Source organism: Aulostomus chinensis, chromosome 4 (genome assembly GCF_037954235.1).
Source record: "Aulostomus chinensis isolate RoL2024-O1b breed Wild chromosome 4, RoL_Achi_v1.0, whole genome shotgun sequence".
Lineage (NCBI taxonomy): Eukaryota > Metazoa > Chordata > Actinopteri > Syngnathiformes > Aulostomidae > Aulostomus > Aulostomus chinensis.
This window is the reverse complement of record NC_141323.1, coordinates 21155173-21226010: the sequence shown is the minus strand read 5'-3', so window position 1 is coordinate 21226010 and position 70838 is coordinate 21155173. Positions and strand designations below refer to the sequence as shown.

General features: G+C 42.6%; 18 non-coding genes and 4 pseudogenes across 18 annotated transcripts; 2 read left to right on the top strand and 20 right to left on the bottom strand.

Moving 5' to 3' along the window:
• Nucleotides 1-11947: 11947 nt before the first annotated feature.
• On the top strand, nt 11948-12019 carry trnah-gug (transfer RNA histidin (anticodon GUG)). The gene has a single exon. It is a non-coding gene; the product is annotated as a tRNA-His (tRNA).
• A 2346-nt stretch (nt 12020-14365) lies between these two features.
• trnaf-gaa (transfer RNA phenylalanine (anticodon GAA)) lies at nt 14366-14438 on the bottom strand. Its single transcript has one exon. It is a non-coding gene; the product is annotated as a tRNA-Phe (tRNA).
• Nucleotides 14439-37204: 22766 nt separating this feature from the next.
• trnaf-gaa (transfer RNA phenylalanine (anticodon GAA)) lies at nt 37205-37277 on the top strand. The gene has a single exon. It is a non-coding gene; the product is annotated as a tRNA-Phe (tRNA).
• A 1247-nt stretch (nt 37278-38524) lies between these two features.
• On the bottom strand, nt 38525-38633 carry LOC147263217 (5S ribosomal RNA; annotated as a pseudogene).
• Nucleotides 38634-39361: 728 nt separating this feature from the next.
• On the bottom strand, nt 39362-39480 carry LOC147263216 (5S ribosomal RNA). Its single transcript, XR_015114746.1, has one exon. It is a non-coding gene; the product is annotated as a 5S ribosomal RNA (ribosomal RNA).
• A 310-nt stretch (nt 39481-39790) lies between these two features.
• LOC147263215 (5S ribosomal RNA) lies at nt 39791-39909 on the bottom strand (annotated as a pseudogene).
• A 309-nt stretch (nt 39910-40218) lies between these two features.
• Nucleotides 40219-40337, bottom strand: LOC147263214 (5S ribosomal RNA). The gene has a single exon (XR_015115162.1). It is a non-coding gene; the product is annotated as a 5S ribosomal RNA (ribosomal RNA).
• A 309-nt stretch (nt 40338-40646) lies between these two features.
• Nucleotides 40647-40765, bottom strand: LOC147263213 (5S ribosomal RNA). Its single transcript, XR_015113671.1, has one exon. It is a non-coding gene; the product is annotated as a 5S ribosomal RNA (ribosomal RNA).
• Nucleotides 40766-41075: 310 nt separating this feature from the next.
• LOC147263212 (5S ribosomal RNA) lies at nt 41076-41194 on the bottom strand. The gene has a single exon (XR_015115507.1). It is a non-coding gene; the product is annotated as a 5S ribosomal RNA (ribosomal RNA).
• A 309-nt stretch (nt 41195-41503) lies between these two features.
• LOC147263211 (5S ribosomal RNA) lies at nt 41504-41622 on the bottom strand. Its single transcript, XR_015113283.1, has one exon. It is a non-coding gene; the product is annotated as a 5S ribosomal RNA (ribosomal RNA).
• Nucleotides 41623-41931: 309 nt separating this feature from the next.
• On the bottom strand, nt 41932-42050 carry LOC147263210 (5S ribosomal RNA). The gene has a single exon (XR_015113670.1). It is a non-coding gene; the product is annotated as a 5S ribosomal RNA (ribosomal RNA).
• A 310-nt stretch (nt 42051-42360) lies between these two features.
• LOC147263209 (5S ribosomal RNA) lies at nt 42361-42479 on the bottom strand. Its single transcript, XR_015114206.1, has one exon. It is a non-coding gene; the product is annotated as a 5S ribosomal RNA (ribosomal RNA).
• Nucleotides 42480-42788: 309 nt separating this feature from the next.
• On the bottom strand, nt 42789-42907 carry LOC147263208 (5S ribosomal RNA). The gene has a single exon (XR_015113139.1). It is a non-coding gene; the product is annotated as a 5S ribosomal RNA (ribosomal RNA).
• Nucleotides 42908-43216: 309 nt separating this feature from the next.
• Nucleotides 43217-43335, bottom strand: LOC147263207 (5S ribosomal RNA; annotated as a pseudogene).
• Nucleotides 43336-43644: 309 nt separating this feature from the next.
• Nucleotides 43645-43763, bottom strand: LOC147263206 (5S ribosomal RNA). The gene has a single exon (XR_015114747.1). It is a non-coding gene; the product is annotated as a 5S ribosomal RNA (ribosomal RNA).
• A 310-nt stretch (nt 43764-44073) lies between these two features.
• LOC147263205 (5S ribosomal RNA) lies at nt 44074-44192 on the bottom strand (annotated as a pseudogene).
• Nucleotides 44193-44501: 309 nt separating this feature from the next.
• On the bottom strand, nt 44502-44620 carry LOC147263204 (5S ribosomal RNA). Its single transcript, XR_015114278.1, has one exon. It is a non-coding gene; the product is annotated as a 5S ribosomal RNA (ribosomal RNA).
• Nucleotides 44621-44929: 309 nt separating this feature from the next.
• LOC147263203 (5S ribosomal RNA) lies at nt 44930-45048 on the bottom strand. The gene has a single exon (XR_015114990.1). It is a non-coding gene; the product is annotated as a 5S ribosomal RNA (ribosomal RNA).
• A 309-nt stretch (nt 45049-45357) lies between these two features.
• Nucleotides 45358-45476, bottom strand: LOC147263202 (5S ribosomal RNA). Its single transcript, XR_015115424.1, has one exon. It is a non-coding gene; the product is annotated as a 5S ribosomal RNA (ribosomal RNA).
• Nucleotides 45477-52308: 6832 nt separating this feature from the next.
• On the bottom strand, nt 52309-52427 carry LOC147263201 (5S ribosomal RNA). The gene has a single exon (XR_015115388.1). It is a non-coding gene; the product is annotated as a 5S ribosomal RNA (ribosomal RNA).
• A 728-nt stretch (nt 52428-53155) lies between these two features.
• On the bottom strand, nt 53156-53274 carry LOC147263200 (5S ribosomal RNA). Its single transcript, XR_015113669.1, has one exon. It is a non-coding gene; the product is annotated as a 5S ribosomal RNA (ribosomal RNA).
• A 309-nt stretch (nt 53275-53583) lies between these two features.
• LOC147263199 (5S ribosomal RNA) lies at nt 53584-53702 on the bottom strand. The gene has a single exon (XR_015114509.1). It is a non-coding gene; the product is annotated as a 5S ribosomal RNA (ribosomal RNA).
• Nucleotides 53703-70838: the final 17136 nt, after the last annotated feature.

Sequence of the window (70838 nt, the reverse complement as noted above, 5' to 3'; positions counted from 1 at the left end):
GTCTTTGGGAAGCTGAGGTGTCTGGTGGTCTTGGTGGACCCTCTGTAGCTCAACTGAGACCACCAGAGTCAGTGTGACTGTAAGCCTTCAAAGCCAGCATGAAGGAGCTGGTTTTATCTTTGAAGGGGAAATCACACACACAGCTACTCTCAGTTCCCAAATGTGTGTGTCCTCACTCCTCTGTCCTCCTGCTGCCCTCAGAATACAGACACAATTCAACCTGGTAGGTCTGGTGCATAGAAGTGCTCCTGAAAAGATTTGTGTCAGCCCACAGCTGGCTGTTCTTACCTGGAACCTCAAGATGAAACTGCTTCCACAGATTGGAAATGAATCTGATGTTGACTTTTGGACAAATCACCTGTTCATCAGTTCAACCATCACTTCCATCCATTTTCTACTTCTTATCTTATGATAGAAAGGAGTCTATCTGCTGTGTGACGGAGGCAGTTACTGTGAGCTGCTGCATGTCTCAGCTGTGTGTGTGTGTGTGTGTGTGTGTGTGTGTGTGTGTGTGTGTGTGTGTGTGTGTGTGTGTGTGTGTGTGTGTGTGTGTGTGTCAGTGACGTGCGGTCAGGGGAGGCAAGTGAGGCTTTGGAAAGATACTACAAAATTTTATATACATGATTATATACACTACTTTTTCAATTAGAATGTGGATCAGATCAGCTGATTTCAGTGTGAAGTCCATCCCTCCATCCACTTTCTATTCTTATCCTTTAAGGGTCACGGGGGGGGGGGGGGGGGCGATCCCAGGTGACATTGGACAAGAGGCAGGGTTCACCCTGGACAGGTCACCAGTCCATCAGGAGAAATGAGGTGGTCGGTATCATGCAACCTAAACTAAAAGATTAGTCAGATCAAATTCAGGTTAAAGCAAGAGTCTCCAGATCAAAGTCAGAATTCCTGATGATGTCATCAGGACTTTGACAGTACCTAGAATTCTGTCTTTGATCTCAGGAGGACATGAAAGAAACACAATTGAGGAAAGTAGAAGAGAGCACATTCAGCTTCATTAGAAACACTTGAACTGTTGAACAGTAGAATTTGTTTGAAACAGTTTACAACACTTAGTGACAGGATTGAAGAGGGAAGATTTTTCTACTTTAAATTTAATTCTAACTTCAAAGTCAAGTCAAGTCAAGTCAATTTTATTTATAAATGCCAAATCACAACAGAAGTTATCACATGACACTTTACAAGTTTATCTACTGAGATCGGTACCCTGGAAGGTATCACCTTGGCCCCCAGCACGACCCTAAGGAACCTTGGAGTTCTCTTTGATGAGGATCTGTCCTTTAATGCCCACATTAAGCAAATTTCTAGGACTGCTTTCTTTCATTTGTGAAACATTGCTGAGATCAGACACATCCTGTCTCAAAAAGATGCAGAAAAACTAGTCCATGCCTTTGTCTGCCTTTTGCCTTGCCTTTGAGAATTCAAAATTCTCCTTCTAACATACAAAGTCCTCAACAGTCAGGCTCCTTCATACCTGACAGAGCTCCTAGTCTCCTATTATTCAGCTAGAACCCTTCGCTCCCAGGATGCAGGATTACTGGTGGTTCCTAGAGTTCTAAAAGTACACTGGGAGCCAGAGCCTTCAGCTATCAGGCTCCCCTCCTGTGGAACCGTCTCCCAGTTTCGGTCCAGGATGCAGACACCCTCTCGACCTATAAGAACAGACTAAAGACCTTCCTTTTTGATCAGGCTTATAGTTAGGCTGCTTAGGCTGGCCCTTAGATATGCTGCTATAGGCTTAGGCTGCTGGGGGATCTCCCATGGTGCACTGGGCTTCTCTCTCCTCCTCTCTGTCCTCCTGTATGTGTCATACATAAATCATACTCATACGTATTACGAACTCGTCTCCTTTTCCGGAGCCTGAGTTTATTGACTGATTGACTGAAAACGAGCAAACATAATAGGGTCTTCGCCTGAAGTACCTTCAGGCTCAGGCCCTAACAAATCATGTCAGAGATGTGTTCTAACACCCCTCAGTAATGGTCAGGAGATAACAACAACCTTTTGTTTATTTCCATGATTTTCTTGAGGTTCATTTTACCATTTTTTTAAACTGAAATCGAGGGTTTACTGACTAAAAAAAGGTCCAGAGGCCCACAACAAAATATTCAAATCAATATTTCCATGGATAAGGAAGCCTAACAAGGAAACCAAGAGATGGGAAACAACTTGGATGATAGAAAATTGTTTTTAGTTTATTTGACAGCTGATTGAAGACGTGGGTCAAAACTGACCTGTTCACATAAGAGATGGGAACAGAAAGCTAACACAAGAGGAAGGTTGAAGCTATGAAAAAGGAGTTTGATAAAAATCTTGAACTGACAGTAGAAATATCCTTTTGTATGTTTACCTTTGTTGACAGAAGTCACTTTAGCTTGGCAGTGAAAAGAATCTCTGCTAGCTTGACAAATAAGTGGCACAAACTGGGTTCAAGCTGGACTTTGGACACTGGTATCTGCAACAACTCCCATCAACTCCTAATCTAGCATCTCTGCTGTGCTCAAACTATTTTACAGAACATTTGACAGACCTGTGGAGCAGTGAGGACAGACATGAGTTGATCCACATGATCCACTGAAGCGCCATTTTACCCTGCCACTGAGGTCACCAACATGAGCTGGAGTTGGGACTCTTGAACTGAACCTGGTATCACAGCGACACCTACTGCTGCTAAATGGAACAGCGACATTGAACCCAAGTACAGGATTGAAGGGAGACTGATGGTCGCTGTTTGGGTTTTTGAAGAACAAGGAGGGCGTTGGTTCAAGCTGGATTCTCAGAGACTATTTCCCCAACCTCTACATTGGCATCTACACTGTCATCCAGTCAGGTGACTGAAGTCATCCAGTCATGTGACTGAAGTCATCCAGTCATGTGACTGAAGTCATCCATTCATGTCAGTGATGTCACTTGGCAGGACTGTCATTGCCATCACATTCTAGAAAAGAACCCAGACTCCACATTTACTCCTGTCTATTATTGTGTCCCACCCTCCTGGTCCTTACTCTGAATTCTCAGAGTTTATATCCAGTTCAGTTCTCAAAACAGATGAAGTCATGAGTGTAGATTAATTTCCTTTTCTCCACTGATTATATGTCAAGGTTTGTGTGTGGGGGTGGAGCCTATCCAAGCAGCCTTCGGACAAGAGGCGGGGTTCATCCTGGATGTGTCACCAGTCCATCACAGGGCCAACACATAGAGACAGACAACCATTCACACTCACAGCCACACCTACAGTCAATTTAGAGTATCAATCAGCCTCGTCCCCTCTTGATGTCTTTGGACTGTGGGAGGAAGCTGGAGTACCAGAGAGAACCCACACAGACACAGGGAGAACATGCAGACTCCACACAGAAAGATCCTGTGCTCAAGTTTGGGCTCAAACCTGGAACCTTTTCGCTGTGAGGCAACAGTGCTGACCACTGCACAACCATGTCTCCCAGGATATATTATCCAAGAATTATTTTGATTTATGATATGATTATTGACATTTTAACAATTTTACCACTTCAATAATAATGTACCACCTAATAAATCAAGTGCACACTTTATCTCTGTTCCTGTCATGACTTGAGCTTGGATGAGAACCCAAAGCCACGACTCCCAGGCAAGGTGCCAGATGAAGAAAGTTTATTACTAAAGTACAAATCAAAACCACTCTTATGAGGAAAAAAGCCTAAACTACAAAAACTCAAACTCACTCGACTGAGGAGAACCTGACTCGACAAAGTGACAAAGAAACTCAAAGTTAGATCAGGTAAGGAGCATGGCATGGAAAACAAAACCTGACTAGACAAAGATTCAACAAAAACACAAACTTGATGAGGCATTAAATGACGTAGCACATTTGGAACTGACGGAAAAGACAAACTCCAGAAGAAAGAAACTCCAAAAAGAAACTGAAATTCCAGACTGGAGTACCAAGACTCTGAGAGGGTCATGTTCACTCAGACCTGGATTAACAACTGTGTCATGATGAGTTTCCAGGACCTTTTCAATTATGGTGCTATGAGCCAACTTAAAGGAAATAGAAGGGAGCTGTGCCCCCCCTCCCCCCTCCCTCAGTGGAGGAGGAGAGGAGCAGGAGACCTGTCACAGGAGAGGAGAGGTGCTGGTGACCAGTAAACCTGCCTCAGTGGTCTTTTCTGGTGTCAAATGCTCACACGTACACACAATTATCACAGTTACTGAGGACAGAAAAATGATGGAGGTCGTACTGGAGAAGAGTTCAAACTGGAGCCAGGAGGCAACGACCATTCCATCATCCATCTTCCAGCATTCCCCTCCAGCACTCACTATCACCCAGAAGTCCATCCTGTTAGACTGGAAACCTCCAAACAACCTCAACATCCTACAGTGGAAGAAGCTGCTGATGAGCAGAAATCCCTGGAAAAATGTCTGCATCCATCAACCATGAAACCACCAACTTCAGTAAAAGCTGGTCCACTACCATCAATAAATGAACCTCTGAGATGCCTGACCTCCAACCCTCAAAGTGACATTGAACACACAAACACCCAACACATTCAACACACACACACACACACACACACACACACACACACACACACACACACACACACACACACACACACACACACCAGCTCCATTCACCCTTTATTCTTTTTAAAATGTCTTTATTTGTTCATACATTTATTGTTTTCATTACAATATCATAATTATATTATATTTAATATTATTGTTGCTGTATTAGAAACATTTCTACTGATCGTGGTGATAACAACAAAAGCATTGAAAAGGATACCATTGATTCTGAATAATACAGAATTACTGCATGATGAAATTATTATTATTGTTATTATTATTAATACTCTCACTCAATCAATATTTTGTTCTATTTTATTATTAATAATGTATCATTTCAGACATTATAACTATGTTCTGGTCTCTTTCTCCTCGTCCACTTGCTTGTTTATATATTTTTTGACAGTAGAAATGCTACAAATCCTGTATGATGAATCACTGCAAGTGGAGGAGGAAAAAATATGAACAGCAAACCAGAGATGAACAATTTATCCTCATTCACCATTATTATTACCAAACACAAGTTATTAATGAAATGTGACACTTCTCTCTCATTATTATAATTATTATTATTATCATTATTATTATTATCACTGTTTTTGTGGCATCACTGTTTTCTGGTTCTCATCACTACTCTTGCTATTATTGTTCTGGCATTAACAACGTTGTTAATGATGACATCACCTTTATATTAATATCACAACTATGGTTATTGTTTTTCTTATTATGGTGATAGTCATTAATTACATATTTCTACTCTTTGTCTCCTTTGTGTTTGTTTATTCTTTGCTGAACAAAATTATTGTGGAATTATATTTTATTGATATTTCTGTATGATAGAAACCAGAGGTTCTCAATTACAAATGTTAAAAGGCCTTAAAGTAGGATTTATTTCTCCACCCATTCATTTATTCTATTTCTTTTTTCAATGATCTTCTTCAGATGTCATTCATCAGCCTACCATGATAGATATTCATCATTCATTATTAATATGATTGAGATACAAAGATAATGAACACAACACACACACCATCAATTTACACACAACACTGACACAATATCATTCTCTCATTATTAATGAATTATTGATTTGTTGAAATTATTTTTAGTTTATTTCTTTTTTATTCATTTTATTTTATTTAATATTCAATATTAATTTGTATTTCATTCAATAATCAAAAATTATATTCATTATTATTGATTATTATAATTTTGACCAAATCGCTCCTCAATGCACAACATTGGCAAAAAAGTCTTTTCTGGTTCTGACCCCCCCTCCCCACACACACACGCACACACACACACACACACACACACACACACACACACACACACACACACACACACACACACACACACACACACACACACAATTTCTGCAAATGTGGCTTCAGTGTCTTTGATTCTTGTCTCTTATTTCATGGTTCAGTTGTTGACACTCAGTCTTTTCTCAGCGTTCCTGTTATCTTGTCTCTCCTGCTTCATGTAAATTAAAAGAATATTTTTCAAGTTGATCTGAAACTAAGCTGAGACTAGTTAGACTGTGGATGACCGACACTCTCTGGGTTTAGCAGCAGCTCAGCCACCTCATGTGATTGAACTACTGTGTTTGTACCAGCACACTACAACTGGAGAACAGTCCATTTATTTGACTTCTTGACATACGGAACACAGAACATCAGAGCAGTTGAGGGCCGACTGGAGCAAACAGTGAGGGAGTCAATCCAGAAATGCAGCTGCTGCCTCCAGGACATGAGCCAGCTGATTTGAGCCGTTTCAAACACACGTCTATCTGAACCATGCAGATCAACAACACCTCCAACAGGAAGCCTACCTGAGCTCCACAGCACCAGCAGCACCAGCAGCACCAGCAGCACCCTGCCATCCATGTCCAGTGTCAAGCTCCTCCGATCGTCTGCTACTAGTTTCTTCACTCTTATTTCCTCATCAGGACTCTTAAGTGCAGCTTTTCATGTCCGTGTCAACAGCTCCTGATGTGCTGAAGTGATACAAAGATAAAGCTGAGGGTCGGACACGTCATCCACATCAGAGTTGCGACACTCATGATCTTCTGATCAGATGAGCAGTTTCCTCTCCTTCACTGCTGCAGACGCATCAGATTGTCAGCACCACATCTCCTGTTTCCTGATGTAAAACGACACCTACTTCATAAAACAAGCCTGACCAACTTAACACATTTCATGTCAACTGCATTTAACAACACAGAGATGTTTTGTTGAATCCTACTAGAGGTGAATCTCATCCATGATTCTCCAGACATTTTTTAAATCAAGATCCTGGGGGTGGACTGTCTTTGGGAAGCTGAGGTGTCTGGTGGTCTTGGTGGACCCTCTGTAGCTCAACTGAGACCACCAGAGTCAGTGTGACTGTAAGCCTTCAAAGCCAGCATGAAGGAGCTGGTTTTATCTTTGAAGGGGAAATCACACACACAGCTACTCTCAGTTCCCAAATGTGTGTGTCCTCACTCCTCTGTCCTCCTGCTGCCCTCAGAATACAGACACAATTCAACCTGGTAGGTCTGGTGCATAGAAGTGCTCCTGAAAAGATTTGTGTCAGCCCACAGCTGGCTGTTCTTACCTGGAACCTCAAGATGAAACTGCTTCCACAGATTGGAAATGAATCTGATGTTGACTTTTGGACAAATCACCCGTTCATCAGTTCAACCATCACTTCCATCCATTTTCTACTTCTTATCTTATGATAGAAAGGAGTCTATCTGCTGTGTGACGGAGGCAGTTACTGTGAGCTGCTGCATGTCTCAGCTGTGTGTGTGTGTGTGTGTGTGTGTGTGTGTGTGTGTGTGTGTGTGTGTGTGTGTGTGTGTGTGTGTGTGTCAGTGACGTGCGGTCAGGGGAGGCAAGTGAGGCTTTGGAAAGATACTACAAAATTTTATATACATGATTATATACACTACTTTTTCAATTAGAATGTGGATCAGATCAGCTGATTTCAGTGTGAAGTCCATCCCTCCATCCACTTTCTATTCTTATCCTTTAAGGGTCAGGGGGGGGGGGGGGCGATCCCAGGTGACATTGGACAAGAGGCAGGGTTCACCCTGGACAGGTCACCAGTCCATCAGGAGAAATGAGGTGGTCGGTATCATGCAACCTAAACTAAAACATCAGTCAGATCAAATTCAGGTTAAAGCAAGAGTCTCCAGATCAAAGTCAGAATTCCTGATGATGTCATCAGGACTTTGACAGTACCTAGAATTCTGTCTTTGATCTCAGGAGGACATGAAAGAAACACAATTGAGGAAAGTAGAAGAGAGCACATTCAGCTTCATTAGAAACACTTGAACTGTTGAACAGTAGAATTTGTTTGAAACAGTTTACAACACTTAGTGACAGGATTGAAGAGGGAAGATTTTTCTACTTTAAATTTAATTCTAACTTCAAAGTCAAGTCAAGTCAAGTCAATTTTATTTATAAATGCCAAATCACAACAGAAGTTATCACATGACACTTTACAAGTTTATCTACTGAGATCGGTACCCTGGAAGGTATCACCTTGGCCCCCAGCACGACCCTAAGGAACCTTGGAGTTCTCTTTGATGAGGATCTGTCCTTTAATGCCCACATTAAGCAAATTTCTAGGACTGCTTTCTTTCATTTGTGAAACATTGCTGAGATCAGACACATCCTGTCTCAAAAAGATGCAGAAAAACTAGTCCATGCCTTTGTCTGCCTTTTGCCTTGCCTTTGAGAATTCAAAATTCTCCTTCTAACATACAAAGTCCTCAACAGTCAGGCTCCTTCATACCTGACAGAGCTCCTAGTCTCCTATTATTCAGCTAGAACCCTTCGCTCCCAGGATGCAGGATTACTGGTGGTTCCTAGAGTTCTAAAAGTACACTGGGAGCCAGAGCCTTCAGCTATCAGGCTCCCCTCCTGTGGAACCGTCTCCCAGTTTCGGTCCAGGATGCAGACACCCTCTCGACCTATAAGAACAGACTAAAGACCTTCCTTTTTGATCAGGCTTATAGTTAGGCTGCTTAGGCTGGCCCTTAGATATGCTGCTATAGGCTTAGGCTGCTGGGGGATCTCCCATGGTGCACTGGGCTTCTCTCTCCTCCTCTCTGTCCTCCTGTATGTGTCATACATAAATCATACTCATACGTATTACGAACTCGTCTCCTTTTCCGGAGCCTGAGTTTATTGACTGATTGACTGAAAACGAGCAAACATAATAGGGTCTTCGCCTGAAGTACCTTCAGGCTCAGGCCCTAACAAATCATGTCAGAGATGTGTTCTAACACCCCTCAGTAATGGTCAGGAAACACAACAACCTTTTGTTTATTTCCATGATTTTCTTGAGGTTCATTTTACCATTTTTTTAAACTGAAATCGAGGGTTTACTGACTAAAAAAAGGTCCAGAGGCCCACAACAAAATATTCAAATCAATATTTCCGTGGATAAGGAAGCCTAACAAGGAAACCAAGAGATGGGAAACAACTTGGATGATAGAAAATTGTTTTTAGTTTATTTGACAGCTGATTGAAGACGTGGGTCAAAACTGACCTGTTCACATAAGAGATGGGAACAGAAAGCTAACACAAGAGGAAGGTTGAAGCTATGAAAAAGGAGTTTGATAAAAATCTTGAACTGACAGTAGAAATATCCTTTTGTATGTTTACCTTTGTTGACAGAAGTCACTTTAGCTTGGCAGTGAAAAGAATCTCTGCTAGCTTGACAAATAAGTGGCACAAACTGGGTTCAAGCTGGACTTTGGACACTGGTATCTGCAACAACTCCCATCAACTCCTAATCTAGCATCTCTGCTGGCTCAAACTATTTTACAGAACATTTGACAGACCTGTGGAGCAGTGAGGACAGACATGAGTTGATCCACATGATCCACTGAAGCGCCATTTTACCCTGCCACTGAGGTCACCAACATGAGCTGGAGTTGGGACTCTTGAACTGAACCTGGTATCACAGCGACACCTACTGCTGCTAAATGGAACAGCAACATTGAACCCAAGTACAGGATTGAAGGGAGACTGATGGTCGCTGTTTGGGTTTTTGAAGAACAAGGAGGGCGTTGGTTCAAGCTGGATTCTCAGAGACTATTTCCCCAACCTCTACATTGGCATCTACACTGTCATCCAGTCAGGTGACTGAAGTCATCCAGTCATGTGACTGAAGTCATCCAGTCATGTGACTGAAGTCATCCATTCATGTCAGTGATGTCACTTGGCAGGACTGTCATTGCCATCACATTCTAGAAAAGAACCCAGACTCCACATTTACTCCTGTCTATTATTGTGTCCCATCCTCCTGGTCCTTACTCTGAATTCTCAGAGTTTATATCCAGTTCAGTTCTCAAAACAGATGAAGTCATGAGTGTAGATTAATTTCCTTTTCTCCACTGATTATATGTCAAGGTTTGTGTGTGGGGGTGGAGCCTATCCAAGCAGCCTTTGGACAAGAGGCGGGGTTCATCCTGGATGTGTCACCAGTCCGTCACAGGGCCAACACATAGAGACAGACAACCATTCACACTCACAGCCACACCTACAGTCAATTTAGAGTATCAATCAGCCTCGTCCCCTCTTGATGTCTTTGGACTGTGGGAGGAAGCTGGAGTACCAGAGAGAACCCACACAGACACAGGGAGAACATGCAGACTCCACACAGCTGGGGCTCGAATCTGGAACCTTCTTGCTGTGAGGCCACAGTGCTGACCACTGCACCATTGTGTCCCCTGAAAATGCCACCAGATCGTTTGGATTTCCTTTAAAATCAAGTACACATGAACATGAAGAGGTTTTCACAGGGCTGGTGGTGCAATGGATAGCATGACTGACTACTGTCAGAAGATTCTAGGTTCAACTCCTGGCTTGCGCACTTAAAACTTTATACTGAGAAGCTTTCACACCTGAAGTGTGAACCACTGCTAAAAGTCACTGAAATCCTCCAAGGTTTCCTCCTTGTCTGCTGTAAACATGAACACATGCATGGATCCTGCTACCTCTCACATGTTAAGCTGGCACTTGACAGTGACAGCAGGAGAACAAAAGAGCTTGTTTCTAACAGCACTTTTTAGGGCCTGAGCCAGAAGGAACTTCTGGCAAAGACTCCATTATTTTTTCCACTTTTTTTTCTTCTTGCAATCAACACTGCCCAGAGTTGATCTGCAGGAAATAAGACTCATACAATTGATGCAGTTTGGTCAGACGGTGCAGACACACTTGACACCCAGAGAGGTGAGCAGGTTTTGGACCAAGTTGAAACTTGTGAAGTATTTGAGACAGAAAATGACAGAAAGCTGTGGCTGTGTTCTGGTTCTGCATGTTTCAGATTTATTCCCCTCCCAGTAATGTCTTATTTCCAGCTCTGCTCTCCCTCAACTACTGTTTAGTGTCATATTTATTTTGCTGACTACTTCATTGACATGTGGTCAAAATGTCTTGTGTTTCCTGAAATTAACTGAGTGCTGCTCAGTAAAGTAGACATGACTTGAGATTCTATTCCTGCTTGGTCCATTTCAACATTCTTATCCTTCCTAGCATTGGAGATAAAGTATCAGTCAGGGCTGTACTTGATTAGTACTGCATATAGTACACATCAGTCACTGCCATTACACAGTGGAATGGAAGTTGAAATACTGTTGACCAGCAAGCTGAAAACTGTTGTGATATTTGACAATTCTATTGTTTCTGAATGAAAATCATGTGAAGGAGAATCATTGAGACATCCTAAAAATGGCTGAGGTCTGCTGAGCTGCAGCAGGTCTGAGCTGCTTTTGATGCCCAGATGATGAGGAGGCAGTGAATGTTGGGTTTGGTGGAGCTGAAAAAATGCTGCAGGTGTTGAGAGGTCTGCTGGTGTCCAGGACTTCCTCTCCAGTTCTCAGCTTCTCCCTGCAGTTCCCACAAACACCACAACAGTCCTGGAACCCCTGCAGATGGTGGAGGACCATGATGACCCCGATGCACCATCAGGCCATCAAAAACCAGTCCTGATGATCAAAAAGGTCCCTCCACTCATCCAGCGTCAACTCTAGAAGAAGCTTCTGGAACAGATGAGCAAACGCACTCAACTAGAAATCATGATTTAAACACAATGTTGATTTTTACAATTTCCTTCAATGTTTTAAAAACCATCAAAGTGGACAGAAGCCCAGATGGTCCAAACCTGTTTCCTGTCTCCTGCCATTGTGGAGAGCCTTTGTTCTGTCCTGCTGCTGTCCAGTTGTCTCTACTGAGCTCCTCTGCTGGTTCCACCTTGAAGAGGGTCTGAGCTAAAATTGAACCTTGGGGAACTTCAACCTTTGATCTCAGAGTTTTGTGTTTGATTTTAGAATTCTTTCTTTGATCTCATCTGAGACAAAGACATGGAAGCTCAATCTGATGTTGAGGAGGCCGTGATCGTATAGTGGTTAGTACTCTGTGTTGTGGCCGCAGCAACCCCGGTTCGACTCCGGGTCACGGCAGCATGAGACAAATTTCTTGTGTGTATTGATGGACACAAACCAAGCAGAATTTTCCCACAATGCAATAGGGCGGTGTTTGGTCAGTGTTGAGCAGGCGTCAGTCTGACAATGATGTCATATTATTTTGTTATCACTTGACCAGACCCAAAAGTAGGCTCCAGGTATCAGTTTCTTCTCAATGCTAATATCTGCTAGCTTAGTCTGCTACTTTGATGGCTCTGACTACAAAAAGGTCCAGACCCCTGGATATGGTGGTTCCTTCCTAAACGTAGATTCTGTCAGCTCATGTTTTGAAATCAACTCACCATGAACACAAGTAGATTTCAATGGACTGCAAATGTGTCTCATTTAATGGTAAACATGTCAAATATAAATTCCATCACCTGAGGAGGTCTGCTGCTGGAATTAAGCTCCAGATATTCACAAGATATTTTATATCTTAAAATAAAGCATTTTTATATTTGATTTATTATTCATTAGCCTGCTTCATGTGGTGTGATTTTATGTGTCCTATATTGAATCGAACTTTGTAAACGATCGTCCCTGAGGATGTTGAATGATGTCAAAAAAGTGTTCTCTCAGCTCTCCTTTCCTCTAAATAGAGGAGTCTCTGCTGAGGTCGTTCCCTCTCAGAGTCCTGACGTCTATTCGGATGCACCGAGAGACTCAGGCAAACAGAAGACAAGGGCAAGTGAAGTAACCTGAAAATGAGAGGGAAGGTTCGACATCAAACTAAAACAGGAAGAACAGGACACAAATGGGATATCAAAATAAGAGAGACAGAAGATGGAACTCCATTTCCTTTCTGAGTCTGAGTCACAGGATTGATAGAGTAAAAATAAATGTCCTACCACAAAATCTCTTTCTAGTTCCAGGACCAACTGAAGAAATTGCCTTCAAAACCGTTTCTGAATTGAACAAAATGCTTTCCAGATTTATCTTGCAGGGGAAGAAACCCAGGCTCAAATTTAAACCACGACATGAATGAGCCCCAGTTCCTGCTGTACTGGCCCATCAAAATCTGGAAAAACGTTTCCGTAAAGTCCAAATCTCAATGAATAATCTGGAATGTTAACAGGAGAATATCACTACAAGTCATTTAATGATGTGCTTTTAATCCTGGGTTCAAGCCTCATGAAATGAACCCTAGATTTAAATCCTGGATTCAAAGAGAGTAACAACTTTCTACTCACTTGTGGAAAATGGAAATTTAAAAGATTTGAAAGCCTGAGAAGAGAATATCACTGAGAAAGTCTGACTTTTTAGAATCCTCTTAGGTGAGCAATTATTTTAGAACACGACATCAGAAATGAAACAGACTTTAATGATCCAATGCTGAAAATATTCTTGGCTGCCCATCAAGAAACAAGAAAAACCTCATATCGTATGTTGTTTTCCGTTTGACCTGATTCTTGGTTGTCAACTAACTGGCTCATTGGCTTTCTTGATGGAACAACAAAAGCAAAAGTTGAAGACTTTGAATATCCAGGCCTCTGGCGTGATTCTCAGCTGTCATTTAAATTTCACATGAACTCAGTGTCCAAGCAAATATCTGGTGGGCTAAAATTACTTTTGTCGTTCTGTTGACTTTTTCCATAAGACGTCTGGAAAAGTATTATAACACAGTTCATGTTCCCAATGTTGGACTACGCTGGTGGTTTCTATGGGAACACTGGTGACGGCCCCAGGCCTGGGTCCTATGCAGCGTTGTGTGTGCAGGGTCCTGTTGGTGGGTGTGTTTGTGTCTTTGCAGGTTTGACGTCCTCAACAGTCAGGTTCCTTCATACCTGACAGAGCTCACAGGTGAACCCTGCCTCTCGCCCATAAATGCTGGGATAGGCTCCAGCCCCCCTGCAACCATTAATGTGGGTGTTTTGTTAATTGCATGCCACATGAAATTATTATTGGTCACTTTTCTAGCAACAGTCTCACAGTGGCAAGACAAGAACACTTCTGCTTTTGATGATGACAGTTTGTTCAACACTAAACTTCATCCAGTACCATGTTGTCAAACACTGGAACATCCACAGCACCTGAACAGGGACTTGAACCCTGGACCCTCTGATTAAAAGTCTGATGCTCTACCGTCTGAGCTACTCAGGCTCTTTCTACAGAATTTAGACAGGAAAAGAAACACCTGTGAAGGTCAAACTGCTGCTTTCTTGACTTGTTCAATACTCCATGTTAAAGTCCACCATGCTTTTGATTGGCACTGATTCTCTGTGGCAAAATCCAACAAGAGGCTCCAAAAATGTCTTGAATGTCATAAGAATGCACAGGACAAGATGTTAGTTTCCTTCATGTCTGCAGTTCCTCCACTGGAAAGTAAAGTCAATGCTGTTCCTCTGCTGAAACCTGGGATCGGACCAGGGACCTTTAGATCTTCGGTCTAACGCTCTCCCAACTGAGCTATTTCAGCTCTGAGTGAGGGCCCTGCTTCTCTCATTTTATAATCTCTTCCACTCTCACTAGACCTGAGAGAGGATTTGAGCTTCTGAAGTCATGACACATTGAACAGTTCTACAGGACCATTTTTGATGAATGTCTGAATCACACAAGCCTTTTTTGTTTGTCTTCTTCCCAGTTGCCTCAACATTGTGAGAGCCAATAATTCCACATCTGTACCAGACAAACCTCTGGTTGGTGGGTTTTCTGGATCTTTCTGTTCTAACAGTGTCTTTTGTCTTAATTATGCCACTTTCACATGATACAAACACAAAATGAAAAGCAGAACAAGCCAGAACCCAAAATATGGATTTGCAAGGTCAAACAAACAACAACCAGTCAAGCAAATGAAACCAACAGAAAACAACTACTGGTTCAAAACCAGTAAAAAACAAAAACAGAGGAAAAGTCTCTGTGTGCAAGAACATGCATGTGTGTGTGTGTGTGTGTGTGTGTTTAGATGCGTGTGTGTGTGTGTGTGTTTAGATGCGTGTGTGTCAAAAACTGACAACATGAGCCAACAGTGGTGGTGTCTGTCAAAGAGGTGGAGCTCTGTCCTTCACCTGCAAGATTTCAGCAGGCAGCTCAGGTCTAGTTTTCTTCACTGTGCCACCATGATAAGTTTCCTCCTGAGAAGTTCTTGTCCAAGGTCATAGCTGGTAAAAGAATTGTCACAGTGATACTGGGACCCTGCAGTCCAGTCGTCATATCCAGGACCACACTGGACATGGCCGTCTTTGTTTGTTTTGTTGTTGTGCAACGTGAGAGAACGTGACAGACCATTTTATACCAAAGAGAGGCTCTGTGTGTGTGTGTGTGTGTGTGTGTGTGTGTGTGTGTGTGTGTGTGTGTGTGTGACTATGTTAAATTCTTTTAAATAAATGTGTTTCAACCTGCTATTATTTGTATGCTGTATGATTTCTGAAAACCAAGACTAACTAAGCGCGCTGACCGATTGAGCCACAGAGACTCTGAGTCTCCTGCTTTTCATGAAGAGTTTTCAGGCTAATTTCAGAGTGTGAGGTCCACACGGCACATTTGAGGGAACATGAGGGACAGCTGAGAGTCTGACTGTCATGGCGAAAGCCTTCAGCACTAGAACTGAAACAGCCCCCACCATCTTAACCCCCCCAGACCAAACATCATCGTCCAGCCTCCAACCAGAGGTCCATCAGTTATCATGGGAGCCACGTGTGGAGTCTGGATTCTTTTCTAGAAAGTGACGGCAATGACAGTCCTGCCAAGTGACATCACTGACATGAATGGATGACTTCAGTGCATCCAATTACCAAGTGCACTGCAGCAGTCCTTGTTGCTGTCTGCTGTTGTGTCACAGCAAAGTCTTTGGTGCTGGGATGAGGTCATGGAGACGATCTGGGAGCAGTCCTGATGTTAAATGGACAAAATGTGTCAACATGAAATAAAATTGGAAACCTATTTGAAGCCTTATTTTGTGTTTGATGGACATTTTTTTAAATCTCTAATGACTTGTTTTAACTGAACCTACTGGATCCTGTGGTGCCTGATGAGGAGACAACTTGCAACTCTCTTCTGGCAGGCCTCCCTGCATGCTCATTCAAGCCTCTGCAGATGATCCAGAATGCAGCAGCACGCCTGGTGCTTCCAGCCCAGCGCTGCTCCAAATCTCTAGCCAGACTCTTCTCTTCTGTTGTTCCCAAATGGTGGAACAAACTACCCAACTCTGTGCGTTCTGCTGAGTCCCTTTCTACTTTTAAGAGACAATTGAAGACTCAATTGTTCAGAGAGCACCGAGGCACTTGACCTGACTCTTCTCCTCTTTGTGCTGTGGGGTAGAATAAGTCAGAGGGTCCAAGACCCAGCACTTAGTGATTATGTAGCACTAACTGTGTTGTGTGATGTTGTATGTCTGTCAAAAAAAAAGAAAAAAAAAAAGGGAGGGGGGGGCGACACTTCTTCTGCCACTAGATGGCGGTAGCTGTGACCAAATCACAACTGAAGCACGTTTGCGCTTCCTATGGACTTTTCCTTAATTAAGTCTAAATTCTTGCTTGTGTTGTACGTCGCTTTGGACAAAAGCGTCTGCTAAATGAAATTGTAGAATTGTAGAATTGTAGAACTTGGGTACAAAGTTGAAGAGGAGGGTTTTTGGAGGGGAGGGGATTTTTTTTCCAGTGTTGTAAATCAAAATAACTACAACGACATGATAGAATTTCTCAAAATGTCCTGACTAAGATGGATTCCAAACCAAATCAGCTGTCACAAGGGAAAGTCTGCATGTAAACACACACACACACACACACACACACACACACACACACACACACACACCAACTGACATTCCCAGGGACTAAACCAAACCAATTCCTACGTAACCCTAAGCTCCACCTCAGTTCCAGATGAAACTGGTTGAACATGGAACCGTCCCACTTGGAACATTTCCTTCACCTTCACCACCACTGGAGTATCAGCAAAGATTTTGGTCAACACCAGAATGGTTGAGACAAGACAACATGCTACCAATCCTCTCTCTCTCCCTCATCATCAGCTGCTACAGCCCTTGAAAGAAAACCTTTGACACATGGACCTACAGGAGGAGCAGATGTTGTCTCCTCTGGAACAGCAGTTTAACGTTGTTGGCAGGACTCGAACCTGCGCGGGGAGACCCCAATGGATTTCTAGTCCATCGCCTTAACCAGTCCGCCACAACAACTACACTCCCACACACATGAGTAGAGGACTGATATTCAACAATTTCTCTTCATCAAAGCACAGTAGATTTTTTTTTATCTTCTCACAAACACAAACTATTTGTGTGTGTGTGTGTGTGTGTGTGTGTGTGTGTGTGTGTGTGTGTTGTTTACCAGCAAGCTGAAAACTGTTGTGGTTTTTGACAATTCTATTGTTTCTGAATGAAAATCATGTGAAGGGACTTCCGGTGACGCCATGATGTAGAAGACACGAGGGAGAATTGCTCCGAGAGAAAACGAATGTAAAAATAGCTCTTTAACGTGATATTAGCAGCAGAAAGGGGTCGAGGACGCGGATAATCAGAGACTAAAGATAAGAGAAATAAAATGGACAAAAAAGGGAAGTCAGCTAAGAAAGAAAATGCGAATGATACAGGCGCCGGCAGAGCGCGGAGCGCCGCACCGGGGATGGCGATGTCCGGAGACGAGGTATCGATGATATTAGCGGAGCTCCGTAAACTACGCCAAGAACATGCAGACGCGGTGACGGAAAACAAAGGAGCCTTAGCAAGACTAGAAGCTAAAATAGCTGAAATGGGGGAGAAAATGGCTCAGTTGGAGCAGCGGTCAGATGAGATGGAAGAGAGGATTAACGACACGGAAGGCCGGACGGCGAGGCTGGAAAGAATGGTCACTTTTCTACTTCAACACGAGGCAAGGCTGTCCGCGAAATGCGAGGACTTGGAATCAAGATCAAGAAGAAACAACATAAGAATACACGGAATCCCAGAGGGCGCTGAGAAAAACGACACCATAGGATTTGTGACTCATTTTATTCAGTCCTCAATGAACTTCCCTGATAAAATGGCGGTTCATTTCAAGAGAGCGCACCGATCACTGACTACGAAGCCGAGAGAAAACACGGCCCCCCCGCGAGCAATAATTGTTCGCTTCCTCAACTACAGGGTGAAAGAACGGGTGATTCAAGAAGCATGGAAGAAAAAGCTCACGTATGAGGGTCTACTTTAACCAGGATTACACAAATGAAGTACAAAAAAAGAGGAAACAAGTAAGGGAAGTTATAAAGAAACTGAAGGAGAAGAACGTGAAGGCACAATCTCCATATCCTGCACAGCTGAAAGTCTTTCTGGAAGACGGGACAAAGACGTTTGCCACATTAATGGATGCTGCACCCATGCTGAGGAATATGGGGATTCAGGTGGAGGAGGAGGACGAGACCGAGAGACTACAGAGAGTGATGGCGCAAGGCAGCTGGACCATAATGACGGGACAGAGGGGGAGAAGACAGCAGCCAAACATCACAGAGACGGATCTACGGGCCCTTATCAAGTGAAGTATTTCATACGAAGAGGATGCCCTGAAATATACATGATCAATAAAAGTGTCTGTTAAAAAGGACATACACGAAGACAAATGGAGCTGGTTAAGAGGTAATTTACTACTTATAAAAAAAAAAAAAAAAAAAACAGACAAAATATTGTTTTGGTTCTATTTTGGAGCAAAATCACTGCTTTTGTGGAGCAAATGGCAACTTTACACAACATCCGAGAAGTTGCAAGTGCACATAGTGCGAACCACCAGAGGGCCTTCGTCACAACTCTCTGGTCAGGGGACAGTTGGGAGTCTTGTTTTTCTTGTTTTTCTTGTTATTGTGTATTCGTTCTTGAGGAGATGCAGACTTGTCTTTTTCGCTGTGCTACTTTTTGCACAGTTATATTAGTTAATAAGAGATGTAAAGTTACTGGGTTTCCACTTAAACAAATATGAGTAGGCTAAACCTTGTGTCATATAATGTCCATGGGTTGAATCACCCCATAAAGAGAAAGAAAATACTGAGTCAATTGAAAAAAATGCAATGTTCAATAGCTTTGATACAAGAAACACATCTGGATGACAACGAATGTAACAAACTGAAAAGGGAATGGGTAAACCAAGTATTTCATGCTTCTTTTGGAAAAAGAAGGGGAGTAGCCATATTAATAAATAAATCCCTGCAATTTCATACAGAGAAAGTGATAAAAGATCATCTGGGAAGATATATAATGATGGTTGGTTCCATAAGCGATATGACAATATCCATACTAAATGTTTATGCCCCAAATGAGGAAAATGCGGCATTCTTTAAAAATATAGCCAACGTAATTGCCAACAATGGGAAAGGGATGATAGTGATTGGGGGTGATTTTAACACAGTGCAGAATGGTAAGCTGGATAGATTGCCTCCAGAACAGGGACCAAGAGTAAAAAAAAATCTAAGGTACTAAATAATATCATAAGAGAGCGAGGTCTTACTGATCCATGGAGAAGAAATAACCCTAGAGGGAAGGATTTGACTTTTTACTCAAACCCACACGGGAGTTATTCAAGGATAGATTTTTTCTGCGTTTCACAACAACATATGCATAAAGTTCTGGACTGTGGCAGAGACACCATAACTATAAGTGATCATGCTCCTATTACGCTAACGGTAGATATGGGTAATGAATCTTTTTTCAAATACTGGAGTCTTAATGTATCTCTGTTATCAGATGAGAGTGTGGTAAAGGAACTAAAACAAAATTTTAAGGAATACTTTCAAACTAATGACAATGGGGAAGTTTCACCTTCAATTTTATGGGACGGGGGGAAGGCAGTTATTAGAGGGAAAATAATAGAGATATCTTCCAGAATGAGAAAGGCCCGATTAAAGCAACAAAATATGTTAGAGAATAAAATCAGAGAGTTGGAATTGGAACACAAAAGAACATCAAGTAACTCAACACTTATCGAACTGAAAAAAATCAAACAACGGCTCGATGAACTATTAACTTACAAAGCAGAGGGGGCTTTAAGGTTTACGAATCAGAGATATTATGAGATGGGGAATAGAGCCAGCAGATTATTAGCATTTCAACTTAGAAAAGCCCAGGCAAATAGGACGATAAATAAAATAAGACATCCTAACTCTAAAAAATATATGATAAAGCCAACGGAGATAGCAGCAGCGTTTGCAGAATATTATAAAAATCTATATGATGACCCTGACTCGCAATCACTAGAAAATAAAACACTGGCATTCCTCAAAAGATTGCACTTACCGTCATTATTAACAGAGGAGGCATCTGAAATGGTTAGGCCAATCTCAGTACAGGAAATAGCTAATACAATTAAGGTACTTAAAAATAATAAATCCCCTGGCACGGATGGGCTCTCGGGAGAATTTGATAAGTGTTTTGCGAAGGAGATTACACCAGCCCTTTTCAAAGGATTTAATTATGCCCTGACATCAGGTGACCCAGCAACATCTTGGTCAGAAGCCATTATCTCAGTCATACATAAAGAAGGAAAGGACCCAACCACATGTGAAGGATACAGGCCTGTCAGCTTGTTATGTAGTGATCTGAAGATATTGACTCATATTTTAGCACATAGGATACAGATATATATAACAAAATTAATCAAACCAGATCAGACAGGGTTCATCCCTGGTAGACAAGGAGCTAACAATATTAGGAGAACATTAAATCTTATATGATGTACTAAAAACAAAAGACAGCCCGCTTTGATGCTCAGTTTAGATGCACAAAAGGCATTTGACCGGGTAAAATGGAGCTTCCTATATCGGACATTAGAAGTTTTTGGGTTTCATTCAACATTTATAGATTGGGTAAAATTGGTTTATAAAAACCCAAAATCACAGATTAGAGTTAACGGATGCTGTTCAGATTTCTTTCCCCTCAAAAGAGGGGTCAGACAAGGGGATTGTCTGAGTCCATTGCTGTTGGCATTAAGTACTGAACCATTAGCCGAATCAATAAGACAAAATAAGGATATTAAGGGAATAAGAGATGAAGGGGGAGTGGAGCATAAAATATCTTTATTTGCTGACGATATATGAACATATCTAAGTGAACCCTCCTTAACTATACCAGCTTTATTGAACAATCTGAATGAATATGGAGAATTATCAGGTTATTTAACTAATGAATCTAAGTCAGTAGCAATGATGCTTTCAGGCAAATATCCAACTGAATTAGAGGGAAAGTTCAATTTCAAATGGACCACCACAGGGTTTAGATATCTTGGCATCATTATTACTCCCATTATATCACAGCTATTAAAAGAAAATTATGGAAAACTGATTACAGAAATAAAGACGGATTTGGCCAGATGGGAGATATTGCCCCTGTCGATGGTGGGAAGAATCGAAACAGTGAGAATGAACATTGTACCCAGATTGTTGTTTCTGTTCGAGTCACTGCCAATTATGGTCTCTAGTTCAACTTTTAAGATGTTAGACAAAATCATATCTAAATTTGTTTGGCAAAATAAAAAAGCTAGAATCAAATACAAAATCCTTCTTTGCCCAAAAGAGAAGGGAGGGTTCAATTTACCTGGTCTCAAAAATTATTATTGGGCAGCACAACTTAGAGCGATTATTACGTGGATCACGAAGGAGACAGACACAATGTGGGTGGGAATGGAACAAAATTCCTGTCAGAAAACACCTTTGGAGGTACTCCCGTTTTTGAAAGAGAAGATGCAGAAAAAAGAGGGGCTGCGTAATGACTGGATTAGGGTAACAATAAAAGTATGGTCAATAGTGCGAAAAAAACTGAAAATATCGAACTCAATAAGTAGAATCACCAAAAAAGCAGGAAATCCAGACTTTTTACCATCTGTTATGGATGCAGGGTACAACAAATGGAGAAGTAAGGGGTTAATTTATATTGCACAAGTTTTCAATGGACAGTATATGAAGTCGTTTGAGCAACTTAAAAAAGAGTTTAACTTACCGAACCATGACTTCTACAAATTTCTACAATGAAGACACTACCTTCAGAAGCACAGAGAGTGGGAAAATATTTGTAGAACACCAGCTAAGCTGGAGGAATTGCTGTTGTCGTATTTGGAGGGGGAGACTAAAAAGGGGTTAATATCAAAAATCTATAGAGTACTACAACATGAATGTAAGGACAACAATTTGGATGTTAAGGAAAAATGGGAATTAGAAACAAATACGATTATACCAGATGAAAATTGGGAGGAAACATTCAGAGCAGGACACAAATTAACAAGCAGCCCAATGTGGAGGGAGTTTGACTGGAAGGTGAAGATGAGATATTTCAACACTCCATCTAAGACTTCAAAATATAGCAACACATCTGAACTGTGTTGGAGAGGATGTCAGTTAATAGGAGATTTTACGCACATATTCTGGGATTGCCCACAGCTGTTGAACTTCTGGGAGAATGGTCGGAAGGAGATTGGGCAAATTTTGGACATTAATTTTGCTTTGGACGCAGCAATGTTTATCCTCGGCATCCCACCTGAGAATCTGACAGACAGAAACCTGATTGCTTTGTGGAGGATTTTGATTCTGATCGCTAAAAAGACAATAACAGCCTGCTTGCTAAAGCCAGAACCTCCAAACATATCACAATGGAGGAATAGAGTAAAAAATGTATACATCATGGAAAAAATCACAGCAAGGTTACAGCTGAAAACAGGACAGTTTGCTGAAAGATGGGCACCAGTGAAAAGAGTATTGGAATTATAAACATCAACATTTTTAAAAAATTTTTTATTTTTTATTTTTTTTCATGTGTATCTTGGAATAAGTATCTGAACACTTGTCTGGAATATTTGTCTGCGCATCTCTGTCATGTTCTATCTGTGCTGTATGTATGTTAAATAAAAAATAAGTTCCAAAAAAAAAAAAAGCCTCACAGTAATTCAATAATCTAGGAGTAGAAACCAGAGTCACTTGGGACAAGGATGGGATTCAAACCCATGCGTGCACAGCACAATGGATTAGCAGTCCATTGCCTTAACCACTCGGCCACCTCGTCTGCTGATGGCAACCCTCACCTTTTAAACAGCTGAACTCTTTGGAGCCTATTTGTCAGAAATGGACCCAGCAGGAGCCACTGAACACAACTCTGACATAATCAGGCTTCTTCCCAGCAGCATCGTGCTACAGAAGGCAGAATACAGACCATCGATACATCATCAGAGTGAACACCAGCTGATGTTTACAAGTTTAATTCACCTCTTACTACAAAATGACATCCAAGCTCAGATTCTCTTGTCCTGATTGAACAAGTAAATGTTTAAGAAGATGAGAGTACCAGACTTTTTCATCCAAGGAAACAAGCATCCTATCACTGTCCTATGCAGAGTTTCTATGAAAAAAAGTGAGACAACCCCAAGATTTTCTTTTTCCTCTTGTTGGATTTTGCCACAGAGAATCAGAGCCAATCAAAAGCTTGTTGGACTTTAACGTTGGAGGACTGAACAAGTCATGACATCATCAGTTTTACCTTCACAGGTGCTTCATTTACTTTACTTTCAATTTTACAGAGGTAGAACCTGAAATCAAAGCTGTCTGTCAAAAGAAGTGAAAGCTTCCCAGGCTGTGATGTTCTTGTCTACAAACTGTCTTGTATGGAGCTTCAATCTTTAATAAAAAGAATAAAAAGAGGATAACATTTGTTGTGATTTGGCGCTTTAAAAATAAAACTTACGACTTACATGGAAACTGTGGGGGGGGGGGTGGAGCCTCCATCAGGTATGTGTTTGATGTCTGAATTCTGTCTCTGATGTCTGAATTCTGTCTTTGATCTCTGGGTTCTGAGCATTGGTCTCCTGCTTCAGTCTTTGATCTCTGACTGATCCTAAACTAATCAAAGGATCACATCAGCATATTGGTCCAGTCTACAGATGGTGATTTTACCTATTTGAAGCCTTATTTTGTGTTTGATGGACATTTTTAAAATCACTAATGATTTTTTGACTGAACATCCTGGACACTGTGGTGCCTGATGAGGAGACAACTTGGGTACAAAGTAGAAGAGGAGGGTTTTTGGAGAAGGGATATTTTTGCAGTGTTCCAAGTCAATAATAACTGTGGCAAAATGTCATCATTTTTCAAAATGTCCTCAGGAAGATGGTTTGTAATTCTGTCTCTCCCTCATCCTCAGCTTCTACAGCCCTTTAAAGAAAACCTTTGACTCGTGGATCTAAAAAGATCAGATGTTGTCTCCCCCAGAACATCAACACTTTAACGTTGTTGGCAGGACTCCAACCTGAGCAGGGAGACCCCAATGGATTTCTAGTCCATCACCTTCACCACTCGGCCACAACAACCACATTCACACACAAATTTGTAAAAGATTCACATTGACACAATTCTTTAAAATTGTGTCACAAGCCCATTTGTGTGAGGTCCTATTTTCTCTTTTTCAGCATTCCTTTGTTTCCAGGTCTCTAATAAGTGCAGAATTACAAAGACAAGCAAGCTTGATCCATCCTGGGCAGGTGATAGGAGCCCATTGACCACTGGCCAGAGACCCTGGCACAGACGTTGGGGGTGGTGATAGAGAGCATTTCTACAATTATATTATACATTTATAGAAGTCTACAATCCTACAATTTCATTGAGCAGACGCTTTTGTCCAAAGCCACTTGCATATGTTTTTGGTGAGTTTGGCTCCTGAGCTCAAGACAGTTGTGACTAATAAAGGACAGCTTCAAACGCAGCTGTGAAGCCTCATTGTCAGCTGGGAGGAACGACAGGTGTCTCCCTCTAGTGGCTCCTCACAGCAACACAAGCCTCATTTCATTCACATGCATCCACCACCTCACTACCAAAGGCCAGTTGGGCCTCCACAGACAGGTGAGTTTCAAGTGTTGGACAAAGGTCTTTAAGATGTTCTTATTAATTCTATAACATCTGAGACTAAAATCTATGGAATTACAACTAACAAGCAGTCAAACACCTGATCAGATGCTCCTTAATTAGGCTGAGAAGAATCAATCTAAACTGGGATGAAGAAAATTAATTGAGAAGAGAAACCTACTGATTGGATGACATGGACCCACCTGATCCATGTCAGCCTTGTTGGAGCAGAAAGAGGTGGATCAGAGGAATCAGTGGATCAAGACTCAGGTGTCAGATGCAGAATGTCTTCATTGACAATGGAGTCAGAGAAATCTTCCAATGTGAGAGAACGTGACAGACCATTTTATACCACAGACAGGCTGTGTGTGTGTGTGTGTGTGTGTGTGTGTGTGTGTGTGTGTGTGTGTGTGTGTGTGTGTGTGTGTGTGTGTGTCCTAACTGACTGGAAACTGGATAATAACCAGACTAACTTTTATTATTGACCAAGTCTGGGTGACTCACTAAATTCATAACTGAAGTGATTATTTAATTAATAAACAAGACATTTGTCCAAAAGTCATGATCAAATTCATGTAAAATCTGAGCAACGAGGGTTTGAAAATGTTCAAATGAGCCAAAACAATGTCCTGGGATCCAACCAGGGACCTTTAGATCCACACAAATCTTCCCTGACCTCATAGAAACTGGAACATTTCAACAAATAAATTCAAATTCAACTAAGCAGCAACTCTAGAACAGTCAGAGCACTTGCTAATTCCCCTGTTAGCTCCAGATCAGACAATGCAGGCTCACCTTCACACTTGGTTGTACGACCGTCACCAGTTGAATCTTCTCTGGTTCAACAAACTCTGGGGACTCAAGACACAAGTCAGCACCGGTGCAGGTCCAGATCCAGATGTTAGCTGATGGGGACAATGGCTTAAGGGAGCTCCAGGTAGCTGGTTTGAACTGGTCCCTCATCTCTGTGAGGAGAAACCATCTGAGGTGGAGGGTGAAGATCTGCTTTGTCCTCCTGATCTCCCAGTAAAGCCAGTATCAGTAGCGGCTGGCTCATAGGGGGCGCTGGGGCGCCGCCCCACCAGCTGTGGAGAGGAAAATCTCTACATGTATTGATACATATATATGTGCATATGTTTACAATTTGTATCGTCAGTGTCAGCCTTACTTAATTGTGTGTGTCTACATGCAATATGGGTCATTTAAACAACATTTACGCCAACTGACTCATTCAATTAATAGTGAATTTACTCTGATAGACTGTATAATTTGTCTTTAGGGGCGCTCGTCAAAGCGCCCCAGACCTGCAATTAATTAGCCAATCCTGTATGGTTGCTAGGGAAAAATAATGAATAATTGGCCAATCAACATCGCCAAATTTAACGGCGTAGGGGCGCTGGAAAAGTCGCCCCTACGCCAACGTAAAATGCATGAAGGTTTGGATTGCTAAAGCTAGCTGAGGAGCCCGCGATATTCTTTTTGCGTAGTGAGATTCCCAGATTTCCGATGCCCTACGAAAAAAATACCGCGAGAAGTGAGTGAGAGAGAAAATGGCGACAACAACGATCGAAGTTCAAGAGCAGCAGTTTCCACCAAATTCGGTGAGATCCCTTTTAAATGTCCCTTTTGCGAGGAGGACCATGGCGGAAAAAATCCGCGTTAAGGAGCTGGGACCGGACAAGCCTGAAATCAACATCCAGCAGTCCTACAACAGGACTTTTTGCCGGAGCTGGTTTCAGCGCAAGCCGTGGCTGACGGGTTGTGGAGCAGCCAACGCACTTTTTTGCTTTCCCTGCATCCCTTTCAGGAGTGACCGGTGTGATTCAGCATGGACACAGACAGGAATCACTGACCTAAAGCACCTCTCCGAGCGGATTAAGAAACACGAAAGAGCGAAAATTCACATGGAAAACTGCGTGAAGCTAGCGGTTCTTGGGAAGATTAGCATAGCAACGCAGCTCGATGACAGTCACCGCATCGCTGTAAGGAAGCACAATGATGACGTAGATAAGAACCGTAACATCTTATCTAAGATAATTAACTGTTAAATTCTGTGGTGCTTTTGAACTGGCTCTGCGGGGACATGACGAAAGTGATACCTCTGACAACGCTGGAATATTCAGAGGTCCAGTTGACTTGATGGCATCCATTGATCGGTACTTGAGGGAGCACCTTGAAAATGCAACCGTTTTTAAAGGCACCTCGAAGACAGTACAGAACGAGCTCCTGGACTGTATGCTGGCAGTTTTGAGAGAACAGATCCTGGATGAAGTTAAATCGGCAGACTTTTTAGCGATCCAGGCTGATGAAACTACTGACGTTTCAACACAGTGTCAGTTAGTCTTAGTTCTGAGATACATTGACGACCGCCACAATATTCAAGAGCGGTTCTTTGAATTTCTGAAACTGCCCAACACCTGTGCGGATGCAATAGCCAGTGCCTTATTGGAGAGGCTGCACAGCATCCTTTCTGAGGGACAAGAAAAGAAGCTGATTGCCCAGGCCTGTGATGGGGCAGCTGTGATGAGGGGTGCCAAAGGAGGAGTGCAGCGAAAGGTACAAGACATCTATCCAAACGCTCACTATGTTCACTGCTATGCCCATCAGTTAAACCTGATACTGCAGCAAGCAACCTCCCACATCCCTCAGATCAGTCACTTTTTTTCTGACATGGGGGGATTTGCTTCTTTTTTCTCTAAGTCAAGCAAGAGAACTGCAGTGCTTGATGAGAAGTTTGCGCACCGACTTCCAAGTGCATCATCAACACGTTGGAACTTCAACAGTGGTGTTAACACAGTTTATGAGCACAAGAAGGATCTGGTGAATTGCTTTCAGGCTATCCGGAACAGTGAAGGGTTTGATAGCCAGACAAAGAGAGAAGCTGGTGGCTATGTGAGAATGCTGGAAGATGAAACTTTTTGTTTTTTACTGGCCCTGTTCCACAAAATCATGCCACATGTGGACATCCTTTACAACCAGCTGCAGAAGAGAAACATTGATGCTGTCTACATGGCAGGAGTCACCCAGACATTCATTGACCACATGCAGGCTATCAGGTATGCTAAATTAATTAATTTGTAGCCTAACCTAAATTTCTCTGTATATGTAGACTTAAATGCTTATATATCATCTTATTTAAAGAATTGATTTATCTGTATAATATAACTGACAGTAATGACATCCACCTTTGGTTTTGTTAATGTATCCCTAACCAGTTTTTAGAACTTACTCATGAAACTTATGTGTTGGGTCAGGGAGGATGTGCCTACTCTGGCTGAGGATGAGGAGTTCAGGGGACCTGCTCAGGAGCCACCCGCAAAGAGACGCAGAACCTTGGGAGAAGACACACTGCACCATTTGGCACTGGAGGTAAGAACTTGCTTCTTAGTGTGATTTGAATCACATTATTAAATAAAATCAAAATAAGATGTTGGCCAAATGATACAGTGGTCCAGACTTAAATGTATATTGTTTTATGATGATGTGAATCATTACAGTATGTTTATTACATAATGTAGGCTAGCTCATCAGGTCAATGTATTAAGACAAGTGAAGATGCAATAATTCCTATTTTGTACAATTATATCATTGCATAGGTATGTGACACCATTGTGAGCCATGCCAAGGAGAGATTTAGTTTCACCAAGCATCTTGTCAGCGCCACACTCCTGCAAGGAGACCTGTTCCCACAGCACAGCCGAAAGTTCCCAGATTCAGCACTGAAAACCACAGTGGAAGCCTATCCCTCATTGGACAAGGCCAGACTTCAAACAGAGCTGTCTCTGATCTACGGGAACGAAGAGTTTCAGAGTTGCAGTGGTGCACTGGCTCTCTATCAGGTTTTGATGGAAAATAACCTTCAAGACACGTTCACTGAAACTGTAAGTCTGCTCAACATCCTCATCACCACACCAATGACAACGTCAGAATCTGAGAGGTGCTTCTCCACTTTGAAGAGGATAAAAACTTTTCTTACAAATACCATGGCACAAGATCGGCTCAACGCTCTGGCTATGCTCTCCACTGAGAAAAAACTGACACGAAACATTCCTGGTTTCAACACCAGGGTCATTGAGAAATTTGCCTCCCAGAAAGAGAGACGAGCAAAGTTCCTGTACAAATGACTGCTGAATTCGAACACACACCCAGAAAGACTGAAACAAATAGACAGAGAGACAGAGGGAGAGAGACAGGTAGACGAAGAGAGAAAGAGAGACGGACACAAAGAGAGAGAGACAGAGAGAGACAGACACACTAAGAGACAAACAAACAGAGATAGAGACACAGAGAAAAGGACACAAAGACGGAGACACAGAGAAGGAGACAGAGACAGACACAGATGAACAAAGAGAGAGACAGAGAGAGAGACACACACATTGTTGATTTGTATCGTATAGATTAAGCTCAAATCACCTTCTGTAAAGTTAACATCATTGTATAATATTTGATCTCATAAAATTGACTGTAGTTGTAAATTGTTGTTGTTTTTTTTGTCTTTGAAACTGTCGATTTTAAGAAGGAAAGTAAATACTATTTTAAAACATTTAATAATTGTCCGGCTGCTCTTTTTGAATGATTATACTAGACTAGGCACGGAAATGTTTTTGGCACACCAGCCCCACCAAGAATTTTTTTCACCAGCCGCCACTGGCTTCTGTCATTTAGTTTCCAGGAAATGTTGATGACACACTGGGATTTCTTGTTCTCCTGCTGTCACTGTCAAGTGCCAGCTTAACATGTGAGAGGTAGCAGGATCCATGCATGTGTTCATGTTTACAGCAGACAAGGAGGAAACCTTGGAGGATTTCAGGGACTTTTAGCAGTGGTTCACACTTCAGGTGTGAAAGCTTCTCAGTATAAAATTTTAAGTGAGCGAGCCAGGAGTTGAACCTAGAATCTTCTGACAGTAGTCAGTCATGCTATCCATTGCACCACCAGCCCTGTGAAAACCGCTTCATGTTCATGTGTACTTGATTTTAGAGACAATCCAAACGATCTGGTGGCATTTTCAGGGGACACAATGGTGCAGTGGTCAGCACTGTAGCCTCACAGCAAGAAGGTTCCAGATTCGAGCCCCAGCTGTGTGGAGTCTGCATGTTCTCCCTGTGTCTGTGTGGGTTCTCTCTGGTACTCCAGCTTCCTCCCACAGTCCAAAGACATCAAGAGGGGACGAGGCTGATTGATACTCTAAATTGACCGTAGGTGTGGCTGTGAGTGTGAATGGTTGCCTGCCTGTATGTGTTGGCCCTGTGATGGACTGGTGACATGTCCAGGATGAACCCCGCCTCTTGTCCGAAGGCTGCTTGGATAGGCTCCACCCCCACACACAAACCTTGACATATAATCAGTGGAGAAAAGGAAATTTATCAACACTCATGACTGAGTCTCTTTTGAGAACTGAACTGGATATAAACTCTGAGAATTCAGAGGAAGGACCAGGAGGGTGGGACACAATAATAGATAGGAGGAAATGTGGAGTCTGGGTTCTTTTCTAGAATGTGAAGGCAATGACAGTCCTGCCAAGTGACATCACTGACATGAATGGATGACTTCAGTCACATGACTGGATGACTTCAGTCACATGACTGGATGACAGTGTAGATTCCAATGTAGAGGTTGGGGAAATAGTCTCTGAGAATCCAGCTTGAACCAACGCCCTCCTTGTTCTTCAAAAACCCAAACAGCGACCATCAGTCTCCCTCCAATCCTGTACTTGGGTTCAATGTTGCTGTTCCATTTTGCAGCAGTAGGTGTCGCTGTGATCCCAGGTTCAGTTCAAGAGTCCCAACTCCAGCTCATGTTGGTGACCTCAGTGGCAGGGTAAAATGGCGCTTCAGTGGATCATGTGGATCAACTCATGTCTATCCTCACTGCTCCACAGGTCTGTCAAATGTTCTGTAAAATAGTTTGACCCAGCAGAGATGCTAGATTAGGAGTTGATGGGAGTTGTTGCAGATACCAGTGTCCAAAGTCCAGCTTGAACCTAGTTTGTGCACTTATTTGTCAAGCTAGCAGTGATTCTTTTCACTGCCAAGCTAAAGTGACTTCTGTCAACAAAGGTAAACACACAAAAGGATATTTCTACTGTCAGTTCAAGATTTTTATCAAACTCCTTTTTCATAGCTTCAACCTTCCTCTTGTGTTAGCTTTCTGTTCCCATCTCTGATGTTAACAGGTCAGTTTTGACCCTCGTCTTCAATCAGCTGTAAAATAAACTAAAAACAATTTTCTATCATCCAAGTTGTTTCCCATCTCCCGGTTACCTTGTTAGGCTTCCTTATCCATGGAAATATTGATTGGAATATTTTGTTGTGGGCCTCTGGACCTTTTTTTAGTCAGTAAACCCTCGATTTCAGTTAAAAAAATGATCAAATGAACCTCCAGAAAATCATAGAAATAAACAAAATGTTGTTGTGTTTCCTGACCATTACTGAGGGGTGTTAGAACACATCTCTGACATGGATTGGTTTGATTTATTATTCATTTTAATATTATTAACTATTGTAACATCCATGGTGTTATGGGTCAGTTTCGACCCTCATATATTTACTTCAACAAAAAGGCAAAAAATTCTCTTTTTTTTCAGCAATAGAACTTTAATACAAACACAAAATGAAAAGCAGAAATGGAGTGACTGCAGGAACAGGAGCTCCATGGAGCTCAAAGGAGTGATCACTCTCAACTTTGAGCAGTCCTGTTCAGAGTTTTCCAACAGGGCTTTGAGAGACCAAGAGTTCCCCAGAGCTGCAAGGAGGAACAAGAAGGAGACTTGGAAAAAGAAGGGAGGGAAACCTGCTGATGTGTTATGAACTTAAGTCACATAAAGTTCTCCATTTATTGAGTTTGTATTTTAAAACTTAAATGTGCAGTTCAGTGTTGAACAATAAAGAATGTGTTTATTGGTGATAAAGCATTTCAAGCTTTAAGTAGGAGGAATTGCTTTCTTGATCACCCCTTGACTAAAAACACCTACAAAATAAAACACACCACTGCTGTGGGTACCCACCTCATGGGAGTCAGGCCCCTGGTGGTCATGGCCCCCAGGAGCCGTGGTGGGCGTCCCTGATTTTCATTTCTGAAAGGTGGCAACCTGACAGCAAACAAACCCATCCTCTGAACCAGGAGTCTCAGTTGAGGCTGCATCTGAAACCAAAGACTTTGTATGAATAACTGTCAACCCACATTCTTTGTCTGGACTAAAAGTTAATTAGTTAACAGTTGGCTAAGCTACCTGTGGTCAACAACTGATTTAAAAAAGGTCCAGAGGCCAACAACAAAATATTCAAATCATCCAGTCACGTGACTGAAGTCATCCATTCATGTGACTGAAGTCATCCATTCATGTGACTGAAGTCATCCATTCATGTGACTGAAGTCATCCATTCATGTCAGTGATGTCACTTGGCAGGACTGTCATTGCTGTCACATTCTAGAAAAGAATCCAGACTCCACATGTGGCTCCCATGATAACTGATGGACCTCTGGTTGGAGGCTGGACGATGATGTTCTGACTTGAAGGAAAACTCCTTGTCCAAATTCCATTGTGTTCAAATTTAAAGTCCCACAATAAGAAGTAGCTGAATCTGACAGGTGAAGGTTTGGAACTACAAGATGGTTGATGTTTTCTTGACTTGATGCTCTGACTGTCAGGGTAGATGACAGCTTCTTTCTGCTGCTGCATCTGAGTGGCTATGATTGGAGGTTTTACCTCCCAAGTTTGTCTGGTTCCAGGGGAAATTTGAAAATTCCAGTCCCCAACCTTGGCTGTTCTGAAACTCTTCTCCTGAATCACTCCTGAGCTGCAGCAAGAAAAAATACCAGTGCCCAACCAGATCAACTTCATGGCTGCTAACAGCCTCAGACACTTGATTTCCATCAATCTGGAGCCAAGAAGGCCCTCACCTGTGGTTCTCCTCCAGGAGGGTCCAGGTTCTGCCATTGTGGCTCCTTGTGCCACTGCCAGAGAGTCTCAGCTGCACACTGCAACATTTCAAGAGGAGATTTACATTCCTTCAAATGTCCTGACATCTTCTTCCAATGGTTCTGTTCCATATTTATATTTTAAAATCAATCACACAATGAAAGCTGCCACAGCTGGTTTAACAGAGAGAACACACTAAGAGATTTGAAACCAGTAAAATATGCTTTTCTGTGTGCAAACTAGTGAGGGGCATGCAAGGATATTTTACCACCAATACAGAACCCAAACTTTAGTCATGTGATGAGATGGCGACTGAGAAGAGTGATTATGAAGTTAATGGACAAAATGTGAATTGAAAGAAAATACATTAAAAAATACAAAATAAACAAATAAATAAAAGAAGGAGCACAAATGACATTTTTCTGCACAAATTTACTGGTATTAGACTGCATTTTTGGTTCATGAGTAGATGAAAGAGTATCACATATATATTATATACATGTGATACATGCACGTGGCTTTGGACGAAAGCTGAAAAAAATTGTAGAATTATTTAAATGTACCAAGTGGACTATTTCAGGTTTCTTGAAGATGCTTCAGCTCTCATCCAAGAGGCGTCTTCAGTTTTCTTCACTGATGGGAGGATTTATAGCTCTGTGGGGGCGGGACCTTCTACAGAGGTGATTGACACATGTGAGCTCTGGGTGTCTGAGTTGTTTTGGTCAGGTTGAGAAAGGGAAGTTGACTCAACTGGTATCTGTGTCAGTTAAAAGCCTCACAGTAATTCCATAATGTTGGAGTAGAAACCAGAGTCGCTCACGACGAGGATGGGATTCAAACCCACGCGTGCAGAGCACAATGGATTAGCAGTCCATCGCCTTAACCACTCGGCCACCTTGTCTGCTGACAGCAACCCTGAGCTTTTAAACAGCTGAACTCTTTGGAGCCTATTTGTCAGAAATGGACCCAGCAGGAGCCACTGAACACAACTCTGACATAATCAGGCTTCTTCCCAGCAGCATTGTGCTACAGAAGGCAGAATACAGACCATCGATACATCATCAGAGTGAACACCAGCTGATGTTTACAAGTTTAATTCACCTTTTACTACAAAATGACATCCAAGCTCAGATTCTCTTGTCCTGATTGAACAAGTAAATGTTTAAGAAGATGAGAGTACCAGACTTTTTCATCCAAGGAAACAAGCATCCTATCACTGTCCTATGCAGAGTTTCTTTAAAAAAAAAAAGTGAGACAACCTCAAGATTTTCTGTTTCCTCTTGTTGGATTTTGCCACAGAGAATCAGAGACAATCAAAAGCTTGTTGGACTTTAACGTTGGAGGACTGAACAAGTCATGACATCATCAGTTTTACCTTCACAGGTGCTTCATTTACTTTACTTTCAATTTTACAGAGGTAGAACCTGAAATCAAAGCTGTCCATCAAAAGAAGTGAAAGCTTCCCAGGCTGTGATGTTCTTGTCTACAAACTGTCTTGTATGGAGCTTCAATCTTTAATAAAAAGAATAAAAAGAAGATAACACTTGTTGTGATTTGGCGCTTTAAAAATAAAACTTACGACTTACATGGAAACTGTCTGGGGGGGGGGGTGGAGCCTCCATCAGGTATGTGTTTGATGTCTGAATTCTTTCTCTGATGTCTGAATTCTGTCTTTGATCTCTGGGTTCTGAGCATTGATCTCCTGCTTCAGTCTTTGATCTCTGACTGATCCTAAACTAATCAAAGGATCACATCAGCATATTGGTCCAGTCTACAGATGGTGATTTTACCTATTTGAAGCCTTATTTTGTGTTTGATGGACATTTTTAAAATCATTAATGACTTTTTGACTGAACATCCTGGACACTGTGGTGCCTGATGAGGAGACAACTTGGGTACAAAGTTGAAGACGAGGGTTTTTGGAGAGGGGATATTTTTGCAGTGTTCCAAGTCAATAATAACTGTGGCAAATATCATCATTTTTCAAAATGTCCTCACGAAGATGGTTTGAAATTCTGTCTCTCCCTCATCCTCAGCTGCTGCAGCACTTTAAAGAAAACCTTTGACTCGTGGATCTAAAAAGATCAGATGTTGTCTCCTCCAGAACATCAACACTTTAACGTTGTTGGCAGGACTCCAACCTGAGCAGGGAGACCCCAATGGATTTCTAGTCCATCGCCTTCACCACTCGGCCACAACAACCACATTCACACACACATTTGTAAAAGATTCACATTGACACAACTCTTTAAAATTGTGTCACAAGCCCATTTGTGTGAGGTCCTATTTTCTCTTTTTCCACATTCCTTTGTTTCCAGGTCTCTAATAAGTGCAGAATTACAAAGACAAGCAAGCTGGATCCATCCTGGGCAGGTGATAGGAGCCATTGACCACTGGCCAGAGACCCTGGCACAGACTTTGGGGGGTGGTGAGAGAGAGCATTTCTACAATTATATTATACATTTATAGAATTCTACAATCCTACAATTTCATTGAGCAGACGCTTTTGTCCAAAGCCACTTGCATATTTTTTCGGTGAGTTTGGCTCCTGAGCTCAAGACAGTTGTGACTCATAAAGGACAGCTTCAAATGCAGCTGTGAAGCCTCATTGTCAGCTGGGAGGAACGACAGGTGTCTCCCTCTAGTGGCTCCTCACAGCAACACGAGCCTCATTTCATTCACATGCATCCACCACCTCACGACCAAAGGCCAGTTGGGCCTCCACAGACAGGTGAGTTTCAAGTGTTGGACAAAGGTCTTTAAGATGTTCTTATTAATTCTATAACATCTGAGATTAAAATCTATGGAATTACAACCAACAAGCAGTCAAACACCTGATCAGATGCTCCTTCATGAGGCTGAGAAGAATCAATCTAAACTGGGATGAAGAAAATTAATTGAGAAGAGAAACCTACTGATTGGATGACATGGACCCACCTGATCCATGTCAGCCTTGTTGGAGCAGAAAGAGGTGGATCAGAGGAATCAGTGGATCAAGACTCAGGTGTCAGATGAAGAATCTCTTTATTCACAATTGAGTCAGAGAAATCTTCCAACGTGAACGTGACAGACCATTTTATACCAAAGACAGGCTGTGTGTGTGTGTGTGTGTGTGTGTGTGTGTGTGTGTGCGTGTGTCCCTACTGACTGGAAACTGAATAATAACCAGACTAATTTTTGTTATTGACCAAGTCTGGGTGACTCACTAAATTCATAACTGAAGTGATTATTTAATTAATAAACAAGACATTTGTCCAAAAGTCATGATCAAATTCATGTAAAATCTGAGCAACGAGGGTTTGAAAATGTTCAAATGAGCCAAAACAATGTCCTGGGATCCAACCAGGGACCTTTAGATCCACACCAATCTTCCCTGACCTCATAGAAACTGGAACATTTCAACAAATAAATTCAAATTCAACTAAGCAGCAACTCTAGAACAGTCAGAGCACTTGCTAATTCCCCTGTTAGCTCCAGATCAGACAATGCAGGCTCACCTTCACACTTGGTTGTACGACCGTCACCAGTTGAAGCTTCTCTGGTTCAAAAAACTCTGGGGACTCAAGACACAAATCAGCACCGGTGCAGGTCCAGATCCAGATGTTAGCTGATGGGGACAATGGCTTAAGGGAGCTCCAGGTAGCTGGTTTGAACTGGTCCCTCATCTCTGTGAGTAGAAACCATCTGAGGTGGAGGGTGAAGATCTGCTTTGACCTCCTGATCTCCCAGTAAAGCCAGTATAGATGTTGAGCTTGGAGGAGTTGATGGCCTCCTTCATCTTCTTGTTGGAGATGTTTGCTAAACTCAGCACCACCACAGATCAGAGGAAAGTCCACTTGTCAGCTGGACATTGGAGTTTCTAGTGACCTGCAGGATCTTAGTTGTGGTGGCAGCAGGCCTGTTCTAAGAGCTTTGCTCACATTCATGATCAGGCTTCATAATGGTTCTGGACCACTGTGTGATAGGAGCTGATCCTGGAGCAGCAGAAGACAAATATAGAGAAGAAAAGACAAAAGACAGAGAGAAATGAGGGAGAGAATGACAAAAAGATGGGAACAAGATGAGGGTGAAAGACAAGCAGAGAGAAAGACAGGGGGACAGGGGGATGGAAGACAGACACACAACCAACAACAGCAACAGCAGCAATAATAGTTTTGATATTGTCCTGTTATTGATGTTTTCATGTGAAAGTGGCATATTTAAGATAAAAGACACTGTTAGAACAGAAAGATCCATAAAACCCACCAACCAGAGGTGTGTCTGGTACAGATGTGGAATTATTGGCTCACACAATGTTGAGGCAACTGGGAAGAAGACAAACAAAAGAGGCTTGTTTGATTCAGACATTCATCAAAAATGGTCCTGTCGAACTGTTCAATGTGTCATGACTTCAGAAGCTCAAATCCTCTCTAAGTTCTAGTGAGAGTGGAAGAGATTATAAAATGAGAGAAGCAGGGCCCTCCCTCAGAGCTGAAATAGCTCAGTTGGGAGAGTGTTAGACTGAAGATCTAAAGGTCCCTGGTCCGATCCCAGGTTTCAGCAGAGGAACAGCATTGACTTTACTTTCCAGTGGAGGAACTGCAGACATGAAGGAAACGAACATCTTGTCCTGTGCATTCTTATGACATTCAAGACATTTTTGGAGCCTCTTGTTGGATTTTGCCACAGAGAATCAGAACCAATCAAAAGCATGGTGGACTTGAACATGGAGGATTGAACAAGTCAAGAAAGCAGCAGTTTGACCTTCACAGGTGTTTCTTTTCCTGTCTAAATGCTGAAGGAAGAGCCTGAGTAGCTCAGACGGTAGAGCATCAGACTTTTAATCTGAGGGTCCAGGGTTAAAGTCCCTGTTCAGGTGCTATGCTGGTGTTCCAGTGTTTAACAACATGGTACTGGATGAAGTTCATTGTTGAACAAACGTCTTGCCACTGTGAGACTGTAGCTGCAGGTCAAATGTGAGATAAAAGTGACTAATAATAATTTCATGTGGCATGCAATTAACGAAAGACCACAAATGACACTGGTCAAGTTAATTTTATTTATATTGCACCAAATCACAACAAAACTTATCTCATGACACTTTACAGGTAGAGCAGGTCCAGTACCAAACTGCTTCAATGAATCTACACCCAACAATTCTCCATCAGCAAGCACATCCTGCAAAAGCGGCGACAAAAACCTTCCTTTTAAAAGGCAGGAACATCGAGCAGATCCAGGCTCAATGGGGACGGCCTTCTGCTTTGACCGATTGGGGGGAAAGAGAACAGGAACAAAACAGACAATGGAGGAAGACGGATATGTAGAAGGAAAGAGAGGGACAGAGATAAAGAGAGAGAGAGACTGATGGAAAGACGGTGATGTGAGTAGGTGGAGCTACGGGTGGCAGCTTGAGCCTCTTCAGCTCTGCAGCCTCCTCCAGCACCACCCAGATCTGGAATGAGAGGAGCCAAAAAGGCTCCAGAAAAGGAGACAAGTTAGTAATACCTATGAGTATAATTAATGTATGACACATATAGGAGGAGAGAGAGGAGTAGAGAGAAGCACAGTACACTGCATCTGCCATCTTTCTACTTCAAATTAGATAGGTGTCCTGTCAATAAAAGAAAAGAATGTTGATGTCATCGAGAGAAAAGTACTGCATCTGCCATCTGTCTACTTCAAATTAACCACTGCATGACATTCCATTCCAAAGCTGCAGAGGGCGCTTCAAGAAAAGGTGTGTGAGGGAAGCTCGCTCATGCTGGTCCCCAAAGACTCAAAGCTGCCCTTTCCTCACAAAGAAACAAAAAAGCTTACAACACCAGGTATTCCCAGGCGGTCTCCCATCCAAGTACTAACCAGGCCCGAACCTGCTTAGCTTCCGAGAACAGACGAGTTCAGAATGGTATGGCTGTAAGCCCCTGACTCTGACACACATGGGCTCTATATCCATTTCACTCACTTTACAACCTCAGAAAAAAAGTGACGTGCAAAAGCCTCACGGTCTTTTCAAACGCCAAATAGGTGTCCTGTCAATACAAAGAAAAGAATGTTGATGTCATCTAGAGAAAAGTACTGCATCTGCCATCTGTCTACTTCAAATTAACCACTGCATGAAATTCCATTCCAAAGCTGCAGAGGGCGCTTCAAGAAAAGGTGTGTGAGGGAAGCTCGCTCATGCTGGTCCCCAAAGACTCAAAGCGGCCCTTTCCTCACAATGAAACAAAAAAGCTTACAGCACCTGGTATTCCCAGGCGGTCTTCCATCCAAGTACTAACCAGGCCCGACCCTGCTAAGCTTCCGCGATCAGACGAGTTCAGAATGGTATGGCCGTAAGCCCCTGACTCTGACACACATGGGCTCTATATCCATTTTACTCACTTTACAACCTCAGAAAAATGTGAAGCGCAAAAGCTTCAGGGTCTTTTCACACGCCAAATAGGTGTCCTGTCAATAAAAGAAAAGAATGTTGATGTCATCTAGAGAAAAGTACTGCATCTGCCATCTGTCTACTTCAAATTACACGCTGCATGACATTCAATTTCAAAGCTGCAGAAAGGCGCTTCAAGAAAAGGTGTGTGAGGGAAGCTCGCTCATGCTGGTCCCCAAAGACTAAAAGCTGCCCTTTCCTCACAAAGAAACAAAAAAGCTTACAGCACCTGGTATTCCCAGGCGGTCTTCCATTCAAGTACTAACCAGGCCCGACCCTGCTTCGCTTCCAAGATCAGACGAGATCGGGCGTGTTCAGAGTGGTATGGCCATAAGCCCTTGACTCTCACACACATGGGCTCTATATCCATTTCACTCACTTTACAACCTCAAAAAAAATGTGATGTGCAACAGCCTCACGGTCTTTTTACACACCAAATAGTTGTCCTGTCAATACAAAGAAAAGAATGTTGATGTCATCTAGAGAAAAGTACTGCATCTGATATCTGTCTACTTCAAATTACACACTGCATGACATTCCATTCGAAAGCTGTGGAGGGCGCTTCAAGAAAAGGTGAGTGAGGGAAGCTCGCTCATGCTGGTCCCCAAACACTCAAAGCTGCCCTTTCCTCACAAAGAAACAAAAAAGCGTACAGCACCTGGTATTCCCAGGCGGTCTCCCATCCAAGTACTAACCATGCCCGACCCTGCTTAGCTTCCGAGATCAGACGAGATCAGGCGTGTTCAGAATGGTATGGCCGTAAGCCCTTGACTCTAACACACATGGGCTCTATATCTATTTCACTCACTTTACAACCTCAGAAAAAAAGTGAAGCGCAACAGCCTATGGGTCTTTTCACACGCCAAATAGGTGTCCTGTCAATAAAAGAAAAGAATGTTGATGTCATCTAGAGAAAAGTACTGCATCTGCCATCTGTCGACTTCAAATTAACCACTGCATGACATTCCATTCCAAAGCTGTGGAGGGCGCTTCAAGAAAAGGTGTGTGAGGGAAGCTCGCTCATGCTGGTCCCCAAAGACTCAAAGCTGCCCTTTCCTCACAAAGAAATAAAAAAGCTGACAGCACCTGGTATTTCCAGTCGGTCTTCCATCCAAGTACTAACCAGGCCCGACCCTGCTTAGCTTCCGAGATCAGACGAGATCGGGCGTGTTCAGAGTGGTATGGCCGTAAGCCCTTGACTCTGACACACATGGGCTCTATATCCATTTCACACACTTTACAACCTCAGAAAAAAAGTGATGCGCAACAGCCTCAGGGTCTTTTCACACGCCAAATACGTGTCCTGTCAATAAAAGAAAAGAATGTTGATGTCATTGAGAGAAAAGTACTGCATCTGCAATCTGTCTTCTTCAAATTAACCACTGCATGAAATTCCATTCCAAAGCTGCAGAGGGCCCTTCAAGAAAAGGTGTGTGAGGGAAGCTCGCTCATGCTGGTCCCCAAAGTCTCAAAGCGGCCCTTTCCTCACAATGAAACAAAAAAGCTTACAGCACCTGGTATTCCCAGGCGGTCTTCCATCCAAGTACTAACCAGGCCCGACCCTGCTAAGCTTCCGAGATCAGACGAGATCGGGCGTGTTCAGAGTGGTATGGCCGTAAGCCCTTGACTCTCACACACATGGGCTCTATATCCATTTCACTCACTTTACAACCTCAAAAAAAATGTGATGTGCAACAGCCTCACAGTCTTTTTACACACCAAATAGTTGTCCTGTCAATACAAAGAAAAGAATGTTGATGTCATCTAGAGAAAAGTACTGCATCTGCAATCTGTCTACTTCAAATTACACACTGCATGACATTCCATCCGAAAGCTGTGTGGGGCGCTTCAAGAAAAGGTGTGTGAGGGAAGCTCGCTCATGCTGGTCCCCAAACACTCAAAGCTGCCCTTTCCTCACAATGAAACAAAAAAGCTTACAGCACCTGGTATTCCCAGGCGGTCTCCCATCCAAGTACTAACCAGGCCCGACCCTGCTTAGCTTCCGAGATCAGACGAGATCGGGCGTGGTCAGAGTGGTATGGCCGTAAGCCCTTGACTCTGAAACACATGGGCTCTATATCCATTTCACACAATTTACAACCTCAGAAAAAAAGTGAAGCGCAACAGCCTCAGGGTCTTTTCACACGCCAAATAGGTGTCCTGTCAATAAAAGAAAAGAATGTTGATGTCATCTAGAGAAAAGTACTGCATCTGCGATCTGTCTTCTTCAAATTAACCACTGCATGAAATTCCATTCCAAAGCTGCAGAGGGCCCTTCAAGAAAAGGTGTGTGAGGGAAGCTCGCTCATGCTGGTCCCCAAACACTCAAAGCGGCCCTTTCCTCACAATGAAACAAAAAAGCTTACAGCACCTGGTATTCCCAGGCGGTCTCCCATCCAAGTACTAACCAGGCCCGACCCTGCTTAGCTTCCGAGATCAGACGAGATCGGGCGTGTTCAGAGTGGTATGGCCGTAAGCCCTTGACTCTTACACACATGGGCTTTATATCCATTTCACTCACTTTACAACCTCAGAAAAAAAGTGAAGCGCAAAAGCCTCAGGGTCTTTTCACACGCCAAATAGGTGTCCTGTCATTAAAAGAAAAGAATGTTGATGTCATCTTGAGAAAAGTACTGCATCTGCCATCTGTCTACTTCAAATTAACCACTGCATGAAATTCCATTCCAAAGCTGCAGAGGGCCCTTCAAGAAAAGGTGTGTGAGGGAAGCTCGCTCATGCTGGTCCCCAAAGTCTCAAAGCGGCCCTTTCCTCACAATGAAACAAAAAAGCTTACAGCACCTGGTATTCCCAGGCGGTCTTCCATCCAAGTACTAACCAGGCCCGACCCTGCTAAGCTTCCGAGATCAGACGAGATCGGGCGTGTTCAGAGTGGTATGGCCGTAAGCCCTTGACTCTCACACACATGGGCTCTATATCCATTTCACTCACTTTACAACCTCAAAAAAAATGTGATGTGCAACAGCCTCACAGTCTTTTTACACACCAAATAGTTGTCCTGTCAATACAAAGAAAAGAATGTTGATGTCATCTAGAGAAAAGTACTGCATCTGCAATCTGTCTACTTCAAATTACACACTGCATGACATTCCATCCGAAAGCTGTGTGGGGCGCTTCAAGAAAAGGTGTGTGAGGGAAGCTCGCTCATGCTGGTCCCCAAACACTCAAAGCTGCCCTTTCCTCACAATGAAACAAAAAAGCTTACAGCACCTGGTATTCCAAGGCGGTCTCCCATACAAGTACTAACCAGGCCCGACCCTGCTTAGCTTCCGAGATCAGACGAGATCGGGCGTGGTCAGAGTGGTATGGCCGTAAGCCCTTGACTCTGAAACACATGGGCTCTATATCCATTTCACACAATTTACAACCTCAGAAAAAAAGTGAAGCGCAACAGCCTCAGGGTCTTTTCACACGCCAAATAGGTGTCCTGTCAATAAAAGAAAAGAATGTTGATGTCATCTAGAGAAAAGTACTGCATCTGCGATCTGTCTTCTTCAAATTAACCACTGCATGAAATTCCATTCCAAAGCTGCAGAGGGCCCTTCAAGAAAAGGTGTGTGAGGGAAGTTCGCTCATGCTGGTCCCCAAACACTCAAAGCGGCCCTTTCCTCACAATGAAACAAAAAAGCTTACAGCACCTGGTATTCCCAGGCGGTCTCCCATCCAAGTACTAACCAGGCCCGACCCTGCTTAGCTTCCGAGATCAGACGAGATCGGGCGTGTTCAGAGTGTTATGGCCGTAAGCCCTTGACTCTTACACACATGGGCTTTATATCCATTTCACTCACTTTACAACCTCAGAAAAAAAGTGAAGCGCAAAAGCCTCAGGGTCTTTTCACACGCCAAATAGGTGTCCTGTCAATAAAAGAAAAGAATGTTGATGTCATCTTGAGAAAAGTACTGCATCTGCCATCTGTCTACTTCAAATTAACCACTGCATGACATTCCATTTCAAAGCTGTGGAGGGCGCTTCAAGAAAAGGTGTGTGAGGGAAGCTCGCTCATGCTGGTCCCCAAAGACTCAAAGTTGCCCTTTCCTCACAAAGAAATAAAAAAGCTTACAGCACCTGGTATTCCCAGGCGGTCTTACATCCAAGTACTAACCAGGACGGACCCTGCTTAGCTTCCGAGATCAGACGAGATCAGGCGTGTTCAGAGTGGTATGACCGTAAGCCCTTGACTCTGACACACATGGGCTCTATATCCATTTCACACAATTTACAACCTCAGAAAAAAAGTGATGCGCAACAGCCTCAGGGTCTTTTCACACGCCAAATACGTGTCCTGTCAATAAAAGAAAAGAATGTTGATGTCATCTAGAGAAAAGTACTGCATCTGCCATCTGTCTTCTTCAAATTAACCACTGCATGAAATTCCATTCCAAAGCTGCAGAGGGCGCTTCAAGAAAAGGTGTGTGAGGGAAGCTCGCTCATGCTGGTCCCCAAAGACTCAAAGCTGCCCTTTCCTCACAATGAAACAAAAAAGCTTACAGCACCTGGTATTCCCAGGCGGTCTTCCATCCAAATACTAACCAGGCCCGACCCTGCTAAGCTTCCGAGATCAGACGAGATCGGGCGTGTTCAGAGTGGTATGGCCGTAAGCCCTTGACTCTCACACACATGGGCTCTATATCCATTTCACTCACTTTACAACCTCAAAAAAAATGTGATGTGCAACAGCCTCACGGTCTTTTTACACACCAAATAGTTGTCCTGTCAATACAAAGAATAAAATGTTGATGTCATCTAGAGAAAAGTACTGCATCTGCAATCTGTCTACTTCAAATTACACACTGCATGACATTCCATTCGAAAGCTGTGGAGGGCGCTTCAAGAAAAGGTGTGTGAGGGAAGCTCGCTCATGCTGGTCCCCAAACACTCAAAGCTGCCCTTTCCTCACAATGAAACAAAAAAGCTTACAGCACCTGGTATTCCCAGGCGGTCTCCCATCCAAGTACTAACCAGGCCTGACCCTGCTTAGCTTCCAAGCTCAGACGAGAGCGGGCGTGTTCAGAGTGGTATGGCCGTAAGCCCTTGACTCTCACACACATGGGCTCTATATCCATTTCACACACTTTACAACCTCAGAAAAAAAGTGATGCGCAACAGCCTCAGGGTCTTTTCACACGCCAAATACGTGTCCTGTCAATAAAAGAAAAGAATGTTGATGTCATCGAGAGAAAAGTACTGCATCTGCCATCTGTCTTCTTCAAATTAACCACTGCATGACATTCCATTCCAAAGCTGCGAAGGGCGCTTCAAGAAAAGGTGTGTGAGGGAAGCTCGCTCATGCTGGTCCCCAAAGACTCAAAGTGGCCCTTTCCTCACAAAGAAACAAAAAAGCTTACAGCATCTGGTATTCCCAGGCGGTCTTCCATCCAAGTACTAACCAGTCCCGACCCTGCTTAGCTTCCGAGATCAGACGAGATCGGGCGTGTTCAGAGTGGTATGGCCGTAAGCCCTTGACTGTGACACACATGGGCTCTATATCCATTTCACACACTTTACAACCTCAGAAAAAAAGTGATGCGCAAAAGCCTCAGGGTCTTTTCACACGCCAAATCGGTGTCCTGTCAATAAAAGAAAAGAATGTTGATGTCATCGAGAGAAAAGTACTGCATCTGCCATCTGACTTCTTCAAATTAACCACTGCATGAAAATCCATTCCAAAGCTGCAGCGGGCGCTTCAAGAAAAGGTGTGTGAGGGAAGCTCGCTCATGCTGGTCCCCAAAGACTCAAAGCGGCCCTTTCCTCACAATGAAACAAAAAAGCTTTCAGCACCTGGTATTCCCAGGCGGTCTCCCATCCAAGTACTAACCAGGCCCGACCCTGCTTAGCTTCCGAGATCAGACGAGATAGGGCGTGTTCAGAGTGGTATGGCCGTAAGCCCTTGACTCTCACACACATGGGCTCTATATCCATTTCACTCACTTTACAACCTCAAAAAAAATGTGATGTGCAACAGCCTCACGGTCTTTTTACACACCAAATAGTTGTCCTGTCAATAAAAGAAAAGAATGTTGATGTCATCTAGAGAAAAGTACTGCATCTGCAATCTGTCTACTTCAAATTACACACTGCATGACATTCCATCCGAAAGCTGTGTAGGGCGCTTCAAGAAAAGGTGTGTGAGGGAAGCTCGCTCATGCTGGTCCCCAAAGACTCAAAGCTGCCCTTTCCTCACAATGAAACAAAAAAGCTTACAGCACCTGGTATTCCCAGGCGGTCTCCCATCCAAGTACTAACCAGGCCCGACCCTGCTTAGCTTCCGAGATCAAACGAGATCGGGCGTGTTCAGAGTGGTATGGCCGTAAGCCCTTGACTCTTACACACATGGGCTCTATATCCATTTCACTCACTTTACAACCTCAGAAAAAAAGTGAAGCGCAAAAGCCTCAGGGTCTTTTCACACGCCAAATAGGTGTCCTGTCAATAAAAGACAAGAATGTTGATGTCATCTAGAGAAAAGTACTGCATCTGCCATCTGTCTACTTCAAATTAACCACTGCATGACATTCCATTCCAAAGCTGTGGAGGGCGCTTCAAGAAAATGTGTGTGAGGGAAGCTCGCTCATGCTGGTCCCCAAACACTCAAAGCTGCCCTTTCCTCACAATGAAACAAAAAAGCTTACAGCACCTGGTATTCCGAGGCGGTCTCCCATCCAAGTACTAACCAGGCCCAACCCTGCTTAGCTTCCGAGATCAGACGAGATCGGGCGTGTTTTTTTTTTTTTTTTGTCTTTTATTATCAAAAATACATCATACATTTTTACCAACTGTACATTCTTATTTACATGACAAAATTTAACAATTATATAAAAAATAAATTCCTTCAGGAATGAAATCTTACAAAAAAAAAAACCCACCCTTGATACACCTCGAACTTGATGACAACACCATCAGAGTTTTTTTTTTTTTTTTTTAATTAAGTTAAATTTAGACAAATAAACCAACACTATGTGCCTACAGCCACTGGAGCAATGCAGGTCATTCCAAAAAAAAATAAATTAAATTTTAAGAGAGACAAAAAAAAACTCATGGGACTAAAAAGAACAAATTCCTGTAGTGAAGTGTCACACACACAAATTATTATTATTTTTTTTTTTTTTTTATAAATGAAATTTTATCAAAATGAAATGTTAAACACACCAAAAACATAAACCACCCAATTTGCTCACCCCTTTATTAAATTTGAAAAATACTTTGCTTTATAAAAAAAAAGAGACTACTTAGCTGGGAATTTGAAGAGAAAACATACCATTGTCAATCTTGTTTATTTCAATTTTGCCATTTGCTATGTTGAAAAATGTGTTTTTCCTGCAGAAAGTGTTTTCAAAAATATCCTTGTCCATGTCATGTAAGATTTGTAGGTGCGTCAAGAGTGTTGTGTAAAAAAACCCAAATATGTTTATTTTCTTCTTTTCATAGAGAGCGTAGTTTCTAGTTGTCCATATTGATTTTTTTGCAAAAGTGAGTATGGTATTTATGAGAGTCCTGTTCTGATCCTTTTGTTTCAGTGTTGTACCAAAGAGAAGAGTCCATGTCCATAGTGTTTCATCTGTCAAACTGAAATTGCAGTGCTCTTGCAGTAGCATCCTTATGAAATTCCTGAATTTATCCGATTCCTTGCAGTTGATGAATAGATGCTCCTGGTCTTCCGGTTCTTTATTGCAGATTTGGCATGTCCTACTGTAGTTTTCCTTATTAATCTGGTGTAATTTGATTCCTGTGAAAATTCTCCTGTGTCTGATATTGAATTCTAGCTTGAAAGTATTGCTGTCCATGTAAGGTATGTTAAGGTTTTGCCAGATTTTTCCTATCGGTATTCCCTTGAATAATTGTGCCCAGTGTTTTTCTGCTTTTGGAGTGCGTTTAATTGAGTTAATCCCTATGGTGTACCAGTCCTTTGTTTTCACCTGTGACAGCTCTTTCCCTGTGTACTGTGTGACAAGCTCAAGCGGCGGGAGTTCGGGGTCTGCTCTCGATTTGTCCGTGATGATTAAGTTTCTCCACAGTGAGGTTATGTTTCTGTTGATTTTGTTACCTAGTCCATTTAGGTAATCCTTTCTGCACGGTGTCCCTGTTTTTTTGAGTTGGGTTGTGACTTTCCTGAGACTGAACAGACCCCTTTCCCCCACCACTTGACCGACCCTTGTTATATTATGTTGCTGAAGTGCCCTGCATTTAAGTGTCCTACCATTGTGTGTGAAAAAGGTGCTTTCGAGAAAAGGTAACTGCAGCACATGACTTTTCTGACTGCACTTAGGCCTGAGGTGGGGCAGGAATTTGCCCCATGCCTCTAGCACCTCCTGGTAGAACATCGGTAGCGAGCCATGGCTTTTCCCAGGAAGGAGGTGATAAAGAGAGAGTTTCTCCCCCTCCCCGTACTCAGCCAGGTAGCCCGCCATTGTGTCCTCCCAGGGGTACTGCCTGTTCGAATCGAGAAAATTTCTAACTAATTTGGCCCTGAGTGCATCTTTTTTTGCACTGATGTCAATTAGTCCTAATCCCCCCTCCCTTTTATTCGCAATTATCACCCGATGAGCGATCGAATTTCCCTTTCCCCTCCAAAGGAAGGAGGAGATCGCTTCATTGAGCGAATTTAGTGCCCACTGCGGTAGCTCACAGGCCCCCAAAACATGATTAATTTTTGACAGTATTAAGGCATTGATGACAATTACCTTTCCTCTCAGGCTTAAACCCCTACTTCTCCATAAATTAAGTGTATTTTCTACCTTTTTTACAAGTTCTCTCCACCCTAAGTCCCTGGCTTCCCCTTCATTTTTACCAATGTATACACCCAGTATTTTCCTGTATTCTTTAGTGCTAAAACCCCAATTATTTTTTAAACTATTTTTACCGAATTCCATCATTTCTGACTTATTTCTGTTAACCTTAGCTCCTGATGCTTTTTCATATCTTTCTAGATGTTTTATAATATAATTTAAATTTTCTTCATTTTTAAACATTATATTGATATCATCCGCAAATTGTGCTATTTTAACGACTTTGTCTCTATATGTTTTTATACCTATAATATTCTTATCATTCATTATACTTAAAGCTAGTGGCTCAGCAACAATACTGTATAAAAGAGCCGAAAGCGGGCATCCTTGCCTTACCGATCTTTTTAATTTGATCTTTTCTGTTAGTTGTCCATTTATCTTTATTTGACTGTATGCGTTATCGTATAATAATTTAATCCATCTAATAAAGCCTTCACCGTATCCAAATCTTTTTAAAGTTTTATATAAGAAAAGATGTTCTACTCTTTCGAATGCTTTCTCCAAATCAATTCCGAGCAGATACCCCCCCTGTGCTGCCATTGTCCTGACGGTATCCTTTATTGTAAGGATCGTATCTATGATGTCTCTATCTGGTATGCCGTATGCCTGTGTATTACCAATAATGGTTCCTATTGTAAGTTTAAGCCTGTTTGCCAGTGTTTTGGTCAGTATCTTGTAATCTGTATTGAGTAAACTTATTGGTCTATAGTTTGTTATATCCTGTTTTGAACCTTTATTTTTGTAGATAAGTGAAATTATTCCTGCAGTGAATGTATTGGATGTTCTCTGTTCCCGTTCCATTGAGTGGTACAATGACAGCAACAGGGGAGCTATCTGCTCTTTGAAACAAATATAAAATTCTGCTGTTAAACCATCTACCCCTGGACTTTTGTTTTTATTTAAGCTATCTATTGCCGTCTTTATCTCATTAATAGTAATTTGTGCATCAGACCATTCCTTATCCTCCACTGAAATACTAGTTTGGATATTTGATAACAACTTGTCTACCTCTTCGCTATTGCTATATCCATTATCAAATAATTCTTTATAAAACTCTGTAGTTACTCTTAGTATATTTTCTTGATCGTCATATTCTTTTCCAGTTATATCGTTGATTTTTTCTATTATAGTTTTGTTTTGTTTTTGCTTTTCGAGCCCCAAAAAATATGCGGTGCATTTTTCTCCTTCTACTAAATTTTTAACTCTGCTTCTTATCATTGCACCTCTGCATTTTATTTTTTCTATGTTTCCTAGTTTTGCTTTATATAATTCATAGTTTTCTGTGTTTCTGTTAGGTTCTTTATCAAATAATGCTATTTCATGATTGATTAATTTTCTTAGTCGATTTTCCTCCAGCTCCTCTCTCCACTTTTTCTCTTTACTATAATTTATACTACTTCTTTTAATTCTTTGCTTTAGAATTTCCCACTTTTCTATAAAATTATTTTCTATTTTCATTTCAATTTTTGCATAATCAAGCAGTTTTGTGATTTTTTTAACGTAAGTTGAATCTGCCAGGAGGCTGGAGTTGAGGCACCAGGTACCTCCCCCCCTGAAACCTCCTGCAGCACCCAAGTAACACTCAATTGTTGCGTGATCACTCCATGCGTTATAATTATATTGTATTTTATTGATCTGTTTTGTTGCTTCAGGGGCCGCTAGACATAAATCTATTCTGGCTTGTTTCATTTTTCCCTGCACAACCTGTCTTCTGGAGTACTCTTTCTTGAATGGGTTGTGAATTCTCCATACATCTGTCAAATTGTGAATATTCATTAAATTATATAGCTCAGTTCTGCTTGTGTCATTCTTGTATACATTGTTAATTGATATATCATCCTTAGTTAATGCGATATTGAAATCTCCTATTATTATGGTTCTATGATCTATCCATCTGCTTATACTATTTAGAAACATTTTCCTTTCCTTTTCACAGTTACTGGCATATATGTGAACAATTCTGTATGTTCTATTGTTTATGCAAACATCTATAATAAGTATTCTACCTTTCTTGTCATGATATATTAACTTGCTATTGGTACTTATAGTCTTTTTTACTAAAATAGCTACGCCACAAGATTTACTTGTGCCGTTGCTAAAAAAGACATCTCCTTCCCACATTTTGCTTGCTGCCGCCACGCTATCCCCTTCCCACCTTGTCTCCTGTAAGCAGAGAATGTCACACTTGCTTTTAAGTAAAATGGCGGTCATCCTGCCATAAGTGCGGAGTCCATTGACATTAAGGGAGTGCAGCAGAAACATGGTCAGACCAAAAAAACCTTTAAACAGCCAATTTTCCCTCAAGATTTTTTACCTCTCCCTCCTTCTTTCTTCTGTTTTTTCTTCATCGCAGCATCTTTCATTGAGGTGTGCTTTTTCCGAATATTTTTGATTGTGGCAAAGTCCATTTCCGAGTCACTGTTTGATCTACTCTGAGGAGGGAAGGTGGAGGGCACATTTAAGGCAGGTACCCTGGTGGATGTGGCTGCCGCCGGCTGCAATTCTCCTGGGGTGTCCCCCACCTCCATTGATTCCAGGAGTTGAGAAGGCTCCGGCTCCTTTTCGGACCCGTTTCCTCCTCCATCCTTTCCTCTCTGCTGTGGGCCTGAATCAGTGCTCATAACATTCAGACTTGAACCAAGCCTTGTGCCTGGGCTCTGCACCACTGTAGGAGGGCTCTGGGTTCTCTGAGGGGCGTAACCCTCACCGGCAGCCTGCTTGGCGGCGCCACTACCCACCTCGTCATCTTCCTCCTCATCCTCCGTTCCTCCCTCACTAAAACCTTCCATCTCACTGTACAGCTCCTCAGATCCAGATTCCACCACAATATCCTCATCACTACAATTACAATTACATTCATCAATTTTGTTCCAACACACCTCACATTTCTGTATCTTATTAGGTTTCCTGTTGCACTCCCTTGCATAATGCCCCTGGACACCACACTTATGGCAGGAGAACTCAGGACAGTCCCTTAGGATGTGCCCCGGCTGGAGGCACATCCTACACACCCTAGCCTGCCTATCATGTATGACCCTGAAATATTCCGGTCCTATTGCTGTGTCAAACCGTGCTGAATAAGGCAGAGATTGGACCTTGTCTGTAAATTTTACTTTGAGAAACCGCGTCCCATCAGCAATTTGCGTACCCGGCCACATCCTCCTCCTCATAGTTGATGCAGCTGAGACTCCCCACCCTTCTAGCTTTTGTAAAATTTCCTCATCTCTGATGTAAGCTGGTAAGCTTAAAAAGGAAACCATGAGTTCATCATTACACAGATCTTTGACATGCACTGTGTTGTCCCCAATTTTGAAACCATCTAGGATTCTCTCTTTCCCTTTGATGTGTGACATGGTAATTTCATATTTCTGCGGCCCTGTCGCCCTACAGGCTATTAAACCTCCACACAGTGCTCTTATGCATCTCATTAATTCGAGAACTGGGACTTCATCCTGCCCAGTTACCTCGACACTGACCGTCAGTTCTCTGTCATACTTGTGGTCGCCACCCGCAGATTTCGCCGCTCCATGTCGCTGCTGCAGCTGCCTTTCCCCACCAGACGCCGCATCTCTTTCCGCCGCCAATTCTCTCTCACTCTCCGTCGCCTCTCCAGTAGCTCCTCGCTGCCCAGGTCTTCTCGGAACCACGTCTTCAGCTCTGTTCTTCAGGCCACCAGCTCTCGTTGCCTGTGGACCGGCTCCAGCGCTCATCTCCTCTGAATCAGCCGCTGCTCGCCGTCTTTCCCCCGCTGTCGCTGCGGAAGCCGCTCTCGCATTTCCCTCCGGCAGTTTTCCTTCCGACTTCTTCATGTTTCGTTTCTGATTGTTTCTTTTAACAAGCAACCATTTTTCATTTTCTTCACCTGTTTGTGCGTTTATGTCAAGTCCGTTTTCCATGCTCGTAATCTGAAATCCGTTTGCAGAGTTCAAATCCATTTGGTCCGTCCGAAAGTTTTCCATTAGGAAAAAAAAAAACTCAAATTGACCTCCCCCGATCAGTATAAAAACTGTCGGGGGGAAAAAATGTTCACACAGAGTGGTATGGCCGTAAGCCCTTGACTCTGACACACATGGGCTCTATATCCAATTCACACAATTTACAACCTCAGAAAAAAAGTGATGCGCAACAGCCTCAGGGTCTTTTAACACGCCAAATACGTGTCCTGTCAATACAAAGAAAAGAATGTTGATGTCATCGAGAGAAAAGTACTGCATCTGCAATCTGTCTACTTCAAATTACACACTGCATGACATTCCATTCGAAAGCTGTGGAGGGCACTTCAAGAAAAGGTGTGTGAGGGAAGCTCGCTCATGCTGGTCCCCAAAGACTCAAAGCTGCCCTTTCCTCACAATGAAACAAAAAAGCTTACAGCACCTGGTATTCCCAGGCGGTCTCCCATCCAAGTACTAACCAGGCCCGACACTGCTTAGCTTCCGAGATCAGACGAGATCGGGCGTGTTCAGAGTGGTATGGCCGTAAGCCCTTGACTCTTACACACATGGGCTCTATATCCATTTCACTCACTTTACAACCTCAGAAAAAAAGTGAAGCGCAACAGCCTCAGGGTCTTTTCACACGCCAAATAGGTGTACTGTCAATAAAAGAAAAGAATGTTGATGTCATCTAGAGAAAAGTACTGCATCTGCCATCTGTCTACTTCAAATTAACCACTGCATGACATTCCATTCCAAAGCTGTGGAGGGCGCTCCAAGAAAAGGTGTGTGAGGGAAGCTCGCTCATGCTGGTCCCCAAACACTCAAAGCTGCCCTTTCCTCACAATGAAACCAAAAAGCTTACAGCAACTGGTATTTCCAGGCGGTCTCCCATCCAAGTACTATCCAGGCCCGACCCTGCTTAGTTTCCGCGATCAGACAAGTTCAGAATGGTATGGCCGTAAGCCCCTGACTCTGACACACATGGGCTCTATATCCATTTCACTCACTTTACAACCTCAGAAAAAAAGTGATGCGCAACAGCCTCAGGGTCTTTTCACACGTCAAATAGGTGTCCTGTCAATACAAAGAAAAGAATGTTGATGTCATCGAGAGAAAAGTACTGCATCTGCCATCTGTCTTCTTCAAATTAACCACTGCATGAAATTCCATTCCAAAGCTGCAGAGGGCGCTTCAAGAAAAGGTGTGTGAGGGAAGCTCGCTCATACTGGTCCCCAAAGACTCAAAGCGGCCCTTTCCTCACAATGAAACAAAAAAGCTTACAGCACCTGGTATTCCCAGGCGGTCTTCCATCCAAGTACTAACCAGGCCCGACCCTGCTAAGCTTCCGAGATCAGACGAGATCGGGCGTGTTCAGAGTGGTATGGCCGTAAGCCCTTGACTCTCAGACACATGGGCTCCATATCCATTTCACTCACTTTACAACCTCAAAAAAAATGTGATGTGCAACAGCCTCACGGTCTTTTTACACACCAAATAGTTGTCCTGTCAATACAAAGAAAAGAATGTTGATGTCATCTAGAAAAAGTACTGCATCTGCAATCTGTCTACTTCAAATTACACACTGCATGACATTCCATTCGAAAGCTGTGGAGGGCGCTTCAAGAAAAGTTGTGTGAGGGAAGCTCGCTCATGCTGGTCCCCAAACACTCAAAGCTGCCCTTTCCTCACATGGAAACAAAAAAGCTTACAGCACCTGGTATTCCCAGGCCGTCTCCCATCCAAGTACTAACCAGGCCCGACCCTGCTTAGCTTCCGAGATCAGACGAGATCGGGCGTGTTCAGAGTGGTAAGGCCGTAAGCCCTTGACTCTCACATACATGGGCTCTATATCCATTTCACTCACTTTACAACCTCAGAAAAAACGTGATGCGCAACAGCCTCAGGGACTTTTCACACGCCAAATAGGTGTCCTGTCAATATAAAGAAAAGAATGTTGATGTCATCTAGAGAAAAGTACTGCATCTGCCATCTGTCTTCTTCAAATTACACGCTGCATGACATTCAATTTCAAAGCTGCGGAAAGGCGCTTCAAGAAGAAGTGCGTGAGGGAAGCTCGCTCATGCTGGTCCCCAAAGACTCAAAGCTGCCCTTTCCTCAAGCTGAAGTTAAAAGAATTGCAAATTAATCCTTCACAGGTACTTGTTCACAGAGATGGATGAAATAAAAATTGAATATATTCTAGTATTATAAAAATACAATGAACAAAATTATTAACAATGAGTAAGAGGATTTTCAAAACAAAACAAACAGTGTCTTTCTTGGTTCTGAACTTTCGTTTCACTGAAAATCAAAATCTTTTTTAGTTGGATAGTTTCACATAAAATACCCTCAAGTCATCCTTTACACCTCAATTGTAAGGAAAAAAAGTTTCCTCTACAAAAGATAACCCTTTTGTTTTTTTAAAATATACATCATATTTAATCCCTTTCAGAATCCTTAAGTTACCTTCTAAACCGGTATTCTTTAATTTACAACAACTAAAACTCAATATTTTACCTGTGGGCACACACACATTCATATGAAACACCTTAAATTTAATTTTTACCTGTTTCAGGCCTGTTTATTGAAGCTCGTGTGCGGTCGGGGCTTCACAACTGTAATGGCCGCTTCACTCGCAGCTGAGCACACAATAAAAGCAAGTGCATGTGTATGTTAGTCCTCAAAAATCCAGGGTTTTATTAGAAGGGGGAGAACGGGAATGGAGGATGAGAGTCTGAATGGTAATGGCAATGGCGGTGGAAGTCACAATCCAAACACTCACACGCAATGGCGGGACAGCGAAAGTCACGAAGAAGAAAACACAGCAGGACAAGGCACAGCAGAACAGCAGAGCCATCAGATGGAAACCCGTCTCTCTCTCTCCAATGTCCGTCTCCTTCAAGCATATTATCTTAATTTAGCCACAATTATCAAACATTATCTCGTGTCGAATTCGCATTACCTTTACTTTCGCTCCAAACATATTACAACGCTAAAGCTACGATCTGCAGGCACATTAGCACGGAATGCTATCCCTAGCTAGCACGTCGCTAACCATGTACACATCCAGTCTCTTTTCACTATAACAGTTAGATAAAGCGCAAATACAGGCATAAATATTCACCTCTCGAAGGTCACACAGAAGTTTATATCAGGACCACCAGTCGTCGACCTCCAAAATAAACTTAAATGCTCTCCACACAAACGATGCCTCCCCTCTTAACTCTCTGATCATTGCCTCTGTTTCTCTCCCCATGCGCGCTAACTACTCACCTCACAAACCTGCGCCACTAGTCCCACCCCTTACACAGTAACTTTCCTCTCATTGGCTTTTGCGGTCTTAATACACCCAAAGATAAGACAGGAATGAAATGATTGACAGGTAACAATTGAGGTTACATATAAACACGGCTTCTTCCCCTCTCCTTATTCTCAGATCACTGATCTTTTACAGACTCAGAGAACTTAAAGACCTTTATATGAATTTATTTTTTAACTGTAAATAGTTTTACTTTTTAAATGTTACATATTATATTTATGCTTTTAACCTGCTCACATTATAACCAATTTTAAAGATCATGAACTCTATTTATTTTTGAACTTTTTAACACATCTCTTTCTGCTTTTTATGCGATGTAATTTATTTGATTTTTGTACAGGGCTACGTGTTGTATGATAACAAGAGTGTATATTGTTTACAATGTGTTACAGTCAATGGGTGGCACGGTGGTACCGTTGTTAACAGTGTCGCCTCAAAGCAAGTTCAAGTCCTGGCTCGAGCACAGGTTCTTTCTGTGTGGTGTGTGCATGTTCTCTCCGTGCCTGCGTGGGTATTCTGTCTGCAATGGACTGGCTACCTGTCCAGGGTGAAACCTGCCTCTCACCTGAAAGCCACTGGGAAAGGCTCCAGCCTCCCCCTGCAACCCTTAACAGAAATAAGCTGGGATGCATGGAAGTATAGAAAGCGGATACAATGAAGCGCATACAAATTTTTCGAATGCATGAAAAAGTCTCACCTTTTGTTTTTTTCATATTGGTTAGTTTGGAAGCATGGAATTTCTGACAAAGCCTAAGTTTGTATTGTTTATTCACTGATTTTTCTGACAATTTACAAACAAAGCTTTCAAAACTGAGAGGACAAGCAGTGGTGTTTAAGATCAACACCCAACATGGGGTTTGAACCAACAACCCTGAGACTAAGAGTCTCATGCTCGACTGACTGAGCTAATCAGGTTACGTCAGTGTAAGTCCCATAGCATGAAGCGGTCAGAGTGAGAGACTCACAGTCCTGTGAGTGATCACCCACCCATCTATCCATCCATCCATCCATCCGTCCATCCATCCATCCATCCATCCATTTTTCCGCTTATCCTGTTAAGTGTCACAGGGTGGGGCTGGAGCCTATCCCAGAGGGGACATTACCTTGGACAGGTCAGTGGTCCATCGCAGTCCACCGCAGCCAACAAATATTGACAGACAACCATTCACACTCACAGCCATACCTACGGTCAATTTAGAGTTGCATTTCCATTTGCATGTCTTTGGACTGTGGAAGGAAGCTGGAGTACCTGGAGAGAACCAGCACAGGGAAAACATGCAGACACTCTCAGGATTTATTCCAATGAAGCGCCTAAAAAAGGAGTGTTGGAACTCACTCAGATGAATGAGACATTATAAGCCATCAAATATATACATGTAGATATAGTGTTGGAGATCCAAAAAAACAGGGAGAAAAGAGAAGAGAAGAAGAAGAAGAAAAAAACAGCTTCTTTGACCAGATAACATAGTTGTCTATTTCAATGTTTGAGGTCTGAAAAAATAACTGATTAACTGTGAAATGTGATGGACAGGCAAGTACTTACTAGGATCAGGGCAGCTGGAAGATAGGCTCCTGCATCTGTAGGCAATATCAGAGACAAAGAAAAATCAACACAAATGAGCAGGCACTTGAACGATGCTAAAACCACTCTTTTTTAAACAAATACAACCACAGCTCCTGATCTATGGCCTTAAGTACACTGTAATCATGCCATCAGACAGACTCATGCCAGAGCAGTAGCCTAGCACAAGATGGAGGAACGTAATTGCATGTAAACACAGTCAGTGTGCACTCATCTTAATATGAACCGACTTAACTGTTGTGTGACACGTATATTGTGTGTACTGTAAAATGGTTCAGACTATCAGAAAGCTTCATGAATTCACAGGCAAAATACAGATGTCGCACACATTAATTTGTGGAGGCTCGAGATGTAAAAAGTAAAGTCAACTCTCTGTGTTTTTTGGACTAATTTGCAAGCATTTTCAACATTTTGGCTAGCTGCTAAATCTGGCTAGCATGATGTGCACCGAGTGTAATTATCAATGCAAATGTGGCAGGATGAGAGGTCCCATCCTAGCAGTGAGACTGGTTGGTGATGCCTGACTTGGCTTGTACCATCATTAGCCAACCAGTGTGAGGCGCTGCTCTATAAATAGGGGCAGCATCTACCTGGTCAATCTCTTGCTCTTGGGGTCCGCGGTCCTCCCACTTCCTGGTCACCTCGCTTCCGCCTCTGATCGCCTCACGTCTGCCTTCTCGCCACCGTCTGTGCTGGTATGTAGCAGTAGCTCCCTGTAGCTCGTGTTGCATGCTGATCATGCACGTTTTTCATATTCACGTGTTTAATTGTAGGCGTCCGGCTTTTGGGACACGGTCCCTTAATCGCCGCTAGTGGGGAAACACCCCCCCCCCCCCCCCCCCCCGCCGATCTGACGTGCAGAGGCTGTTTGCCACAGCATACTAGCTGTGAAACCCTTTGCTCTGCATGCGTGCGATCTACACCTGATTGGCACAGCTGGTGAGCCGTGACACTGAGGAAGAACTAGCTGCTGCTTTGCTACCGGGCGCTGTCTTGCCAGACTATCCTGCTTTGCCAGATGCTCCTGCTTTGCGCTGGCTGCTGTTTGCTACAGACTACCCTGCTTTGCTCTGGCTGCTGTTTTGCTACAGACTACCCTGCTTTGCTCTGGCTGTTTGGCTACAGACTACCCTGCTTTGCTCTGGCTGTTTGGCTACAGACTACCCAGCTTTGTTACAGGCTCCTGCTCTATTAGCCTGCTCTGCTACTAGCCTGTTCTGCGACCTACTGGCCATCTACACATGTTTTGCTTGTTGTTTGTTCACTGTTTACTGTGTTCACTGGAGTGCTCTGCTTCTGTGTTAATGAATTGGAATCCGCTGTGTGTTGAACTGGAGGTTGTTGCAGTAATTCACCTTGTTTAACCAGGGTCTGCCAGATCCTGATGTCCACCGTGTGGCGCCACTGAACTGTACTTCATGGTGCTCTGAAGGTTTGGATCTGCATTGTTTCCCATTCCTCCGCTTGGGCTTCAGGGTGTAGCAAGCTGCTGGACGGCTATCTGTTAGCTCCCTGGTCTAGCAATGGAGAAATGAACTCGTTTCTGGTTATTTTGGGTTGTATTATTTTTCCTTGCTAATTTGTTTTTAATAATTAAATCTTGTTTCTCGAATTAATTTTTAAATTGTGGTTTGAGTTTGGTTCTGGTTTGTGTTTTTTTTTTTTTTAGTTTTGGTGTTAAATTATAATTCTTGTCATTTCGTTTCAGGTACTGGGAGCTCACGGTCCTGGCGGCGCTTTGCCTCTTGTGTGCTGTGCACCCCTGTTTTGCTTTAATCATGTGTTTTTAAATGTGATGTCCCAATTGATCAGGGTGTCTTCTGCCTTGGGATCCCTCACCCCCACTGGTAAGCTCCAGACTTGTTTAGATTCATTCTTGTTCTCTTTTTAATCTGCTGGCCTGTTTACAATAAAATATTTTTGTCATGGAACCACGTCTCCTGCCAATTAGTAAATGAACCTGTGAGTGCCTTTTGGTCAGTACGTTAACTATTTCCTTGGGCGAAATTCCCAAGGTGGCGTTGTCCGGCTTTGGTCACTATTATATTTTAATAAGTGCACCCCCCACTCGTGTGTCGCCACACAAACTGGAAACTTCACTTAGCCTCCACTGGCCTACAGACTTTGCGCCAGTGTCTACAATAAATGCAATCGCTACTCACCAAATGACTGTGATTGAGATGGATGATAACCAAGGCTCTGGCCTCACGTGCAGATCAGGAGATTCTCCTTGCGTCCATCAGGCAAAGATACTGCATGATACTGTTTTATTTACAGTGAAGTACTGTATTTTAGCATTACAGCATAGTTCTGTTAAACAGTCATGGGGTGTAATTTAACAGATTCCTATTAGAATTAACAGCAAAGTACTGTATTTTTATAAACAGGGTGATACTGTTGAAATCTTGTAGTACACTGCAAGCAATTGCTGTAAATGTACAAGTCCCACCGCTTTCATAAAATTCATCACTGGATTCAGGACGACCCCTGCTACTCGGCTGCGGTGGGCGGGAGGAGGCTCAGGCCCAAACAACACTGACTGCAGCTTTAATTTAATCCGAGGTTGATGTAATACTCTGAGAAATCAGTGGTATTTATTTCATGATTTTCATAGGAATAAGTTAAGAATAAAATGCCAGTTCATGGTTAAGCTCAAATTTACATTAGTATTATGAAGAAGATATTAAAATATTTGTTTAAAATTTAACTTTCAAAAAAACATCATTTCATGGGGTGTGAATGTCTTTCAAAAATGTTAAAGTAATTCTATTACGTTAGGTTACGTGCGTGAGTTCATGACCTTTAGTGTTTACACTTCCGGGAGAAACGAGCGCGAGGAAGGAGCATCGTGTGAATGGCGTAACGTTATCGGAGTTTGGAGACTGTGTGTTGTCGGAGAGGAGTTTTTATCGGTAACGGACTGTGAACTGTAATTGACCGACGTGATCGGAGTGCGTGAGTCGGATTCTCCGCCACCGATTGTGTTTTGAGCACCAGGCAAGTCCAGTTACAGAAGCTAGCGGGAGCTAGGCTAACGCTGTCCACGCTGAATGGAGACGCCGCTGCACGGACGGGACAGGAGCTTCGGATAGTCGCCTCGGGAGAGAGTCGTTAATGGAGGACGCGTCACTGCTGCCGAAGGAGTCGGAGGATGTGCCGCTGCTGCCGAATCACGGAGGTCTGTTGCTGCGGGCTGCTGCGAGCGGGACGGTTGCTGCCACAACGAGCGAGGGATTCATCGGCTGCGGTCCGGTATTGTTGACTTCACCGACACACGGGGGGATCTGGTAAAGGTTTCCATCATGAGCTCCAACTAAAGCGGGCCAACGAAAGTAAAAATGAGTGCACTCGAAATAAAATTAGACAGTTGAAAAAAAGACAAACAATATACCCCGGGGTTCTTTTTATTTTCTATAGTCTTGTTTATTCAAGGTTTGAATGTGTTTTTCTGCAAGCTTTTAATACATTTTCTAAACTGAAATCTTGTGTTGGTTTCATTGAATTTGTGTGTTGTTACTGAAGCTTTTCAGCAGAGTTTAAAGGTCAAGTGTACTCCCCATAGCCTCCATTTGAATATTTAAGAGTGAGAATCATACATTGCCCTAGATTGATATTAATTATTCCAGATGGGACTTTTACCATACAAGATATTTGAAATGAGTTAAAGTGTTCCCTGTAAGCCTAAGGTGGGTTTTAATATTGGAGCCGGTGGTAAAAGGGTTACATTTAGAAATCTAAACCCCTGCTACCATGAGCACACATGGAAATAAAGACTCAACTGACCGCTCGGTCTACTTCAGCTAGCACACTGAACAATACTGTTGTTTACTTGCTAGCTGATAAGTGAGCAGCTGATGTTTGCAATAACATTGAAATAAACTAAAAATAGAGTCAATAACTCAAATCCTATCACCACCAAAGGAGCCACGTCTTTAACACTTCAATCTCATAGCGACTCCTCAGGATTTCTTCTTCTCTCCATTGCATTTTGTAGGAGGCTCCTGCCGGTCCACACTGCCTTCCCCCTAACAGATTCAGCTACTGAGACTAAAGTTCGTTAGTGAGCTCAATGCATAAAAGTGACGTAATATTTGTTGAAAACTAAATAGGCGTGAAGCTGTAACCTCACATGAACACTTGAAGTCTAGATTTCAGCTGCATGTGAAGAAATCAGCATAAAATCCTTGTGTTGGTGTTTAAACCTGGACTACCAGAACCAGGCTAAGAGGTGTTTGTCTGTTAGCTGTGAAGCAAACTGAAACATGAAGGCTTTGAGGGTTTGTTCTCAACACAAAGAAAGATTCAATGCTCAAACTGCCAACTCTGTAAAAACAAAACATTTTTACAAATCTCAGTTTATTTCTTCATGAAGATCTTAATGAGGCAATCAGCACCAGAGCACTAAAGTTAAAATTAGTAACACCGTCACGAACGATGGATTTATTTGACCCAATGTAGTTTTCCTGATCAAATATAGTTTTCATCAAAATATATATTTTTTTATAATTATTTCCCAATATGCAACGTCACATAAATAAAAAATGGAGGACCCTATAAAATGACCTGACGTCAGTGTTCAAGGGTGAAGTCATTTTTGGAATGAAGAAGAGTTCATCCAGCTTTTTTTGCCTCGTGTCTCTGAACCAGTTCATTTGTTGTGTCCACGCTGTTCCGTGTTTAACATGTTTTATGTAACATGAATAACATATTAATATACAAATATATACACGACATAAATTATATATAGACACAGATAAACATCAATAACCAGTGAGAGAAGTCATGTGATTCTCCGACCTCTCTAAGCTGCATCGCAGTGCTGGAGGAGTGCTGACATCATCATTTATGGTTCCTTGCTGGATGAAGGCCTAAACTATGGAGTGAAATCTACTGCCTTGAACTCACTCTTCATTTCTGCTCAGGCTTTTCCTGCCAGCAAGGCAGTGGCAAGAAAAGCAGTCAGCTGATGTCCACAGCTCAACATGAGAAGGACACATTTCTTTTGAAGAAAAAACATTTCAAGGAGTTTTTCCTGCCAATACAGGACAACACCCACTCACAAACCAGTGCTGGACAAGTTCCTTCAAAGCTGTAATGCCTTATTTCTTACTTGTTACTGTCATTTTAAAATAATTGGTTCCATTACGATTGTGTCTGCCAGCACTTGGTGACTGTACAGGAGGTCTGGGGACCGCAGGGCCACAACAAGCCCATTTCCTCAACTCTCCATTGAGTACAGAGGTCCCCAAGTATGGACCAGTGAGGATAAATGTGATAGTGTAGAAGTCCTTTTGTTCTTCAACTTGTCCAACTTGATGGTGAGTCTCCTTTTATCAAGGATTACTGAATGCTTGTGTTATTCATGGCATTGTTAACACTTTATAAACCCTTCATTCAGAGCTGTAAAGAACCTTTAACCTCATATCCCAGACATCAAAGTGGGCCACTAACCGGTGAGATGAAGCTATGCTATGCTGCTACATTCTGAAGAGGTAAAGTAGCAGGTTCTGAGAGTGATGGCTAACCTGGATGTGTTCATCTCCTACTTTAATATCAGCGTCCCAACTTGGAGCTCTGACCACCTCCAGCTTTTTGTTCCTGTTTCTGCTTCAGTCAACAGGGAACTCAAACCTGCAATAGAATCATCAACAACAATGGAATAGAAAACAGAGGAAGACAAAATATCATAAACTTACAAAGCTGAGAAATGTTCATGAAGAATAAATGCACACATTATGATTGAGGCCAGAAAGTAAAACTCCACACCAAATGTATTTTGACATGTAGGGATAATGAACTTGAATGTGTTGAAATAGCAGATGAATGAATCCACTATCACAAGATGGCGTCACAGATCTCACCATCAAGTTGGACCAGTTGAAGAACAAACAGACTTCTCCACGATCACATTTATCCTCACTGGTCCGTACTTGGGGACCTCTGTACTAAATGGAGAGTTGAGGAAATGGGCTTGTTGTGGCCCTGCGGTCCCCAGACCTCCTGTACAGTCACCAAGCGCTGGCAGACACAATCGTAATGGAACCAATTATTTTAAAATGACAGTAACAAGTAAGAAATAAGGCATTACAGCTTTGAAGGAACTTGTCCAGCACTGGTTTGTGAGTGGGTGTTGTCCTGTATTGGCAGGAAAAACTCCTTGAAATGTCATGCAAGTTTTTTCTTAAAAAGAAATGTGTAAAACATTCATTAACATCCAGGCCCAAAGACAAGAGAGGGCAACGCTCCAGGAGTCTTTGATCTCTGAATGCTGAGCATTGATCTCCTGCTTCAGTCTTTGATCTCTGACTGATCCGAAACTAATCAAAGGGTCACATCAGCATATTGGTCCAGTCTACAGATGGTGATTTTACCAAGTGCACTGCAGCAGTCCTTGTTGCTGTCTGCTGTTGTGTCACAGCAAAGTAAGGAAACAGCCTGACGGTCCTCAGGAGGAAATTCAACAACCTCCAAAGATGGAGGTGAATCTAGACCTGCTCATGTTTACTGTCCTTGATGAACTTGACAAACACACCACATGTCACACACTCTACAGTTTCAATCTGTTGAGAACATGAAACGTGTGGCCCCAGTGACCCTGCATGAAATTTTTGTCCAATTCAAATTTTGATTCATGACCCAGAACCACTCAAAATCCCTGAAAAATAAAGGTTTGGGTGCATTAAAGACATAAATAATAACATCATCATGTTTCAAGGGGGCTGCAGGATGGTGCAGTGGTTAGCACTGTGGCCTCACAGCAAGAAAGTTCTGGGTTCGAGTACCGGCTCGGGCGCAGTATCTTCTTGTGTAGAGTCTGCAAGTTCTCCCCGTGCCTGTGTGGGTTCTCTCTGGTACTCCGGCTTCCTCCCACAGTCTAAAGACGTGCAATTTGGGGAAAAGGCTGATTGGATTCTCTAAATTGACTGTAGGTATGAATGTGAGTGTGAATGGTTGTTTGTCCCTGTATGTTGGCCCTGTGATGGACTGGTGACTGGTCCAGGGTGAACGCTGCCTTTTGCCCGTAGACACTGGGATAGGCTCCAGCTCCCCCCGAGACCCTGAACAGGAATAAGTGGAAGAAGATGAATGAATGTTTCAAGGTTTTCTTCCCTCAAATCTGAAGGTCAAGCTGCATTATTTGCAGTGCTCATTAGCAGGGGAATTAGCTCCAATGGTAGAGTGCTAGCTTAGCATGTGAGAGGTAGAGGGATCCATGCCCTCATTCTCCAGAATACTTCAGCTTGTTCTGTTGATCAGAGGAGCTGCTGTGTGATGAATGCTGATGTTTGTCCACTGCTGTGATAAAGTGTCACCCTGTTACTGATACTGACCATTTCAGCTAATTCCCCTGCTAATGAGCACAGCAGATAATGCAGCTTGACCTTCATGCATGGTTGGATGAGCGTCACCAGGTGAAGCTTCTCTGGTTGACCAACATGTGGAATCTCTTTCAATACTCCAGTGGTGGTTTAAGTGATGAAAATATGGATTAGTCACTGGAAGTGTGTGTGTGTTTAAAAAGGCAAAAAAACCTTTTTTCAGCAATAGAACTTTAATACAAACACAAAATGAAAAGCAGAAAAGGCCAGAATCCAAAATATGGATTTACAGAGGAAGCGTGCTGGGCCCAGAACCCAGAGGTTGATGGATCAAAACCATCCTCTACTAAAAGAAGGGAATAAAATAAACTTGGTTGTTTTGAAATGTGAATCTGTTAAAGAGGGGTGGAAATGGTGAGGTAGTCATTGTCCCTTTTGTTTTATTACAGAGACCTCATTGTTACTTAAATAATTTTAATTCTTTACTTGAAGATTCACGCTTTTTCGCTCAAAATGTATAAAACTTCTTGCATGTTGGTGCCCCATCACACACAACAGGTGCACTTGTACTCTTTTCACTTCTGACCCACAAACATTCATAGTCTTCCAGTGAACGTCCAATTATCTTCTGAAATCAGTGATGAATCTTTACCTGCTGAGACTCATTGTCGATGACTGTGACTAGCATGTGCTAGCAGAATACAGCACTCCTTCTTCATTATCTGTCTTTGTCTCTGACCAGCTCTCCTGCTCTCTTTCCTCCTACCAGTCAAAGCAGACATCTTCGCCTACTGATCTTGGATCTGCTGCCTGTTCCTGCCTAGTAAAAGAAGGAACCAGCACCTGGTTCTACAGGCTGAATTAACTCCAGGACGTTGGCCAGCCGTGTCAGTTGAAACCTTATTTGTCCAAATAGAGAAAAAATTTGATCTGATTGTTAATGAAAGATGTCATCATGGCTTTGAAACTGTGGTTGGGGACAAGCCAACATGAGCACATTCATGGAAGAATAGCAATAAAAACAGGAAGTGTCTCATCAGTCTCATGCAACCTAAACTAAAACTTCAGTCAGATCAAATTCAAATTAAAGCAAGAGTTTCCATGTCAAAGACAGAATTCCTGATGATGTCATCAGGGCTTTGACAGTACCTAGAATTCTGTCTTTGATCTCAGGAGGACATGAAAGAAACACAATTGAGGAAAGTATAAGAGAGCACATTCAGCTTCATTAGAAACACTTGAACTGTTGAACAGTAGAATTTGTTTGAAACAGTTTACAACACTGAGTGACAGGATTGAAGAGGGAAGATTTTTCTACTTAACATTTAATTCTAACTTAAAACTGGGGATGAACATTCTCAGTAGTTCATATACTAATATACAGAGGAAGTCATGTCATTCCCTTTTGGAAAAAAAAACAAGAAAAAAAACATGTGAAGCTCCTCCCCCCAGCTCCAGATGGTACAGACAGATATGAGAGTGACAAGGAAGCAAAGAAGTGTTGTGCTCCTCTCCAGTGCTCTTGTGTTGTTGTGTTCTTCTCAGCTCCATCATGAAGACGTGCTGGCAGTGGGCGCTGGTGGAAGTTTGCAGCTCTCACTGGAAAGTCCTGAGGCTCCTCCCATTCTGAAGCAGGCAGTTGCTCCTGGCCAGCCGACACTTTCCCTCTCTTGTGTAGGAGTGAAGAACAAAATCAAAATAAAGAATCATCACTCTTTCATTGGGGGACATTTTTTCTCATTCTAAAAATTCAACAGCTTCTATCATTTCTTTTACAGAATATGTCAGTGATATACTCGGATTTTCTGTTGTGCTGTCAAATTAACTTTTATCGATGCTTCACACTTCAGGTGTGAAAGTTTTTCAGTGGGAAAGACATGAGAATGAGGACGAGGCTGATTGATACTCTAAACTGACTCTAGGTGTGACTGTGAGTGTGAATGGTTGTCTGTCTTTATGTGTTGGCCCTGCAATGGACTGGCGACCCCTCCAGGGTGAACCCACTTCACGCTGAAAGCTGGGGAGACAGGTCCCCCCACCCCACAACCCTTAACAGGATAAGTGGAAGAAAATGAATGGATGGATGGATGAATGAATGGATGGATGGATGGATGGATGGGCTACAGTTCAGTCACTGTGTCTCTTGTTCCCACAGTGATTTGATGCATCCTACCAACACAGCAGGACTCACCAGGAGACAATGGATTGTCAGTCATTTTTCACTGACAGCGCTGGAGCCGGAGCCTAATAGGTCACAACTGGCATTGGTGGAGTCCAGGATATGTTTGGACCTACAGAAATTCACAACCTGTTAATGACAACACTTTCATATATTTAGCCCTGCTCACAGATCTCTAATACAATTTTCAAGTCATACAACAGGTTCAATGTTGACCCTTCGACCACCGTTACACTGAAGCAGAGCTCAATGGCAGTGTTGCATATGTTGGGAGGAGCCTGTGGCTCTCGGTTCAGAGGATGATTTGAAGAATTTGTTGTTGCTGAACTGTTTATGCTTCAATTTCTGGACGTTCACTGGTGGAATGTTTGTGGGTCAGAGGTGAAAAGAGTACAACTGCACTTTTTTGTGTGATGGGGCACCAACATGCAAGAAGTTGTCAAACATTTCCAGCAAAACAGCATGAAAATTCAAGTTAAGAATTAAAATTCTTTAATTCAGCGTTTAACTACCAGGCCTCTGGAATAAAACACAAGGAACAACTGACTACCTCACCATTGACTTCACACTGATAACCAGGAGGTAACGTGGTAGTCAGAGCAGCGATGCTCAGGTCTGTGGACTGAACAATGTCCTCTCACTCACACACACACCACTCTTTCATTGGGGCTCCTTTCTCCTTGTTCTGACACAGAAATTCAACAGCTTCTGTCATTTAGTTTACAGGAAATGTTGATGACACTCTGGGATTTCTTGTTCTCCTGCTGTCACTGTCAAGTGCCAGCTTAACATGTGAGAGGTAGCAGGATCCATGCATGTGTTCATGTTTACAGCAGACAAGGAGGAAACCTTGGAGGATTTCAGTGACTTTTAGTAGTGGTTCTCACTTCATCTTCTCAGTATAAAGTTTAAAGCGAGCTGGCCAGGAGTTGAACCTAGAATCTTCTGATCCGTAGTCAGACGCATTATCCATTGCACCACCAGCCCTGTGAAGAAGCTGCTATGTTCATGTGTGCTTGGTTTTACAGAAAATCCCAACAACGTGGTGGCATTTTCAGGGGACACAATGGTGCAGTGGTCAGCACTGTGGCCTCACAGCAAGAAGGTTCAGCTCTCCTCTGTATTTGGTTGCTAGGAACTTGAATCAATCCTCAGTGGAGCGGTGCTGCTGAGGCTGAGTGAGGCTTGAGTGAGGGACTGAGCAGGAGCAAACAGGTTCAAGCAGGTTCAGGCAAACTCCACTCAGTCCACCAACATCAAAGCAGAGGAACTGAGTTCATCGAACAAAATGGATTCATATCATCTCCACTTGGAATGCTCTGGAACTACAAGTACACTTAAAATGGCCGACTTATGACAACAGAAGGAACTTTGAAGTAGATTTGATTTATTTAAGTCAGTGACAGTCATTTTTTTCAAGAATTTAGTTCAGGTAACTTCATTGTTTTACTAAGATGAGCTTAATGTTATAACATTGAAACAAGATCTTCATGTGTTGATGGATCCATCACAAATATGAGCCTTCCCAGTCTGTCAGGTGGTAGAATTCAGTCAGCACCAATAACAGGAGAGTCAGAGTTTAGAAACCAAAGACAGACATTAAAGTCTCACATTAAAGTGTTATATCTTTGAAAATATACTGCAATACATGAAATATTATATTTCCATGGATGGAAACCTCGTTCTTATATTCTTTAATATACTGCAATAGTAATGGACCCTCTATGACCCTGTAGTGATGAATCTATCAAGGAGTACAAATTATTATAATCAGAGAATTTTGAAGTCAAGTTTGAGATCAGTTTGATCCTCTCTCTCTCTCTCTCTCTCTTTCTCTCTCTCTCTCTCTCTCTCTCTCTCTCTCTCTCTCTCAGGAGCTTTTCAATGAATATTTTAATAAAACGGAACAGGAGACTGAAGAGTGATCACTAAAACCCACAGGCTGAATGGGACATCTTTTAAAAATATTGAACCACTGAGTAAAACCATAGAAGCGCTCCTGTCTCATCGGTGCTAACAAGTTAGCTGTTGAGTGAGTCCAGCTGTGCTGTCTAGGAATCCTGGTAAAAAGCCTCCACACATCAAACAGCTGGTGTGTTGGTGGATCTGTGGATCCTGCTGGAAGAAGCAGGATGGAGCTCTGAATGGTTCCTGTCTAAAAGAGCTTCTCTGTGCAGCTCCCATCAGCTCCTAAAAACAGGAAACCAGCAGATTCAGTGTTGAACAGTGGCATTAAAATGTTTCAAAAGCTGTCCTGTCCACCATTTGTTGGTGCAAAGACATTTAAAAACACCAGTTGAACATTTTCCAAAGTTTTCTGTGTAGGTTCTCATTCATCCAGGTCATCGTAGATCGAAGCGAAGTAAAATCTGGTCAACTGGACGTAAGTTTACGTACCATAGTTTAAAACTTACGTCCAGTTGACCAGATTTTACTTCGCTTCGATTTTCCAAAGTTGCTCTCACCTTCTTTCAAACACCTGGAACGATTTCCTCCAAATCAAAAGAGACTGGTGAAAAAACAACAACAAAAAACTCCTGGAGAATCAAACTCCACCCTCTGCTCCAACTGGACTTGGGACTTCAAATGACCTCCATTAAAAGCCTGCCTGCATCCCCATTCACTGACTGTTGTGCTGTGGGTGTCCTGGACAAACATGGCAGGGATCCTCTAGATCTCCAGGAGTTTAAAAAGAGCAGCTCTTTTAAAATGGGTTCTGGCTCCATTCAGGTTTAGAGAGCTGAGATTAAAATCACACATGAATAAAAGAGGGAACCCAAGAAAACAAGTCAGCGTGAAAGAGGAGCAGATTTTAAAACTCCTCATCATTTCCACCTCCAGGAGTGAAGCCTCCCGGGACCCAAGAGGCTCCAGCTGGCAGAGGTCTCACTCATTTCTCCACCACCTCGCTAACCTGAGCTGTAGCATCTGAGAACAAATCAGTGACCCCCTTCAGTCCAGAGCCAACTCCACAAACTCTGAGCCCCACTTTACCCACAGCCAGCCGGCCTCCTCAACACTGCATGACACACGACGACTAAATTGAAGACTGAGGAGTGTCATCAAGAGATCTGTCACATGCGTCTGCTGTGGAGGGTCAATCTGTCCGTCCACATTCAGATCATTGATGCAGCGACTCTGCTATGATCAAACTACTCAGGATGAAACAGACCAATGTGGACATCAAGTAGCAACTCAGCAGCTGATCAACAGAGTCCTAAGCACCAGTAGAGCCTGTTCATCGTCCCTGGGTGATCTTAGAATTCTTTCTTTGATCTCACCTTGATTTCTCAATGATTTTTTTGTACACACAAATTAGGAGTTGATGGGAGTTGTTGCAGATACCAGTGTCCAACGTCCAGCTTGAACCCAGTTTTTGCCACTTATTTGTCAAGCTAGCAGAGATTCTTTTCACTGCCAAGCTAAAGTGACTTCTGTCAACAAAGGTAAACATACAAAAGGATATTTCTACTGTCAGTTCAAGATTTTTATCAAACTCCTTTTTCATAGCTTCAACCTTCCTCTTGTGTTAGCTTTCTGTTCCCATCTCTTATGTGAACAGGTCAGTTTTGACCCACGTCTTCAATCAGCTGTAAAATAAACTAAAAACAATTTTCTATCATCCAAGTTGTTTCCCATCTCTTGGTTTCCTTGTTAGGCTTCCTTATCCATGGAAATATTGATTGGAATATTTTGTTGTGGGCCTCTGGACCTTTTTTAGTCAGTAAACCCTCGATTTCAGTTAAAAAAATTATCAAATGAACCTCAAGAAAATAATAGAAATGAAGAAAAGGTTGTTGTGTTTCCTGACCATTACTGAGGGGTGTTAGAACACATCTCTGACATGGATTGGTTTGATTTATTATTCATTTTAATATTATTAACTATTGTAACATCCATGGTGTTAGGGGTCAGTTTCCACCCTCATATATTTACTTCAAGAAAAAGACAAAAAAGTCTTTTTTTCAGCAACAGAACTTTAATACAAACACAAAATGAAAAGCAGAACAAGCCAGAACCCAAAATATGGATTTGCAAGGTCAAACAAACAACAACCAGTCAAGCAAACCAAACCAACAGAAACCAACTACTGGTTCAAAACCAGGTTTGTGTGTGTGTGTGTGTGTGTGTGTGTGTGTGTGTGTGTGTGTGTGTGTGTGTGTGTGTTTGCAGTTGAACCACAATCCGTTTGTCCTGCTGTCCTGACTGATTGGGCAGACCTGACTCCTCTTTCTTCTGGAATCTGGTGGACTGAGTGGGTTGTGGCTGTGGCTGTTCTGGTTGGTGTTGAGGCAGGGCTGCTGAGGAGGATGCTGGCGTGGTTGCTCTCTGTGTTGCTGATGGCATGGATGGAGTGCTGGGTGAGCTCTGCAGCCGTCTGAGCAAGGCTGCAGCGTCTGGGTCTCGGCATCCGTTCCCTTCCCTCAATGTGTGGCTTGACCAGGGAATTTCCCAGCTCCTCCAGAAACATTCTCCACTTGCTTTTCTTGGTTCCACTCTTGGTGGATGTGGGTCCACAACACCAATGCATTCTATGCAGACACATCAAGGATGCTGC